Genomic DNA, 70326 nt, shown 5'->3' with positions numbered 1-70326 from the left:
TTGAAACACCCATCATTACTCTTTATATAAATTGCAGAACAACATTATGTGTGATTCAGGGCGTAAGGCAAAGCGGGTTAGAAAATAGCGTTTTTAGACCCGTTGACTTGCATTCATTTTTTTCGTTCTTCCGGGGACCGTGATGCGGAAGTGACTCATACGGCTCGGCCAAAACATATTGTATCTCTTTGTCAATTCTGTTCTTTCACATAGGATTTGGAAAGAATTTAGCAGTTTTATTATTAAATTTGTGTTTCTTACTGCCTAATTATTTTTGAACACGGTAACTTAACTTCTGTAAGTCGTGCATCCAGCCAGCCATCTAGTGTGAGATCATCAACAGACGCAGGACCCCTATCCAGCCGGATGGAAACATGGTGTCCAATATGGCATCCCCCACAGATACTAGACCCGCACCTTTTTAGACCCAACTTTTATGGTTGTATGGTACAAAGCTGTCAATATTTTTCAACAGCTGGACATCATTTTATTCATTTTTTAACAACATTTCAATGGATATTTCCAGAGATTGACAGTAAAAATACATGTTGTCTCTTTAAAGGTGCAAAGTATAACTAGAAAGCCATCTTATATAAAGAACAAGTTCACTTATTTTGTGGTCTCTAGGATAAACAAATGTGAGTCGATCTCTGTGAGAAAAAAGCTCTGGCGCTCCTGTTTCAGAAACTAGAAGTTAGCCAGAGGAGAGGTGAGCAGCAGACTGCAAGACTTGGAGTCTTATTTCATGATATTTGGACATCTCATCTCTGAGTTTTCTCCAGAGGGTGTCTGGGCTCTCCCTTAGATATAGGCTGCGAAGCTTGGTCATCCGGGAGGGGCTCGGAGTAGATCCGCTGCACCTCCAAATCAGGAGGAGCCAGTTGAGGTGGCTTGGGAATCTAGTTACGATGTCTCCTGGATGCCTCCCTGGTGAGGTTTTCCAGGTGCATCCAACCGGGAGAAAACCTAAAGGAAGACCCAGGACACGCTGGAGGGACTATGTTTCTCGGCCGGCCAGGGAACGCCTCAGTATTTCCCCGGAGGGTGTGGTCCAAGTGGCTGGGGAGAGGGAAGTCTGGGCTTCTCTCAGCTTAGGCTACTGCCCCTGTGACCTGACCCCAGATAAGCAGCTGAAAATGAATGGATGAATCTCTGATTGGCTAACAGCAATGCGACTCTATCCCTGACTGTTTGTTTTGCAACGCTGATGTTTTATCTCCACAAATAACACAAGCCTGAAGGAGTTCTGCCATGTTGTGGAGTTGCTAATGTTAACCGTTAGCTTCTACTAGCAAAGACGTTCTCTCCTCCATCCATCCATCCATTTCCAGCTGCTTATCCACTTATCTCTCCTCTACCTTGGACACTAAATCAACAACAGCCTTCCCCATCGTGAGCGAAGATGGATGAATCCGTGAATGCAAATGTTCAGTGTGACTTTCATCTGAGTGGTTTTTCTAATCTATTTTGTATCAGCGGCTAATGCAAGAAATACGGGTATAAGACTATTTTCACATTTAGCCTGCATGTGAAACTCTGATCGTATTAAAAATAAAAAAAAGTAAAAAAGTGTTCTCAGTGAACTTGCTTATAAGGAGAAACTTTCCAAACATAAGACTAAGCTTGATTTGGATTAGGATGGAAGCCAATTTCAGCCTGAGCGGGGCATAGATGGGAGTGACCAGCAAGGAGTGACTTGTTATCTTAAAGTGACAGAGCCCTGAAATGACTTATTCTGGAAGGTACTGAAATTGTCAAATTGCTCAAATCACTTCATATGAGAGGGATCTTGTACAAAGAACCTCATAAACATTTTTGATATCGACCATTAAGCTATTATAAGTCAGGAAAAAGGTCATAGCGTGTCTCCTTTAAATTACCAATTTTGTAACTCTGCTAAGTCCTGCATGAAGGAGCTCTATGGGATGTCCTGAGTCCAAGTTGATAGCTTACTCCAGGGCATGACTATCCAGACATCTGATCATTTAGACCAGACAGCAGCCGCTTCACTTGTTTGGTGAAATGTCCTCCTGATTGTCTCAAACCTGAACAGATTACTAAAAGTTAATTGGCTTCCACACCACAGGTCACTCATTTTCATCCTGTGGTGATGTGTACCATCTATGGCTGGCACGACTAGCTTCCAGCGGTAAGAAACAATTAACAAGTTTCCATTATGCTGCAAATTTATGCTATCTCCTCACTGAAGGCTTCCCTCGGTTACTGGTCTCCAGACAGCTAGGGTCGTATACCACCTCTGCTCGCTCATGGGCTTGGCTAAAGCCTCGCTGTCTGCTGAACATTTCTGAGCACTCAGCAGAATGATCGGACAGTGAGAAGTGGAAGGAAAGGAAATGAAGCACTCAGAAACCACTCAGTCAAGCCATATCCTGAGAGTCACTAGAAGTGGATGATGTGAGAGGAAAATTGTGTTTGACGAATGAAGCAAAAAGTAGCAGGAGAGGGCGTCTGTATGTGGTTGGAGCACAGTAATGCCACCTTGTGGAACAGAGCTGACAAGAGCAAATGGACTATTCTTAATTCGAGCAGAGGAAATAGTTATTTGATGGATTTTTTTCTGATCAGGTGTAAGAACAGTAATATACAGGAGGTTGGCTCATGCTGGTGGAATGAAAGTAACGTAAAACTGGTTTATGTCTTTTATAATTAACCTCTTTCAGCCACAGTATTAAACCCACTACCTTTTCTCTGAGGGAGCCCTATATTACTAACACAGAGGTTGAGTCAAGTGCATCTGCTCTGTAGGTAAATGTGACTTTCTGGCAAGTTATTACAGTGTTGAAGCAGGGGAAAAGAATTACCCTGGTGTCTTTATGCTACAAAAATTTACTGTAAATAAATGTGTTTTAAATAAACACATTTAAACTCCTGAACACCGTGTAAAAAGGATTAGGTTAATCCACTTCCTCCAGACTTCAAAAGGACACAAATTACTCTTAAACGTCAAGTCAGCACACACAGAGACGTCTGAGTTATTTCTTGAAGGATACTCCTGACCGTTTCAAGGATAACGTCCAGAAATCTATCAGATAAACTTCCTTTTAGGGCTTAATGAGATTCATGCAAAAAATAGAAGTAGACAGAAAAGGTGAATTTCCTTCAGCATTTTAATCATTCTGTATATGCCAGCGCTGGAGGATAATGAATTAAATTAACGTAGCATTTAATCTGTCTTATCTTAAACAGGAAAAAAGATAAGAGATTTAAACAGTCACTTTATGTTTCATATATTTATTTATTTGAGGAAGGCAAAAGTCCTGTTCATCAGTTTCCACATTAGACTATAAACTATTTAATTTGTCACAAAAAGCTAATGAATGTATTATATAATTTTAATGAACACGTTTCAACATTGAAAATTAAATTATAAGATTATTTTAGGTCTAAATTGTGAATTGATGCATCAAGTAAATCTTATAATAGCACATTTATTTTTCTCATTTATTTATTTATTTATCTAATTTTAAACATATTTTAATCATTTATTTATTTATCTAATTTTAAACATATTTTAGTCATTTATTTTAAATCTTTTTAGATTGTATTTTTTGTAAAGCGCTTCGTAATTTTTATCTTGAGAGGAATTATATAAAAGATAATATTATTTCTTTCACATTTATGCTAACGCTAATTAGCGTTAGCTTGAGCCAAAGGATGCTAACGGCGCTAGCATTATCGACACAATTTTATGTATATGCTCTTATAATATACGCCATTTAAAAGTAAAATACCTCAGTTTTACACTGGCTTAACAGTTTAAAAAGGTAAACATCAGAAAAAAGTTACAATTAGCTCACCTGTGGAGAGTCAGCACTACTGCACCTGTGGTGGCAGCTGTGCTGCTGCGTTCAGGTGCAGTTAGACAAACACAGAAACAAGCAAAAAACAAAAAAAAATCCGTAAATGGAACAAAGGTCTGATTATCAACAAACTCTAAACGCTTTAAAACTCATGCTTAATCTCAAACAGATTTGTTTAGTCTGTTCAATTTAGATATTTACCTTTAATAGTTTACGACTAGTCCTTGAACGCATCTCTCAATAACTTTTGACGTTAGTTTTTTTCCAAGTCCGTCAGACATCATGAGGAGGATGGCGGAGGAGGTTCAGCCTCGCAGTCAACAAAGGTTAGCCTTTTTTTATTTTACTTAAGATTAATGTCTTGTTTAGATTATAAGGTTTCAACATTTCGTTGGCCAAAAAAGTTGACTTTTATAGTTTTGAACTAGCGTCGCCTTAGGAGCACGAAAGTCTGTACAAAACTAGTTTAAAACTCTTACTATTCGCGTTTTTGATCATAAAAACGACTTCCAGCTTTCTTTAAACGCTTCTTTTTATCTATAATTGTCTCGTTTTTTAGTTCGGGATAGCATGTGTTCTGCTATGCTAAACTATATGTCTAATATAATACATTGTTCCGTTTTTAAAGTTAAGTCTGCTTGTTTTTATGCCTCAGACACTTCATTTATAAAGATATAGACTCTTCATAGCATTTAACTGTCTGCCGAATTGAGTAGTAGGGATTTCTGTAAACACCGAATAATTTTTACCACAAAATGTGTATTTTTTATAACAAATAATCAATATATTATGATATTTATGACGTTATTATATATGACTACATGATGGAAACAGTTTCTGGGCTTTTATTTGGTACAGATTGTTTGCATGATGTTGTCAAGTTTCTTTCTGAAGTAAAGATACCAGCGGAAGTGATAACACATGATCAAAGTTCAGTCTGCTGTTGTTTGTGCGTCCTGTCCTGTCTTAACTTCAGCTCCTGGATATCAAGCTGGCTTCCCTCCTGGTGCCCCACATCCCCTTCTCAGCTCAAAGATGCAGAAGAAAAAATGCTCAAAAGTGTGTGGTCTGTGGCAATCCATTATCAGTAATAACAATAATGAACTAGCCCATGATTGCAGCTGCTTTTCCTCCAATGCAGCAGTGAGGAGGCCCTACTCCAGGCAACACATCCGAATATCCAACAGCAACTACCTGTGGACCATAGCCTTTTCCACACCACTACAGGCATCGTCTCCATTTCTGCTGCAGCCATCTGGACAACCCAGGACTCCTCTTGTTCTGCTGCACGGCTTTGGTGGTGGCGTTGGCCTTTGGGCCCAGAATCTTGACGCCCTGTCCAGCTGCGGACCAGTTTACGCTCTAGACCTGCTGGGCTTTGGCAGGAGCAGCCGACCAGAGTTCAGTTCTGACCCAGAGGAGGCTGAGGAGCAGTTTGTTACGGCACTGGAGGAGTGGAGGGAGAAGGTGGGCCTGCAGGAGATGGTCCTGCTGGGACACAATCTTGGAGGGTACCTTTCTGCTGCCTATACACTCAAATACTCAAACAGGTGATTAGATCTGTGTGTGTGTGTGGGGGGGGGGGGGGGGGGGGGGGGTGAGTGAGTGAGAACATTGACTGTGTAACATACGTGTCTGCAGGGTGAAACGTCTTCTGCTGGTGGAGCCGTGGGGATTCCCAGCACGACCAGAGAACCCCAACCATCACTCCATCCCAGTGTGGATCCGAGCTATCGGAGCTGTCATGAGCCCTTTTAATCCTCTGGCTGGTCTCCGGCTGGCTGGGCCCTTGGGTCAGAACACACTGATTTATTAACTTCTGTTTCGTTTTATTGACTCCCTTCTAAAGTTTTGGTAGCTGAGGATGATTTTACCAACCTATAAAGAAGTCAAGAAAAAAGCATTTGTTGCATCCATAAATCTTTGGAGGGTTAAAGGTCATTTGCAAACTAAATTTAGATCGTCTCCATCTAACAGGAAATTACATAAATAGAACACCTCTGGGGGTGTTATCAGTCTTCTCAGAATCAGAGTTCAACCTGAGGCGGAAATTTTCAGAGAAAGTTTGTGAGCGGACACTTGGAGGCTAACCAGTTATGTTAGCGTGTTTGTTTGTGTAGTGGTGTGTGTGTGTGTGGGGGGGGGGGGGGGGGGGCAGATTTTTTATGTGTATAACTGTCAAAAAGGTATTAACAATTCATATTTTACATGTAGAGCAGGCATGTCAAAAGTGTGGCCCAGGGGAGGAATTTTGTCTTTCTAGCAGGTTGTTGATGTGGAGTGATGCTTTTGACAGTTTGTGTTCGTAGTTTTACTAATAAGCTTATTTTTGATATATTTTCAGGAATAAATATAAAAACAAAATTCACCCAAAATCATTTTAGCCAATTTCTTAAAAATCAATCACATTTTTGTGGCCTGAAAAACGTATGAAATGGACAATTTGGACCGTTTTCTTGAAACGTTTGGACGCCCCTGTTTCTGATGGTTGTCTGAACAACCTCAGTTTAGAGAAATGGGCCTCAGTTGTTGCTGGATGGCGGAGTTAACAGTAAGAGGGAGTTGGGACAGCTACTGCCATCTTAAAATGCCTCTAATCTCATCGGGTAATTATAATTCTGTGGTTATTTGATTTGAAAATAAGTGAAAAAGAGTTTGAGAAATTCCCGTTAGTTTCCTTCTGGCTGGAGTTTCATGAAATATGAAGTCCATGGGGCTGCGCAGTGGTGCAGTGGTTGGCTATGTTGCCTTGCAGCAACGAGGTCCTGGGTTCACATCTCTGCAAGGGGTTTGCATATTCTCTGTGCACGTGTGGGTTCTCTTTGGGTGCTCTGGCTTCCTCCCATGGTCCAAAAACATGGCCGTCAGGTTGATTGGTCATTTTTCTAAATATCTAAATTGTCTTTAGGTGTGAGTGTGTGTGCTTGATTGTTTGTCCTGCGGTGGACTGACAACCTGTCCAGGGTGTACTCTGCCTGCGTGCTCGGAGACAGCTGGAGATGGGCACCAGCGTCCCCGCGACCCTGCAAGGATAAGCGGGCGATGAAATCCACGAGTTTCAGCATTTCTGCAGCATCGTGCTTGTTGCGCACGGTGGTGGTGGCTGATGATTTGGACTTGGTTTGAAGTCCTCCTAGCACTTTGCAGTCACTGAGTCGTCATTAAAACTGCTTTATACAGCAGGACAATAATCCCAACTCAACTTCCTGTTTATAGCAGCAAACACTGAAGCAGATTTTCCTATCTCCTCCCGCTCCAGGTCCCATGCTGGTCCAGACCATCAGATCCGATTTCAAGCAGAAGTATTCCTCCGTGTTTGACGACAACACTGTGTCTGACTACATCTACCACCTGAACGCCCAGACTCCAAGGTGAGGAGGTGCTTTAGCGCTCACGTGCACGCGTTTGTTGAATCGAGATGCCACTCAAGCCTTCTTATGATACATTTTTGGATCAGCGGTGAGACGGCTTTCAAGAACATGACCGTTCCCTACGGCTGGGCTAAGAGGCCGATGCTAGAGCGGATCGACGGGGTCCGGGCCGACATCCCCATCACTTTCATTTATGGATCTCGATCCAGCATCGACAGCAACTCTGGCTATGCGGTCAGGAAGATCAGGCCGGATGTAGAAATCATCGTAAGTCTGCACCTTTAAAGTGTGTGGGATAGTAGCTCCACAACTCTGAAGAGGTTGTTCCTGGTGTCAAAAACCGATTCCTGCTAAGGTGTGTTTGGGCTCATCAGGTGATCAGAGGAGCGGGTCATTACGTGTTTGCAGACCAACCAGAGGACTTCAACCAGACAGTTCTTCGAGTCCTCAGCTCAACCGGAGGGACAAGTGAAGACGAGGGAGACCAAGACAACGCCATCGCACAACCACAGAAATAAGCACTTTACTTGTCTGAGACCCGTCAGAGACTAGGGGCACTTGACTCATCATTCCACACTCCCTAAGCGGCTTTGGGGGGATCAAACACCAGATTTTATCACAAGTTTTCTGGTTAAGAACATTTTGTAAATAAATGTGATGTTCCGTGTGTGTGTGTGTGTGTGTGTGTGTGTGTGTGTGTGTGTGTGTGTGTGTGTGTGTGTGTGTGTGTGTGTGTGTGTGTGTGTGTGTGTGTGTGTGTGTGTGTGTGTGTGTGTGTGTGTGTGTGTGTGTGTGTGTGTGTGTGTGTGTGTGTGTGCGCGCGCTAGATTTCTTTGCATTGGGACTTCCCTGAAACAGTTGGGTAAGCAAGCAGAATGTGAGAGATATGGGAGAGAAGTAAACAGGGCAAAGGGCTGCAGCAGCTCGGAGTCTAGCTGTGAGTGGCCAGCAGGTGGTGCTATGGTAACGGGATGCTCCGCAGCAGGATAGCAGCACGTTCCCATCTGAAGCCTCTCTCGTACACATACTGAGTTGCTGCTCCAGAGACCCGGACAGGGATGCTCTCGGAGCAGTTTTACCATTGAGTCACAGCTGTAGGGACAGAACTGGGTCAGAGGTGTGGGTTTAGGTCAAAGCAGGTGTGATTCACCGAATGGTCCCAAAATAAGTCATCCCACTAATCTTCCATGTAGCAATCGTTGATTCTGATGGACGCACCATCCTCCAGCCCTTTACTTCTGGCCATCGATGTCACTTCCGTAACACCAGCCCATCCCACCCCAGCTGTCTCCTGGCAACAGGGTAGCCATGGCGACCGAGGCTTTTGGAATGGCAACCTGTAGGAAGTGACTGCGTGTAAAGACGGTTATTACGGGCTGTGTTCTCTGAGACGCTGGCTGGGCAGCTCCACGTGCATGTCCTCTCAGCAATGTAAGCATGCACACGACGCAGATCCAGGCCTTGATGCTCGTTTAAAAATCAAAGCCTGCAGCTTCACTGTTTACATCTCTTCTCCCACCCAGTCACATGACCATCGAATCATGTTATGAAAATACCCAAGCAGCTGTTTGTGCACCTCTGGGTTAACTTTGGTGCTTCTGTTGAGTTATTTAAACTCACTGTGGAGTGGTGAGCTTCTTATGAATGAGTGAATGGGACGCCTCCTGGATGAGCTCCAGTCATTGTTCAAACATCCTCTAATATGCAGATATGCATCATCACCTCACAGCAGCCAATGAGGAGGGCTTGTGACAACCATCCGATTTAATGAGAATTATGCATCACGTGCATACAGCTGCGCCAGCATGATAGGAACAATTATAGTCTTTCAGGGACTGATATTTACAATTCAGGGGTTTATTTTTACCCACAAACATGGCTGACAGAGCGACGTGGACCATAAAACATCTGCAGGATCAGTGTTTAATGAAAGAAATGCCTTTAGATTTCATAAAAGTCAGTCATTTTCTATTAAATCCTCAAATCTTCTAAGATATTATGCAGCGACAGTGCTTCCTGCCACCTCACAGCTCTCTGATGACACCAAAAGCAACAGACTAATGAATTTGCTGCTAGCTGGGTCTAAAGACAGCAGCAAGCTCCTCATCCCACCGGAGGAGAGGAAAGGATCCAGAACATTAAGAAAGGAGGAGATTAAGTGTTCCTGACTAATAAAATCCTGTAGAGTTCGTCATTTCTCCCTCTTTACTGAAGCTAATGACCCTGCTGAGATAAATGGTCTCTGAGCCACTTCCTGTGACCATGCTCATGACTGATCAAAGGTCAGAGTTCATGAGGGTGAAGCTGTCGTGGCTACTCAACCTTCTGCCTGAAGGAAGGTGGGTAAATGGTTCCCTTTTCTTGTGTAAGAATGCTCTTTGAGATTTATTTTTGAGGAATGAACTAATTCTGTTAGAGAGAGAGGTCTAAGGAACGTTTGGCTTTGAAGGATTAAAAGCTGTTTACAACAGAATAGACTACTGATCCCACAGTGGGGAAATCCCCTTGCTACAGCAGCACAGACACTTAAAGAAAAGGAAGATGAAAAATAATAAGATTACAGGTAAACATACAAAGGCAATAAGCTATTTTTGTCACCTTCAACCACTAAAAATGAAGCCAGGGACACAGACATACCAATGTTCATCTGCTTTTGCACAAGTATTGAAAACATACGGAGTATTGCATTGATGTTATGGTGTACCAGGATAATGCCAGTACCAGTTCACCTGAGGAGTTATACACTCTTACTGCAGAGAGGATGAATGACCTACGGTAGTGTTCTGTTTTACATCCGGGATGTCTCGGTATGCCTCTGAAGGAGCTGTCCATGGTCTTCACAGTGGAATGCAGTGGGTGGGAGGTTTTTTTAAGATGGAGGTCATCTTCTCCAGCATTCTCCTTTTACACATCTCCTCAACGTGCTAGTTAGAGTGAATAACAAAGCCAACCAAAAGGATTTTAGCAGATGTGAATTATCTCCGAAGGACCTCAGCCTCCTCAGGAGGTGGAGGTGGCTTTGGCCCTTCTTAAACAGAGCATCTGTGGTGTTGGACCAGTTCAGTTGGCTGTTGAGGGGATCACACAGGTAAAGGTATCCACCACTTCAATATCTGCTCCCTGGATGTTTACTGGTGAGTGAGGGGGGTGTTTCCTTTGTCTTACTGGTGTTCAAGCAAAGGTGGTTATGCTCACACCAGCCCACAAAGTCCAGGATGACTGACCTGTACTCCAGGTCATTCCCCTCAGACACACAGCCGACAATGGCCGAGTCATCAGAGAACTTCTGGAGGTGACAGCTGCTGGTGTAGAAGGTGAATAGAAAGGGTGAGAGCACTGTCTGCTGTGGAGCTCCAGTACTGCACACAACCACCTCAGACTGTGGCCTGCTGGTGAGGTAGTTGATGGTCTATGCAGTCAGATGTTCATCCACTCCTGCATCTCTCATCTTCGGCTGCAGTAGACAAGGCTGGATGGTGTTGAAGGTGCTTGAGAAGTTAAAGAACGTGATTCTCACAAGGCTTTTTTGCATCTCAAGGTGAGTCAGAGCCCTGTGCTGCAGGTAGATGAGGGCTTCATCCACCCCCATTTAAAATCATGTCTGAGAAGCCAAACCTGATACTTTAATTTATTTTTTCCTGTTTTTAAATTCCTTGATGTTGTTTTAATTACGAGTAACAGCTGACACTACTTTTAATTTTCCAATTTTTTTCCCCATTTACGTGTTGTTTCCTTTAGGTCAGATGTAGGATTAAACCCATTCCAAATCTCACCTGTACATTTTTGTTTCCTTCTATCATTTTGATGTTTTATCGTACCAGTTTTAAATAAAGTAACTTTGCCTAATTTGTCAGTGGGTTTTGTGAGAGCACGCTTTTTGTCTGGTGTTTCTGTCCTGAAGCATTTCTTGTTCTGGTTGCACTTCATCCAAGGTGACTGGGAACAGGCAGCAGATTAAAATTACATCCTCTTTATTGTTCCAGCCGACAGCTCGAATGTTAAGCTCAGCAGATCTTAATGTCTGCAACAGCAGACTCATCTGCATACAGTGGTGTGAAAAACTATTTGTCCCCTTCCTGATTTCTTATTCTTTTACATGTTTGTCACACAAAATGTTTCTGATCATCAAACACGTTTAACCGTTAGTCAAAGATAACACAAGTAAACACAAAATGCAGTTTTGAAACGATGGTTTTTATTATTTAGGGAGAGAACAAAATCCAAACCTACATTGCCCTGTGTGAAAGAGTAATTGCCCCCTTGTTAAAAAATAACCCAACTGTGGTGTTTCACACCTGAGTTCAATTTCTGTAGCCACCCCAAGCCTGATTACTGCCACACCTGTTTCAATCAAGAAATCACTTAAATATGAGCTGCCTGACACAGAGAAGTAGACCAAAAGCACCTCAGACGCTAGACATCATGCCAAGATCCAAAGAAATTCAAGAACAAACGAGAACAAAAGTAACTGAGATCTATCAGTCTGGTAAAGGTTATAACGCCATTTTTAAAGCTTTGGGACTCCAGCGAACCACAGTGAGAGCCATTATCCACCAATGGCAACAACATGGAACAGTGGTGAACCTTCCCAGGAGTGGGCGGCCGACCAAAATTACCCCAAGAGCGCAGAGGCAACTCATCCGAGAGGTCACAAAAGACCCCAGGACAACTTCTAAAGAACTGCAGGCCTCACTTGCCTCAATTAAGGTCGGTGTTCACGACTCCACCATAAGAAAGACTCGCAGCAAGTGAGTCTTAGAAAAGACTCGTAGCAAGTTATCGCAAACGCTTGATTGCAGTTATTGCTGCTAAGAGAGGCCCAACCAGTCATTAGGTTCAGGGGACAATTACTTTTTCACACAGGGCAACGTAGGTTTGGATTTTGTTCTCTCCCTAAATAATAAAAACCATCATTTCAAAACTGCATTTTGTGTTTACTTGTGTTATCTGTGACTAACGGTTAAATGTGTTTGATCAGAAACATTTTGTGTGACAAACATGCAAAAGAATAAGAAATCAGGAAGGGGTCAAATAATTTTTCACACCACAGTATTTCGACTTGTACGAGCATGTATTTCAGGAATGTAAATTACAACGTGATCTTGTTTGGGTGCGGCATATCTACCTGCTGGAAGATTCATCTCCTGTTTAGGGAACATGCACGCTTGTCTGCCTGCAGTCCTGTTTCACCCAGTTAATTATGAAATTAATCTGTTAAATGCACCTGTAATTTCCTTCTCAGCCCAAAGAAACAGATGAGATGGTTTGGTTGTGGGTTTTATGGAAACATTATGAACAAGTTATATCAAATCTGGGGAGGAATTGTCTGATCTACTAGATCCTGTCTTGCTGCTGCTGCTACTTATGAATCAGTCAATTTATTGTGAATAACCATACAAAACAAAACAGTGATGTAAAGCTTTTTAAGACAGTGTTGACAAAAATCACAGTGAAATACTGAGACTGGGATTATTTAAAAAAAAAAGTTGCAATCCATGTTGGACTTAACTGTAGCTAGCAGTTAGCTTATTGATCAGGTCAGCACTGATCTCTATGAATTGTTTACAATCTTTCCTCAAAGCCCCACTTTAAAAGTTTTCTTTCAATTCAAGTTTATTTATAAAGCGCCAAATCACGACAAGAGTCGTCTCAAGACACTTCACATAATAAACATTCCAATTCAGGTCAGTTCATTAAGCCAATCATAAAAAATGTTTCCCATATAAGGAACCCAGCAGGTTGCATCAAGTCACTGACTAGTGTCAGTGACTTTACAGCAATCCTCATACTAAGCAAGCATGCAGCGACAGTGGAGAGGAAAACTCCCTTTTAACAGGAAGAAACCTCCAGAGAATCCTGGCTCAGTATAAGCAGCCATCCTCCACGACTCACTGGGGATCGAGAAGAACGCACGCACGCACGCACGCACACACACACACACACACACACAGAGGGAGCAATGTGTCTATGGTTACATTGTGATTTCTTAGTAAATATTCTATTTGGTGAAAGATAAACTTTATTGTATTTATCCTAGTGGATCTATAATTAAATGGATAAACTAGTAGTAGCACATCCAACGTCAAGGAAAGCAAAAAGTTATTATCAGGAGAGGGAGAATGTTTAAGTGGTTAGCAGCAGTGTGCTAGACGATGGCCCCCTCCATGAGGCCACCACAGCTCAGCAGAACATCGTTGTAGCTTCTTCTGGGGAGAAAAACACTTAGAGAGAAAATAAAGTTAACAGCTGAAATAGCAGGAAATAATACAGTTAAAGAGCAGATTGTAGAAGAAAGAAGTAGAGTGTGAAAAGTGGTCAGTGTGTCCTCCAGCAGTCTAAGCCTATATCAGCATAACTACAGAGATAACTCTGGATAACCTAGCCTTTTAGATGGAGGCATGTTGGAGTCAGGGCAAGGGAGAGCCGTCTTTACCGACTGTACACTCCACCTCCCTCTACTCCCCCACTTGTCCTGATCTAGGCTAACATCAGATTTTAACCATAGGCCCTATCAAATAAAAATGTTTTAAGCCTAGTCTTAAAAGTAGACAAAGTGTCTGCCTCACGGACTAAAGCTGGGAGCTGGTTCCACAGGAGAGGAGCCTGATAACTACAAGATCTGCCTCCCATCCTAATTTTAGATATTCTGGGAACCACCAGTAGACCTGCAGTCTGAGAGCGAAGTGCTCGGTTAGGAACTTATGGAACAATCAGATCACTGATGTATGATGGAGCTTGATTATTAGGAGCTTTATATGTGAGAAGAAGGATCTTAAAATCTATTCTGAATTTAACAGGTAGCCAATGTAGGGAAGCTAAGACAGGAGAGATATGATCTCTCTTTTTAATTCTCATCAGAACTCTAGCTGCAGCATTTTGGACAAGCTGAACACTTTTAACTACATTCTGTGGACTTCCTGAGAGTAATGAATTACAGTAATCCAGTCTTGATGTAATAAATGCATGAACTAGTTTTTCAGCATCACTCCTGGAAAGGATGCTTCTAATCTTAGCAATATTCCAAAGGTGGAAAAAGGAAATCCTACAAACCTGTTTAACCTGGGATTTGAAGTACATGTCCTGGTCAACTCGGAGACTAATTTAATGACATTCAGGTCAGGTGATTGACTAAGCAATTTCCTTTTCTGGATTTCTGGTCCAAAGATGAGAACTTCCGTCTTGTCTTGATTTAAAAGCAAAAAGTTTAGAGTCATCCATTTTTTTATGTCCTCAAGTCAAGCCTGTAATCTACCCAGCCGATTAGGTTCATCAGGGTTAATGGATAAATATAACTGAGTATCGTCAGCATAACAGTGGAAGTTTATCCCATGCTGTCTAATGATTTTACCAATTGGGAGCATATATATAGTAAAAAGAATTGGTCCAAGCACTGAACCCTGTGGTACTCCACAAGTAACCCTGGAGTATAAAGAAGATTTGTCATGTACATTTACAAAATGATATCTATCAGACAGGTAGGATTTAAACCAGCCTAACGCTGTTCCTTTGATTCCTACAACATGTTCAAGTCTTTCTAAAAGAACATTGTGATCAACTGTGTCAAAGGCAGCACTGAGATCTAACAAGACTAGAACAGACACAAGATTCTTATCTGAGGCCATGAGAATATCATTTGTAACTCTCACTAATGCAGTTTCAGTGCTGTGATACTCTCTAAAACCAGACTGAAATTCCTCAAACAGAGCAAATCCTGTGGTACATACCCATTTACTAAGGATAGATTGATTATATCTAGAATGGGTAGCCTGGCAAGCCAGACTAAATAAATGTATTATTTAGTCTGGCCATGCTCCATTGACGGCTCTCGGTTGTGGGGCGGGTTCTACCGTTGTCTTTCAAATGATCTCCGCATTCCACTGGACAATGAATGTAACATACTCTTGTTTCACTCTGTTGCATCATCCCACCCACCAGGCATATAGAGTGCCCTGATTGGCCCACAAAGCGGATAAAGCTCTGTGATTTGTTCACTAAGCAGATAGAGCACTATGATTGGCCCACCATTATGGACCAATCACAGCTCTTTATGTGTTTGAAACCGCTCTAGAGAGCTGTGATTGGCTAGCCAGAGTCCTGGTAGGAGCTGCTGAGGTTCCAATGGAGCATGCCTAGACCATTCTTTGCAAAGCAAGAATTTGGTCTAGTTCACTAGGCTATAGAATGGGGGCAGTAACCAAAGGAAATGCTTCCTTAAGTAATTTGGTTGGGATTGGATCCAAAATGTGAGTTGAAGGTTTAGATGAAGCTAATATTTTTGATAACTCTGAAAGCTCAACTGGATCAAAACGGTTCAAGCACAGATGAGGTTCTAGAGTCACCTCTGAAGCTGCCTCACTTACTGAGGAAGAAGAAATCGCATTAGGGAGGATGCTAAAGATTTTGTTTCTAATAGAACTAATTTTACTTGAGAAAAATCCCATAAAGTTGTTACTGCTGAGGGCTAAGGGAATAGATGGCTCAGAGCTATGAATCTGTGTAAGTTTGGCAACTGTACTGAAAAGAAATTGAGGATTATTCTTATTCTCCTCAATTAATGCTGAAAAATAAGCAGTTCTAGTTTGTCAAAGCTTATTTTTATAAAGCACAAGACTATTTTTCCAGGATAGGTAGGCCTCCTCATGGTATGTAGAGCACCATGTTCTCTCCAATTTCCTAGAGTTTTGTTTTAAGGCTCGTAAATGAGAATTAAACCAGGGAGCCAACTTCCTGTCCCTAATTACCTTCTTTTTTAAAGGGGCAACATAATCTAATGCCACACGTAAAGAGGAATTAACATTATGAACTAAGGCATCAATTTGTGAGGGGCTAGAACTGAAAATATTGCCCTCTGCTACGTTCCTCTGAGATGCTGAGGACAGTAAAGATGGAACAGTTGATTTAAAAGATGCAACTGCGTTGTCAGATAGAGACCGACTATAGTGAAATTTACTTTCATGTCTCGAGAACTCAGTTATAAAAAAACTCAAAGGTTATCAGAAAGTGGTCCGAGAGGACTGGATTATGTGGAAAGATTATTTCCTCACACTCAATGCCATAAGTCAGCACAAGGTCCAATGTATGATGGCATAGATCACCAGGTTCTGCACGAAGACATCGATATAAACAGATAATCGACAGAAAAATGATCGTTGTTGAAAAAAAGGTTAGTTTTCTGTTACTTTTAAAGTTAACTGAGTCAGCTGACTTCAAGGAGGAGGTAGGGGATTTCCAAAGAGCTGGGCCATTGCTGAGAAGGCTCTTTGACCTCTGGTCTTCCTTGTTCAGGAACAACTGACGATCTGTTGAAAACATAATGGTTCAGAAGCTCAGCAATATAATTTGGGTTTTGATTAAAGGGCCTAATAACTTATAGGCTAAGTTCACTCGTGTTTTGAACACAGCAGTGGTCTCTAGTATAAATTAATGCCTTGTGAGTCGATTTCTGTAGGGGAAAACGTTCTGATGCTCCTGCTTCAGGATCTAGAAGTGAGCCAGATGAGAGGGGGCAGAAGACGACAGGATTTGTACTCTTACTTTGATATTTGGACATTTGTCCTCTGATTGGCTGACAGTAGCATGCCTCTACCATGGACTCCATTTGCTTTAAAATGTTTATGTTTTACCTCCACAAATTACACAAGCATGAATGAGTTCTGCCATGTTGTGGAATTGCTAATACTAATGGTTAGCTTCTACGAGCCGTGATGCGCTTTGCTGTTTCCTGGACGCTAAAACCAACAACAGCCTTCTTCGTCGTGAGCCAGGGTGGGTGAGTCTATGACTGCTAAGTGTAACTTAGGTCTTACTGGTTTTTCCTAACCTAAGTATTTCACTATAGCTATTTTCTATCTGAAGCTAATGCAGGAAGTAGGGTTACAAGACTATTTTCACGTTAAGCCTGCATGTGAAACTCAGATTGACCCATCGTGTTTAAACAAACAAACAAACAAAAAAGTAATAAATGGTTCCTCAGTGAACTCTTTAAGAAAAACATTAAAAACAAAAGACTAAATTATTTGCCTCTCCCTGGGCTGCTACCTTACCATGGTGGAGGGGTTTGAGTGTCTCAATGATCCTGTCTGAGGCTTTCTGCCTCCAGTAGGGTCACCCATGGCACCATGAGAGATCAGACAAAGAGTGCCCGAAGACCTCTTATGATGAATAATATAAATGGAAACCGTGTTCCCTCGTCCGGACGTGGGTCACCGGGGACCCCCTCTGGAGCCAGACCTGGAGGTGGGGCACGCTGGCATGCGCTTGGTGGCTGGGCTTTCACCCATGGAGCCTGGCCGGGCACAGCCTGAAGAGGAAATGTGGATCCCCCTTCCCATGGGCTCACCACTCGTGGGAGGGGCCAAAGGGGTCAGGTGCAATGTGTGACGGGTGGTAGTCGAGGGCAGGGACCTTGGCGGTCTGATCCTCAGCTACAGAAGCTGGCTCTTGGCACATGGAATGTCACCTCTCTGGTGGGGAAGGAGCCTGAGTTGGTGTGAGAGGTTGAGAGGTTTCGACTAGATATAGTCGGACTCACCTCAACGCATGGCTCTGGCTCTGGAACTAGTTTCCTTGAGAGCGGTTGGACTTTCTACCACTCTGGAGTTAATCCCACTGAGAGGCACCGAGCAGGGGTGGGCATATTAGTTGCCCCCCATCTTGGTGCCTATACGTTGGGGTTTACCCCAGTGAATGAGAGGGTAGCCTCCCTCCGCCTACGTGTGGGGGGACGGGTTCTGACTGTGGTCTGTGCTTATGCACCAAACTACAGTTCAGACTACCCACCCTTTTTGGAGACCTTGGAGGGGGTGCTGGAAAGCGCTCCTTCCAGTGACTCCCTCGTTCTGCTGGGGGACTTTAACGCTCACGTGGTCAGTGACAGTGAGACCTGGAGAGGTGTGGTTGGGAGGAACGGCCCCCCTGATCTGAATTTGAGTGGTGTTTTGTTATTGGACTTCTGTGCCAGTCATGGATTGTCCATAATGAACACCATGTTCAGACATAAAGGTGTCCATATGTGCTCTTGGCACCAGGATTTCTTAGGCCGCAGCTCGATGATCGACTTTGTTGTTGTTTCATCTGACCTGCGGCCGCATGTCTTGGACACTCGGGTGAAGAGAGGGGCAGAGGTAAGTTGGCTCAGATGGTGGGGGAGGATGCCGGTCAGACCAGGCAGGCCCAAACGTATCGCGAGGGTCTGCTAGGAATGCCTGGCAGAGTCTCCTGTCAGAAGGAGCTTCAATTCCCACCTCCGACAGAACTTCCAAAATGTTCCAGGGGAGGCGGGGGACATTGAGTCTGAATGAACCATGTTCCACGCCTCCATTGTTGAGGTGGACGATGTCCCACTGGACTGGCAGACCGGGGTGGTGGTCCCCTTATTTAAAAAGGGGGACCGCAGGGTGTGTTCCAACTACAGGGGGATCACACTCCTGAGCCTTCCTGGTAAGGTCTATTCAGGGGTTCTGGAGAGGAGGGTCCATCGGATTGTTGAACCACAGATTCAGGAGGAGCAATGTGGGTTTCGTCCTAGCCGTGGAACACTGGGCCAGCTCTATACCCTTAGGGGGATCCTGGAGGGTGTGTGGGAATTTGCCCAACCAGTCTACATGTGTTTTGGGGATTTGGAGAAGGAGTTTGACCGCATCCCTCGGGGGACCCTGTGGGGGGTACTCCGGGAGTATGGGGTACCAGGCCCTCTGATACAGGCTGTTAGATCCCTGTATGACCGGTGTCAGAGTTTGGTCCACATTGCCGGCAGTAAGTCGGGCTCGTTCCCAGTGAGAGTTGGACTCCACCAAGGCTGCCCTTTGTCACCGATGCTGTTCATGGACAGGATTTCTAGGCACATCCAAGGTGTGGAGGGCATCCGTTTTGGTGGCCTGAGGATCAGGCCTCTGCTTTTTGCAGATGATGTGGTCCTGTTGGCTTCATCAGAACGTGATCTTCAGCTTTCGCTGGAGCGGTTCGCAGCCGAGTGTGAAGCAGCTGGGATGAGAATCAGCTCCTCTAAATATGAGACCATGCTCTTGATTCGGTAAAGGGTAGAATGCCTTCTCCGGGCCAGGGATGAGGTCCTGCCCCAAGTGGAGGCATTTAAGCATCTCGGGGTTTTGTTCACGAGTGAGGGAAAACTGGAGTGTGAGATTGATAGGCGGATTGGTGCTGCATCTGCAGTGATGCGGGCGTTGTACCGGTTTGTTGTGGTGAAGAGAGAGCTGAGTCAGAAGGCGAGGCTTTCGATTTACCGGTCGATCTACGTTCCTACCCTCACCTATGGTCATGAGCTTTGGGTAGCGACCGAAAGAACGAGATCACGGATACAAGCGGCCAAAATGAGTTTTTTCCGAAGAGATAGGGTAAGAAGCTCGGCCATTCGGGAGGGGCTCAGAGTAGACCTGCTGCTCCTCCACATCAAGAGGAGCCAGTTGAGGTGGCTCGGGCATCTGGTCAGGATGCCTTCTGGACGCCTCCCTGGTGAGGTTTTCCAGGCATGTCAAACCGTGAGGAGACCTAAAGGTAGAGCCAGGGCACGGTGGAGGGACTACGTCTAGATATTGAAGCTTCTCAGCCCGAGTCTGGGATGGGTGGGTGTGGCCAGCAGCCATTATTTTCATGTTCAGCCTGCATGTGAAACACATGCTTAATGGGCGGTGATTAACTAAGGAGCAGTGGGCATCCCACTGCCACCAGGACACCCCTGAAACAGTGCACACACGTGGAGGACAAAAAACAAAATCCCACCACCAACAGCACACCACACAAGGGGGAACAGTATGCCACACCAGGGGGGAAGAACCACACCCGTCGGAAGTCTCCAACTGAAAATAAAAAGAATAAAACACAATTAAAAATAAACTATAAATTAAAAGAGGTCAAATTCAGGCAATGGCTCCATCCAATCATAGACCTTGCTGCAATGATGGCAGTCATTTGGGTGGGAAGGCTTTGTCCATCCATCTCAACATGATCTACGGAGGACCCACTCAGACATCTGCCAAGCTGCTCCTAAGTACTCCGGCACACTGGATCCTGCTGCCCCTGTGGCTCTGTCTGCCCTCTGCTGATGGCTTCATGAACCTGGTCTCATGCCAGCTACTCCTTAGTCATGCCTTTTCCTTTACACGCTCCTCTGTGCGCTATTTGGGAGAGGACAAAGAAGGCCCAAACTCCTCCACCCCCTTTAATTGGTGTCAGGGAGGGAAGAGACACTCCATGCCTGACGTGGAGTGACAGCAATCAGCCAGCATATTTAACTGCCCTGGTGAGCCATCAGGGCTCTGATTGGCTGACTCTCTAATCCAGCGAAAGCGGCAGTAGCTGGAGCAGTGAGTGCACTCCACTCTGTCACATTTACCAGAAGCACAAACGAGGATTTCTGTTGTATCTTTGTTGAGTTGAATGAGGTTTACAGGCTCCCAACTTTCCACAGTGGCAAATCAGTTTAATAAGACATTGAAGAAGACATTTCTGAAATTAAAAATATAACTGAATGTCATCTGCATAGCCTCGCCTCTGTCAGTGTGCCCCAGGGCAGCTGTGGCTACATCGTAGCTCATTCCCTCCAGTGTGTGAATGTGTGTGTGAATGGATGAATGATACACTGTAGTGTAAAGCGCTTTGGAGTCCTTACTCTGAAGGGCGCTATACAAGTGCGGGCCATTTTTCATTTATCATTTATAGGAGACATCAGCGAATGTGCTCAAAGTGTACTGGAGAGGGATCATGTAAATCAGAAATAGCAACGGCCCCGGAACAAACTGAGGTACACCATAGATGACATACAAAGTGATGCAGCCACATAAACTAAGCGGTCCCTAAGATACGATGCAAACCACTGTGAGGCAGATTCTTATACACCTGCCCAATACTAGTCATGTTTTGTCACACTTAACTATTCAGGTTAATTTACATAGTCAGCCATGTTTTGGCAGTTGTTTAATTTAGTTTTAACAATAATAAAACTACTAAATAAGGTAACAATGGCTTTTGGGCGCATTTGTACTTATTTACTGATCAGATCATTGCTCCTTTTAACATAAAAACCAGCTTTACCAGTGTAAAAGGTCAGCTGAAACTCAAACGTGTCGTTTGGGCATGACTGTTAAAACAAAGTAATGAAGGTTACAATGGTTCTCATGCAGAGTTTTACGCTGGTGACTTTGAAAACCGTTCTTGCCCTGCAGTCTTCTATCCCCAGGGCGAAACTGTTTTTACAGGAGAGAATTTAGCGTAACGGCAGGATATCTTCAGATGAAAGGAATTAAAATCAGCCTGTTGAGCTAATGCTAGAGCAGAAGTCTGCAAACTCATGTTCGGTTTATCAGGCTGCAATAAAAGAAAATTTCCTGGATATTTTTATTATATTCATGCATGAGGGATTTTATAACTGAGACATTTAGTTCTGTTTCTTTTCTCCTTGGTTATTTATTGTACTTATTGTATGCCCCCCTCTGGTTGTCCCAGCTCAAGAAATTAGCTTTTAATTGAATTGTCGTCCCTCCCTGTGAGTCTCGCTGTCTCCTGCTCTCCTGCAGACCTTCAATTCTCATTGTGACATGAGCAAACACAACATTTCTGAATAAACCCACAGTGTAAGCGCGCGCACACACACACACACACACACACACACACACACACACACACACAGAGAGAGAGAGTCAGTATCACCCAGATGGCCTGTGCAGCCAGAGATCAGCTGTTTGTTTACATGTGTTTGTGTGTTTTCAGCTGCCAGGGGAGCTCAGCAACAAAGAGATAAAATTATAGAATACCAGTGGATTGCTCTGTCCCTGCAGGGTGCAGAGGGCTGAGTATGTGTTGGATCTCTTCTTTTTGTGATTTAAATTTGATTTGAAGATGATGTTCCCACACCAACCAGCCACCTGTCTGACACCGAGACACTACACTGATGCAGCAGCATCACAGTGTTTCTGCACTGACTGAAAGGTTAAAGGATTCTCATGTAGTGCAAAATTTAATAGATGAGCTTTACAAAATGTAAAATGTCCAAAACATATTCATGCAATCGAACACTTCCATCTGTTCTTTGCTTTAATGTTAACTTCACGATAAATAAAACCATGATCTTTTGCTGACTTTCACTGAAAAGTTGACTTTTTGATACAAGAGACTTCTTTTATTCCTCTTATCAAAGATTTTGTGAAAAAGTTTGTAGAAAATAAAAAAAATCCCACTAGAATTAATCTCTTAATGTAGTTAGTGCTGCTGGGTTCCCGCATCGGTTTAGTTTTAATGCAACTTCTTGCTGCAGCCTGAGACCCAGTGCATTGAGACAAAAATCAAACTCAAACGATCTGCTTTTTCTACCTCTGTTCTCTCTATTTCTGCTGTCTTTGCTGAATAAAAACCAGAGAACTCAAGTGTCGTTCCATGTTTCTGTGCAAATAAAACCAGATGTTTGGATTAATGTCATTAAACAGAGAATGAATCTAAGACACTAAAACTCTGAGGGCTGCTAATCAGGTAGTTTTAATCTCTCTTTGCTGCTGCGGGATCATATAAAGTGGACATTAGGATCTCAGCCCAGCACAAGCCTCGGTGCAGTCAGAGATCCAAATAATAAATTTATCACCTGCACATTTCTGAGTCTGTTATCCCACCTGGTTGATGTGCTTCTGAGGGCAGTGATAGCACTTTGCATTATGCATGTGTGTGTGTGTGTGTGTGTGTGTGTGTGTGTGTGTGTGTGTGTGTGTGTGTGTGTGTTCAGGGACAACAAACATGCAAAGGGACCCATTTTTTCCCTGCTTTTCACAAGACAGACCAAACAAGAACCAACATTAAAGAGATGCTTGGCAGTTTTGCTTGCTTTTAGCACCCCCTAGTGTCCGTTAATAATTACCTGTGGTTAAACCGAAAGTGAAATTTATCTCCTCGCTCTGCATTCATCATTGTAACACCTTAACACCTTAATTTAACTGTTGAAATGTCTCCTCAGCCTTCATTAGTTTCTAGAGGAGCGATTCATCACTGAAACAAATCAGCTGTGTTCTTGATCTAAAACATGCAGAACACATACTGGTGCTGGTGGTCCGGGGACCACAAAGAGACGGCTTGCAGGCCACCTATTGAGTACCACTGCTGTACTACATTCATAAGACCGTGTCATTTTATTTTGCTGACACCTTTTGTTGAACATTTCTTGTAAAAATGCTTCTTGTTGAAAAACTTGATTATTTTGGAACGCCTGATCAGTCCTGCTTACGAGGTAGAGAGATCTTACATCTGTGGAAAGACAATCACTGTTCAATGTGTACCCGAACGCCCTGCAACATTCCCAGCCAGAGGGGGAGGAGCTTAGCTGTCACAGCTGCGTATGGATCTTCTCCATGCCACTGAGGTCTGTGGCACGGGAACATGAATAAAATGACAATAATTTCCTTTCCAATCTAGTTCGGTTGTTGGGCGAAATCTACGATTGTCTTTCAAACCGTCTCCACACCCAATGGGATGTTTCTCTACGGGGCAGTCCACCATACTCCATCTAAAAATAAGCAAATACATCCTTTTTCGAGATCAAGAACTCAAGTACCTCATCTGCTCATGTCTAAAAAAAATCTAAATTATCCAAAGTTGATGCAGTCGTTTGAAACGAGCATCATTTCTTTGTAGTTTCTCTGTTGCAGCTCTGGTGCCAAGCCCGCCCAGCGTCTCTACAAACACAGAATGCTGTGATTGGCCCAAGCTAACACTGTTCAGGCCAATGGCAAACCTGCTGAAGCTACAATGGAGTGGCCAGACAGACCTGCAGCACAAAATCTTGTTCTACTGCTACAGTTTGTCTATATTTCTGTGCTACCAAATAACTAAAACAATAATAAGATTGTAGAAGATTTGTTGTCCAAACAAATTAACACATTTCCTCACTTCTTTGCTAACTTTGCTTTAATCGGCTGTTGGTTTGAGGTCATGGTCGTGTCTAAATGCACCAAGAGACAACACCAGCAGAGGTCATTCCCATCGTTTTAATGTAATAGATCTCTATCATATACATACAGTACAATATATCAAGACAGATTTATGGCACATCCATTGTTGTACATTTTGCAGTCGCTGGTATTGCTGTGAGGTTACAGTAAAGTGACCGTTTGAGTCCGCGGGGCTGACCTGGTGAGTTAGGGCTGCTACAGCTAAACACATGCACGCTCGTGTTAGAGATTACACTAGAGTGGTGGGCCACAAAGGGAGGAGGTGTTCTCTTCTGCTCAATCCAGGATGTTACCTGGGATTAAGCTACAGCCGTAGCTACAGTCACCCTGGGACCTTCCATCCCCACATGAACAGGAGCTGCCAGTGGTGACTGCTACCCGTCCGACCAAGATCCCGACTACGCAGTGGGAACGGCGACTAACGGTGTGTACGGCTCTAGCATTCAGGTCTCTACTGCATTATAACTACCAATAAGACTACAGTTACGGCGCACTGTTGGGATATTCACATATGTACAAACTCTGCCGCATGCCCACGTCTCTCCTCAGAGCCTGTTCTGGATGAGGAAAACATCAATGACCGTCGTGCATCGCTGCATCTGTCTGAACATGTTCTCATTTGAATAAAAACAGCTATTAAATTAAATATTTTAATTAGAATAAAAAATAAGAATAAAAAAGATTGTCTCAAAAATAATTTACAAACAAGAGTAAATACAGATGTGTAACAGGAGGCAACAACTCGCTGGCTTTCAGCTTATTTGTGTGGCATGAGGTTTGAACGCTGCAGATTCTTTTAGTCTGGATTCAAACACGCCTGAAACGTCCCTTTATTGTTCCGCTGGCTGAAAGTGCTTCACGTGTCTCTAAATGTGCAACATCTGGACTCCCTCCCACTTTTGAGTGTTAAAACAAAAATAAACAACAAAAAAGTGTAATTTAAGACAACTCCTGGCTAAAATAAAGCAGGTGTGGACCACGTTGTGTGGGTCTATATGACCTGGCAGCAGCTGTGTGGGGTGGGGGTGCAGAGCAGCCCCTCCTTGGGGCTTCTGTGGATGTTCACGGACAGAGTCTTCTCCTTCAGAGGCATCTGCAGCACACGGTTCTTCATGTTCCTGTGGTTCTCCCGGGCCAGGTCCAGCTCCCCCAACCTCAGTGTTCCCGAGCAGGGGCCGTCCAGCAGCGGGTCGGCCAACACGTCTCCCAGGTGGGGCTGCTGGTGAAGGTGACCCCTCGGTGAGGGGCAGCCGAGGAGAGACACTTTGTCCAAGCTGCCGGTGGAGCCGCCCATGCACATTCTCCACATGGGAAGGTCTTGGGGGTCTACGCCAAGGCTGCCACCACCACCTGCACCACCTCCTCCTCCTCCTCCCCCACCTCCTCCTACTCCTCCTCCACCTGTCAGGTTGTGGAACTGAGAGCTCAGGCACAGACTCATGAGCTTGAGGCTCTCTACCAGCCCACTGGCTGCTTTGGCAGTACTCTTACCCTGTCCTGACCCTGACCCTGACCCTGGGCTGGCACAGTTACCCGGACTGTCCTGCTCTGACTTGCGTATCTCCCCCTCCTCCTTCACCTCCTCTCTCTCATCCTCTTGTCTCAGTGTCTCTGCTTTAAAGTGGTGTTCTGTCTCATCGTCGCTGGGACTAGAGGTGGCGTCCAGCGCTGCTGCGGGAGAGAACATCAGTGCTGAAGGTGACGGTACTCTGGAGTTCAAATTAAGACTAAGGCTGGGTTTGGGTGGACCGAGTTCATGTAAGTCTCTCCTCTCATCATCTTCCTCCTCCTCCTTGTCTTCCTCATGGATCTGGTTAAGAACTGGGGCGCTCATACGAGACGTCATGCGGTTGCTGGAGGACGTGGTTGAAGAGCAGGAGGCTTTGCAACGAAGCACCACATGAGACGGAAGCGTTGACGGGGGCAAACATTTACCCTTTGCGCCTTCTTCTTCCTCCTCATCCTCTTCCACACTGAAAAGACTGGGACTGCGTGGTTTGCAAGGTCCCACTGATGTTAAAGAGGAAAGTCTGAGGGGGTTGGTGTGGAGCTTAGCCAGAGGCCTCAGACTCCTCTCCTGGTCTGGTCGTAGAGGCTGCTGCTGGCTGGGAGCTGAAGTGATGCTCCCCGGGCGCAGGCTGAGATCCAGCAGAGCTGTTTTGGGTCTGGGGCCTTTGTGGAGGCTCTCAGCACTACGGGCAGGAGACTGGGGGCCCCCGGGGTGAGACATAGCAGGACCCCCTAGCCCGTCACTGACATCCTGGTGAACATCTACCCTGGTGGGCCAGGACTGCCTGTGGGGTTACACAGTTTTAATAGTTAACAGTACTGTGTGTAATAAGTGTCCTGATAAAGATGTTTATGCAGAAATTTTAGATTTTGTTGTTTTAGTTCATTCAAAAATATCAATTAGATTCTAGTCAGCTAAGCATAAAACCTTTGGCCATTTCTCAATACCCAAGTACACGAGTTCACAAGAACACAATGCATTATGGGAAACTTTGCTGGCCCAAGTCCCCATATGCGTTGATGCATCCTCGATACAAGGCCGAGCAAGAACACATCCAGGAACTTTGAGCGTTCTTAGGACTGGGGCAGTACTTGGGCCAACGTCACGTTTCACAAGTATGCGAGTACACGAGTTCAGACAAGTGCACATGAGAAACGGCCACACACATGTTGTAAAAACAAAATTAATATAACGTTAGTAACAGGAATATGGAGGAGGTGGGTATAGCAGGTCATCTAGTGATTGGAGGGTTGCAGGTTCAAGCTCAGCTTCCTAGTTATTCTGCCGTTGTGTCCTTGGGCAAGACACGTCACCATCCTGCTGCCTCTCCACAGTGAAAGTCGCCTTGGGTAATAATGTCTGCCAAGTGCATAAACTACAACTGCCATTGAAACAATAAAGCTGATGCTGGGTTTGTGTTTAGCAGTATTTTGCTAAGCTAAGCTAACGGTTTTCTAATAGCCAAGCTAACATTCTCCTTATAGCTAATCAAAGCTAAGGTTCCCTTTAGCTTACAAAACTAGCAAAACAACCATTTCTAATAGCCAAGCTAACATTCTCCTAATAGCTAATCAAAGCTAAGGTTCCCTTTAGCTTACAAAACTAGCAAAACAACCATTTCTAATGGCTAAGCTAGCTTTTTGGCTCATGTTTGAATTAGCTTCAGACTAAACTGAGCAGTTTTCCACACTTTCTGGAAATATCCTAAAAAAACTTGACCTGCTTAGCTTTAATTAACTTAACTGTCATTTTTAAGTATCATTTGTTTCAAAACTCCTGATGCTTTTGTTAGTGAGTGAATTAACATTTCCATTATGCATTGCTTGTACAGTTTTGAGCCTTACAGTTACAGATGAGAATAGGTAGTGTGTAATTAAAACTGTAACGGCTGAAGCTTATTGTTGTCCATCTCAAGTTGCTACATATCAGCTGGAAATATAGAGTTGGTGGCAAAAGAGAACTTTTGTTTTAGTAAATATTCAATCCCAGTGTTTTTTGAGTCCACGCTGAACAAAAGGCTCATGTCTCCCCATCGCCTGTCTGAGATAATTGTGACGAGTCGGGTACCTGAACTGGGCTTTGCTGGGACTGGGCGATCGTGTCTGGTTGTGCTGCTCCTTCTCTTGTCTCTCTCTCAGCATCCTCTCTGCCAGCAGGAAGTAGGTAGCAGTGATGTGGTTATACTGGTTTGACTCCAGAGCCCTGGGACAAAGGTCATGGAAATCCCACTCACTCATAACACAATTCCAAGAGATTACAACAGGGAATAACAACTTCTTCATGGAAACAGATCAGGGCAAACTACTGTTAAACCATCGATGTGGTGTGTGTTTATGAGTCTGATGGGAGGCAGACACCTACTCAGTTATGGCGTCTCTGTCCGCAATGCCCCCCAGCACCATGCGTTGGATGATGGAGCCGTGCTCCTCCTCGGATAAGCTGCGATGGGACACTAGAGGTGTGGACAGCTTGGTGGCTGGGGAGGGGTCGACCCCCTGAAGCCACTGGTGGCTCTGGATATGCTCCAGGGTTGCTCGTCTCTTGGGGTCTCTCTGCAGCATCTGGCCTATCAGGCTGGAGAGAGTCACAGATTAGCATCAAACTCAAGAAAACTCATTTGTTTCTGTTTGATTAATGAACTCAGGACTGTTTGCAGGTGTTTTGACTAAATAGTTCACATAAGTTGGGAAACTAAAACAGCAAGCAGGTATGTGCAAAGACTGTGTCCTCAGAGCTTGAGCCACTGAAAATATATTTGGCCTATCTTTGTCCCTGATCTGCTGTGACGCATCGCTAAACCTTCACCATGTTAGGAACAGAGAGCCGATTTTAGAGGGTGCACTTAACGCTGCACCGCATCTCTGCTGGAGCAGCTGACTGCAGAGAACAGGACGACAGAGAGCAGCAGAAGAGAGGCCGCACCCTCACTCTGCTCTTGTTTCCTCACACATCCACAGACATGAAATATGCAGCACCTGCAGAGTCCATCTGTGTGGGTTTGTGTGTGTTACTCACGCTCTGCATGCATGGGAGACATGCGGAGGCACTGTGTATCTACAGTCCATGATCATAGTCAGCGTCTCGCTGTCGTTAGCCTCCTGAAACGGTGGCTGGCCGCAGACCAGCATGAACAGGATCACCCCCAGACTCCAGATATCTGCGCACGCACGCACGCATCCACACACACACACACAAACACACACACACACACACACACACACACACACACACACACACACACACACAGGGGAGAAAACTCACATCAAACACAAAAAGGGAAGCAAAATAATTTCTAAGAGTGTTCAGCAGAGTGAACCACGTATGTCCCCATTGCTTAGTGACCTAGATTACAGAGATACGTAAATATGAACCGTCTCCATGAATCACACACCATCATTTCCATGAATATGTGCAAGCTTAGGACTCGTCTGTAAGCAGAGCTGAAGCTGTGCATGGCTGCCTGCAGCTAGCTAACTGCATCCTCACACACACACACACACACACACACACACACACACACACACACACACACACACACACACACACACACACACACACACACACACACACACACACACACACACACACACACACACAAGGTAGCAGGAAAGTGGGTTAACATGTTCATCCCTCACAGCTCCACACAAATGTTAATTTCATGGAACATTTCCTTTGGTCTGATTATTTTAAAAGGATAGTTTTTTGCTGAGGGCGTTCGCTGCTGCTGCTGACACACATTCAGCTCTCTGACACACAGTCAGGGTCATTAGTCAGCATCTGATGCTGCGTTAATAAAGTTGCTGGTTTTTAACACATTATTGTTTCTGGCTCTTCCATGACCAGAAACGAGTTCATCCAACTCTTCATGTGGGTGAAAAAGCTTTATTTGATTGACATGCACACACACTTTCCCTTTTAATCAGACGTGAGTCACACTGTGAAGGTAAAGGCTGCATTTATTACCAGCTAATTGTGTGTTTTTAGGAAGCTGTAAGTGATTTTAAATGGCCTGTATTTGTATAGCGACTTCTTAGAGCAGGAGTGGGGAACCCTGGTCCTCGAGGGCCGGCATTCTGCACGTCTTTGCTCCAACACTTCTGATTCAGTGGTTGGTTCACCTGTTCTGCAGCTCATCAAGCTCTGCAGAAGCTTGTTAAGCACCTGCTGATTGAAATCAGGTGAGATGATGCAGGGTTGAAACTAAAACATGCTGGATAGCGGCCCTTGATGGACCAAGGTTCCCCACCCCAGTCTTAGAGTAATACGCCCCTCCAAGTCCCTTCACAACACAATCAGTCATTCACCCATTCACACGCTGGTGGGGAGGCCACTGGTGACAGTAAAATAAGCAAAAAACTGACTGGAAAAACTACATGAAAAGTGGTTAAAGGTTCAATTGTTGTCAACAGTTAACGGAGTAAAAGTTAAACGGATTTTCAAAATATAAAGTGAAACCACATCGAGTGGAAGGAAGCTCCATGTTTGTGTTTTTCTGTCTTCTCAGACCCATCAGAGACAATCAGCTCAACTAAATGTATTTAACTTCCCATACAATAAATAATCAATGCTTTTAAATTAGAAGAAAGCTTCAGGAAGATGGTATGTTACAGGCTAAAAGAACAAAATACAAGAAAAGTCCTACGTCTCTCTCTCTCTCTCTCTCTCACACACACACACACACACACACACACACACACACACACACACACACACACACACACACAAAATGTGACAATTTGACCAAAATAATTGAGTTAAAATGTAATTTGGTGGAAGCTAAAAAGGAGACAATAATTTGCACTGAAGACGCTAGTCACTAGCATGGCTAAGAGAAGAGAAACGGCCTAAACTAGCTGCTAATTGAGCTAGCTTTGAAAGGCCAATACTGTAATCATAGATCGTCAGCTTTACAATGATAATATGGAGTATATTTGTTTTCAGTTTAATATTAATATTTGATTTCATGTTGGATTAAAGTAGGCTAGATTATGTCAAGTAGGCTAGATTAAGTCAGTCTAGTGCAGTGAACCTCATCTGGTGGCCAGCGGGCCACATCGGGCCCACCAGACCTTTCAACCCCGCCCCACAACCCTTTGGTCCCCAATGCCCCCCAAACTTTAAAGTTTAGCAGCAACCTTCATGTCCCTAATATCAATAATTGTTTATGTTAACTAAAACTACAATCGAACAGTTTAGATGGAAAACAAAGCCATTTAGAATATTAATAAATTAAGATGCAATAATACTTGATCTTTATTTTAGAAGAGCATCTGGCCCTCACGTGTCTGCTGGGAAAAACTTCAGCCCTCAAACAAATTTAGTTGAGGACCTCTGGTCTAGTGCAATTTCAAAGATCTTATATGTCAACCATTGTTCTCGATTGAATTTGTCTTTAACATAAAAAAGTGTGTTTAATCCAGCAAGTGAGCAGCCCGGGCATGCTAATTGTTAGCCTCTACAATGCTAACACCAGTCTATCGGTGCTAATGAACATGCAGGGGATTTTCCTTAAGATAATTTTACAAAGATTTGACCCAAACACCTATAACCGGTGGGGTCATCTTCACTGCTGCTGCTTGTGTAAAGTTGCTGTTAAGTTGCATTTTTCCTTCATCCACCACTAGGGATGTTAAAGCGTCAACAGCAACGCCCACTTCTTGCAACAATGAAGAAAAAGTCAATACTGTATACTGGTTGGGACCCTTAGTGGGAATTCTCTGTGGATTTCCATCTGTTTGAGCTCCGTGTGTTGGTTTTCCTGCGAGGATTTGTTGCTCAGAGGCTGTGAGGCGCTGCTGATGAAGGAAGCGAAACGCTGCTGCAGTCCCCGCCACCACTTTACCCCCTCACCAGCGTATCATAGCAACCACGACCCTACTGCCTCATTACTTGCATCAGCTTTTCCTCCAAACTTCCTTCCTCTGTAACTTTGATTCTAAACCATGTGGTTGGCACATCTCTGGATAACGAAGTGTCATCACTTTGTGTTGACAATTTATAAAGTAAACATCTTTTTTAAAACATATCTGCAGGATTCATTTTCCACAAAAACTGTCTTACGCTCAGCATCCTGTCCATCCCACCACACTGGGAATGGATGCACCCTAAATTATGCACGCACCTCAGATTTGTTCTTTGTAGATGCTATTAGGTACGTTATTATTTTAAGTGCAGCTTCTTGGGGAGGAGGCGAAAGAGGAGGTGGAGGAAATCTATATTTAGCTTTCCATTTATTGAAGACAAAACGGAAGGAGCCCACACAGAAAGGAACATCCATGTGACAAGAAAGCCTTCTTTATGGTTTGCTGTTGACGACCAGAGCTGCACATACTTTAGTTCATCGTCAATATCGCTTTAATCTGACGATGGTGGACACAGACAAAACCTAATGGGCAATTATAAAAACATCTGTGTGAAGACGCACACCAGCTCTGATCGCTATGCAGTTTCTTCTGCTAAAAGATTCCTGTGCTCTCACTTTATCTCTTCCTTCCGAGACAACGAGTCTCCCAACAGGTCAGACTGGATAAGAGTGCTGACAGCCTCTTTATCTCTACTGCAAACTGGGCAGGCTGCCACCAGGCACGCCATCAAAAAACCTCTGAACTCTGCAAACTGTCAAGAGTGTAGGCTGTAACACCCCCTCCCCCCAACGAGGTAACCTCAGGCTTCCCGAGCACCAGGACCGCCGCTCCGCTTCAGGCCGTGCCACCGATGCAACCCGGCTGGGCGGATAATCCCAGCAATCAAAACATCATCATTTCAGCCGAATGAACAATAACACAGTCGCACAAAAACACACGTTCAGCCAGGCAGGATGGTGATTACTCCACTTTCAGGATATAGAAGCAGCCTGGCACAAAGGAGGGAGAGAGAGGAGGACAGATGGAAATAGCCAGTGCAAATCGCTTCTCTCTCCTGTTCCACTCTGACGAAGTGGCCTGTGGCTAGGCAGAGAGACTGCTGATGCCTTTTCTCGCTTCGTCTGCTTTCCTCTTGCTCCTCTGCAGCCCCCACCCCCCTTCACCAAACAGCTCTAGCTGATGAAGCTTCCAGCGTGCTAAAGCTGCCTGCAGAATCCATAAGTCGAGCACACCACCATGTGTGCTGGAATCAAACAAGACCGACTGCTACACCGACCACAGATGAATCCGACATCATTCCCAAAGCTTACCGACGGCGGGAGCATCGTACTCATCTCCCAGAAGGATCTCAGGAGCCGAGTAAGCCAGTGAGCCGCAGGAGGTGTTCAGCGTCGTCCCGGGCTGAAAGCGGTTGCTGAAACCAAAGTCAGTCAGCTTGACGATGCCCTGCTTCTCGAAGAAGACCACGTTTTCAGGCTTCAGGTCACGGTGCACCACATGAAGCCGGTGGCAGTAGGAGATAGCATGGACAATCTGGGCAAAGTAACACTTGGCCACCTTGCAGAGAGGGAAGATATAAAAAAACAGGAAATTTATCCTACAATGTCCTCGTGGCCAATCCAGTCTTTTTATTTCATACAACAGAGCTGTAGCCATTAAGCATAACTAGCAAACAAGAGATGAGTTATCTAGTTAACTTGAGATTAGAGATGTCCAGAGGATAAGTAGCCAACTCTCGCAAGGTAATGTTCATCAAAGCAGAAGAGAAAGTGTTGTGTTCTCGTTTTACAGACTATCTGTGGCCCGAAATCATACTGTGAGCGGTGGGAATTTGGTAACTTGGTAAAAGTGTGTAGTCTGGCAAACCATCCTATAAATGTAAATCTATCGTCTGGGCACGACCCGTAGACAGACCCCAGTCATGACTCTACGGTGGTCTTTCACACTGCCACTTGAACAGCGACAGGAGGACCAATCAGAGCAACGAACAACGTGACCAATGAAAGGGTCTAGTGCACCATACATCGTCAAAGGAGAAGAATACATCCTTTTTCTAAATGAATGACCTAAGCGCTCATGTCTCAAAGAAAAGCCCAAGTCTAATGTTTATGCTAAAGCCCTTCCAACAAGTGTCTTCTCTCTGTTGCAGCTCTGGTGCTACGCCCGCCCAGCGTCTCTCAACAAACACAGAGCACTGTGATTGGCTCGGCCAAAAACTGTTCGGGCCAACTAGCCTGCTGAGGCTACAAGTCGGTCTAACGCGGCTAAGGCAAAAAATGTTTTGCTCCTGCTACAGTTTTACAAGATGTCTAGACTAAAAAGTTTGGCCTCGGCGTGTAAAATAATGAAGTATGTGCGTGTTGCATGTGCATGAGTCCTGGGTTTGTCCTCATTCAGGGTCAGCCTGTTTTAATATCACACTTTTACTGATCTCCTTTTATTGCCCGATCCTGAGTCAGGTCCAAGGTCAGGCGGTGTAATAAAAGAGCAACTCGACAGGTCCTTGGAAATCAAACGTCCACCACACACCCTCACCTCTTCACTGAGGCCTCCATCATGCTTCATGATGCAGTCATACATGTCTCCTCCATCACCCAGCTCCAGAATGAGGTAGAGCTTGGTGGCTGTGTCGATGACCTCGTAAAGGCGCACCACGTTGGGGTGCTGCACCATCTTCATGCATCGGACCTCTTGGAAGAGGTGACCCCGCGCCACCGGGTCCAGCTTGGTCTTATCGATCACCTTCACTGCAACCTGCAGGAGGAGGAGCGGGCGCACCGGTGAAGCTGCCGGCACGTAGTGGAGATAAAACAACTTTTTTTGGAGACAACTTTACCTTTTCACCAGTGAACACGTGGCGGGCCAGTTTGACTACAGCGAAGTGACCTCGACCCAGGGTCTTGTCGAGGTCGTAGAGCCCAGCGATCTTCCCATCGTGGTGACATTTGAGCCCCGACATGTCTCCTGGAGACGGGTTGGAGAAGTGGGCCTCCTGTGTCCTGCCGGTCTTCAGCTGTCAGACCAGCATGTCCCCCCTCAGCAGGCTGGAGCGAGGTAGGGTTTGTGGCAGGGTCTCAGATAGCCACAGGGACGTGAAGGCCTCAGTTTAGTTCCAGCTACTCACGACCTGACGGAGAAAACAAGAAGAAAAGACTTTAATTGAATTTGATGCTTTTGATCATCATTTCTGTTCCACCGTGCTGCTGTGATGCGTTTTCCCTCTCAGAGACGCCTCACCTCCGTGACTCTAATTCATGTGAAATGCGGCCTCGCTCACGGGTCCGACTCTTTAACATTCATTCATCTGCACTCGTCACACGCCGAGTTGCTTCAGATTGTGAAACAACGCCCGCAGGGGAGGAATGCCATTACCCCGCTTCCAAGAAACTACCTTAGAGCTAACAGTGCAGTCCTGACGCAGAACGTTCCTACTCAGAACATTCCTGGGAGGTGATCCGGGGCCGTGGGCGTGTCTCTCTCAGCTCATTTTACAAAGACAACACACAACTAAATATTGGTTGCCAGGGTTCACACCTTCATGAGCATCACTGGACACGATAAGGTGAAAAGATAATGCTTGTGGACGACACACTCCCGTCATCGATCCTTCTCACACACGTCTGATGACAGGTCAGGAAGGGTCAATGCTGCAGAGCTGATGGTCTAAATCCAGACTCCTCATTTACCCAACCAAGAAGTTTAAACACTTAAGTGGTTTAAGTGGAAAATTGTGACACCTCCCTAACAAGCTCCTGCCTGTGCTGATGCTGGTTGCCTAACCAGTCCAGGTAACTGCTAAGGGACTGACGTACAAAGATAACGTGTGTGCGTGTACTGGTAGAGAGAAGTCCACCTGAGGTCGACGACCTGATGTGATAGCTGCTCCACTCTTATAGCCGGTGACGACTTCAGGATCAGAAAACTCACCCAGCACAGCCGCCCCAAGATAATAAAAAAAAAGCAGCTTAACATTTAGACAGTTCCCGTCTATAGTAAAAGTTTCTATTTGGGAGAAAGCTGCAGCAGCATTGTCAGCTACTTGTCAAGGAAAAGCCTGATCTTTGTTGACTTTATAAGTTTAAGAATATGATTTAATTCATCAAGACAGGCTTTTCTGGCTCCAAGAATAAAGAATAACTGTTAAAATTTAATAATAAAGACATTTTACTTCAAACCAACATTTGTCAAACTGAATTTAATGAATGTTTCATGGATTTTTTTTTTTTTGCTTCTTCGAGTTTTCCTTGTATATTAGACGATAGTAGACAGTAAAATGCTGTAAAATTCCTAGATATTGCACAAATATTGTTTTAAGCCCTGTAATGATGTCCCTAATAATAATAATGTTTAGCCGAGTAACGCAGAGGGGTGTCAGCTGGAGCAAAAATGATGAATAAATAACTAAAACATCAGATCCGTGTCAGACCGGGGGCATCTGCCCGCCACTCCAAAAGCCCCTCCGCTGCTGCTGCATCCACCGCCACCTGACGGAGCAGGCTGCGCCATCCGCGTGGTGCGTTACATAAACATGTCCAGTTCAACCAGAACCTGGCCAGTTCCGCTCTAAACCATCCTAACACCAGTCCGCCTGACTCACTCACCTTGGAGGGGGATGCGAGGTAGCGCCAGGCGTTCTGATGGATCCATGTCGGTCTGCTGGAGCGCGCGGCTCCGGACGGCGTCACCGAGACTGATGATCGCCGCCGTTCGGTTCAGCGGGGTCGGTCAACCGACTCCAGATCAGTCCAAAGATCCCTGGGTTAATGTGTCACGCTGTCAACACCAGCACCTCTTTTCCTTTCGCTCTGGCGCTATCAGCTGCGCCAAGTAAACACGGTGCGCTGCATGATGCGGCTCTCTGGGGTTTCAAAATAAAAGCTCCAATAATAAAAAGGGGCTGTTGTTTGTTAATGTTATTAATTAATTATTTTCTAGTTTGGTAGGATGGGGTCACAAAGCACCACATTTCGGGCATTTGAAATACTCATCAGAGATGTAATTTCTAATGGACAGATAGGCTTTTTACAAGTTGAAGTGTTTTTTTTAACCATTTGTTTGATTAGTTTGCTTTTAGACTATATTTGTGTAATCCAGGTGTCATCAGCTTTTTCCTTAAGGGAAATCATCCCTCAGATCATATAACTGTCTCCTAGCGCCAACACATCTGATTCAAACTAAAGAGAATGCTATGAAACATGTTTGATTCAGCATGGTAAGGAGGTGATTAAATAATTAAATTCAGGTGAGTTGGAGCAGGAAAAGTAAAACTTGCAAATTGAGACTGAAGTGGATGGCCTCTTTGGAAGAATAGCAATATTTTAGGGTGTGAGCCCAAGAGCTTTTACATTACTGCTGCACAATGTTTTAAATTTTTGATGAAGTTGGTTTAAATAACAATTATGAGGTAACCAAATATCTTTTAGCATTAGCTTACAGTAGCCCTTTCATTTCCTTAAACACATTTAATTTGGTTGGTAACCAACAGCAACTTCGACTTTCACGCAGCTTCAAAAAGGAAAATTCTATCATTTGCTATTTCCTTTTCAAACATTCTAAACCAAATGTAAGAAAAACAATATACGAGTAAGATTATTTTACATTTATATACAGTAAAATAAAAGTTGCCCTTTAAATCTACATCAAAACAAGTGTACCAGCGTTCTTACCTGTGCTTTTACTTTGAAGTGTCTTTTTGTTAGTTTCCGGTGTGGGCTCAATAATGAATAGCTCCCTGATCTCTGACGTCAGAGCTACGCTCGGAGAACAGCGCCTCTATCAGGCCCCGGATAACAAAACAGATAATCCCGTTTATCTATAACTGACCTGGGGTCAGATGTAGCCAACAAGCTAGGAGGCTTGGCTAGTGTTACGTAGCCGCCATGGTTCCTTCCTTTCTCCGTGAATACTCGCCCATCATTATGCGTGTTTTCTTGGGCTGCCGTGGAGGAGCTGGTGACAGAAGCCGCGTGCTGGCACGGCTCCGTTCCCTACACGGAACCAGCTGGGCCATGTAGTGTTCAGTTATGCAACGTTTCCCAGCTCCGCTCTGAGATCAGCCCGTTTCTCTCAGCATGCAGGCAGGCCTATGTCAGCCAGAACTGGGCCGGAGGCTTGGAAATAGCTTAGCTGTGTTCGATCAGCACACAGAATATTTTCTTTTTGTAGACAATTAACAGTCTGAGCGCTCGATCGAATTAAAGCGTCTTTAGACCAACCATCCTTTGTTTTTAAATGCTTGTAAGGTGAGGGTACTATTGACAGAGACCGCCCTCTAGTGGACGTTTGGTAAAATTAGATTTTCTTAGAGGAAGCATAGTTGAACTCAGTAATGTTTCACGTTAATTATTCAGTTAATATCACCTTAAATCGTATTTAATCTACAGGCCTTCGGGATCATGCACTTTTTCCCTAGAAAACTTCACCGAGCTTCTTTCTACGACGACGCTGGAGCCATGGTAGCAGCACAGACTGGTTTGCTGCAGGAGGTTGATGTGCCTGACAGCCAAGGGACAAGGTGGAGCAGACTGGGACCCAGCTGCGTGGGTCAGCTGGAGCCAAGAGGTGGCTCCTTGTGCTGGACACCGTCCCGCCCCTGGTGACGCACAGGATGTTTTAGACCCTTTTTAGGACTGCTTTTATGTTTTCACTCCTTCAGCCTTTGAAGACTGAAACTTTTAGCGTTGTCCTTGCTCTTCCCACAAAAAGCATCTGTTTTAGTCTAAAGTGGTTCCCCTGGCTGTTCTTTGGACCACTTGTTTCTCCCTTGTATCCAGAACCTGCAGCCGTGGTCGGGCTGCTGCGGGGTGAAAAACATAGTTAAGGCCTTAACAACACATTTGCTGTCTGGACACCCAGCCAACTTCTTTAAAAATGTCTTGAGCTGCTTAAGAGCTGATATACTGAAAATTGTTAACTGTCCCTTAATGTCAGCTATTTTTCCTAAATCACTGAAAACTGCTGCTGTTGAACCTCTGCTAAAGAAAAGGAATTTGGATCCCTTAGTGTTGAATAACTACAGACCAATCTCTAACATCCCTTGCATTGGCACATCTATTGAAAAAGCTGTAATGATCCAGCTGAACAACGTTTTAGAGAAAACCTGCTGGATGGTTTCGTCAGGCTTTAGACAACACCAGAGCACTGAGACGGCACGTATTAAAGTATCAATTGATATTAGTCTAAATAGAGATTCAAGCAAAGCAAAACATCTGTCCTGATGATGCTCGATCTCAGTGCAGCGTTTGATACTGTGGACTACAACATCCTTATTGACAGGCTCGTAACCTGGGTGAGACTTTGAGGCACAGTCCATAGTTGGTTCCAATCTCATCTTGAAGACAGGGGTTATGTTGTTGCTATTGGTGATAACAAATCAAAGCTGAACATCATGACATGTGAGGTCCCCCAAGGCCCAATTCTTGTACCGCTGCTCTTTGATCTCTACATGCTCCCACTGGGTCAGGTCATAACAGTGCTGCCCATCATAGTGATGCAGATGACACCCAGACCTACCTAGCTCTATCACCTAGTGACTGTGGTCCCAGACTCACTCAGTGTTTGCAGCAAATTAAGGATTGGATGCAATCAAACTTCCTCCAGTTAAAGGCTGAAGTTATTGTCTTTGGAAATAAGGACAGGATGGAGGTTATTGCTCAGCTTGGCTCCAGAGGAATAAAGACAAAGTCTCAGGTTATAAATCTTGGTGTTGGAATTTATTCAGACCTGAGCTACACTGGTCACATTACGGCTATAACCAGCGTTATCTGCATCAGACAGTAAGTCTCATGGTTCAGACCAGACCTAGAGAAACACTTCATACGTTCATCTCCAGCAGGCTGGACTACTGCAAGGGTCTTTTGGCTGATCTTCCCAAAAAGCTGTGAAGCAACTGCGGCTTATTCAGAACGCTGCTGCTACTCTTAACAAGAACCGAACACATCACTCCTGTTCTTAAATCTCTACACTGGTTACCAGTAAACTACACAATCAATTTCAAAGTACTTGTAGTATATAAATAACTCAATGGCATGGGGCCAGAATACGCCAGATCTCCTTCAGGTGTTTACACCCAGCAGGGCGCCGAGATCCTCAAGCAGCAGTTTACACCAGCCTTTGAATACATTTCTAATGCTGCACCTTCTGCACTGTAGTTGCTCACCCGTCAACGGGTTCTTTTGAAATTGCATTTTCTGTCACGTTTATTTCAACGTTCTTGCTGATTAAAAGCACATTGAATTTCCTCTGTGAATGAAATATAAAGCTGCCTTGCCTTATTTGTGATCAAACTCAATATCTATACATTTACTAACAATTCAGCAGCATCCCAAATAAATACGTTTAGTGAACGCACTTTAGAGGCATGAGATTTTAAATCAGTAATTGAAATGGCACTCCCATTTTTTCTCATTCATCACATTCAGTGATTTTCAGCAACTTACAAGGTGAGAAATTCTGCCGAATGCTGAAAAAAGACACAGCAGAACAATTCAACAGGACATTTATTTTGTGAAAACTTTTCACTTCTTTGCAGCTTCCTTCTGGAGCTTCTTCACCTCGTGCTTGATGATCTTGTTCCTCTGCAGACAGAAAGGTGCACTGATTAGAACAGGGTTAAATGATATTTAATTTAATTATCTCACCCGCTGAGCTCCACATTGGTCCCAAGACTACTTTTAACACTTTACTGATCTGTTTTGCATAGAAAAAAAGCTTCTAATTAAAAGCCTCTGCTATACTCACCATCCTCTTGGCCTTCATCACCTTGTAGCGGTCAAAGTCAGACATCTTAGCCCTCTGGAGACGAGCCAAACAAAAACAGGTCAGCGACATAACGTGTGGTTTGCTTTTAACTTGGTTTGTGTTAAAATTATGAACTAATCTGATTTTAAAAGGTTCAGCTGTAATCCCTCTGATGGGACAGGTCACACCAGCCAGTATGTAAACCGATTACACAGCAGTGGGCAACAACATCCTGATATAACGCTTTGGTCACACTGTAGGGTTATTTTATCCATTTTGTTAGCTGCACAAACAAGTGTGGATATAAAACCATTGTGCACTTGATGGTAGGAAACAACGTCTAATTAATGCTAATATTTAGAAAACTGGTGCAAAACGGTTAAGACGTTGAAAGTACAATGATTGTTACAGTACAGATGATCAAACACGGAGATGAACTAACAGCAAAACAAAACTCTGACAGCATTTTACCTTCTGCCTAGCCTCGATCTTCTTGGCCCAGCTGCTCTCTGACCACTTCTCGTTGACCTGGGCCTTCTCCCAGGCTCGCTTCACAAACTTCTGACGAGCACTGTGAACCAAAACAAACAGCGTACAGATCTAAGAGCTTTCTTGTGTTATTCAGAAAAGTGTGAAGTTAGAAATGCTCGACACATTTTACAACCATGACTGAGAAGCCAGGCTGCTGCAGGAAAACTGTAAACCCCATTCACCCCAAATCACCAAAAACGTGGGATGACTCGAAAAATCAGGTCTGATTAACACAAGGGCGCTGAGCCGACATCTACATGAAAACCGCACCAGCTGTTGAAGCAAATGAAATCCATCCAGTTGAATTTGCAAAATAAACTAACAGTTATTAACTAAAGGACAGAGGTTTCAGCATCCGGAACATCATTATTCAAATAGGGAGCAATAATAAACGGCAGCTCAAAATCATATTTAATTTAACATAGTGTGAATTTAAACTCAAAAACAGGTAAAGACCAGCAGTAACAGAAGCAAGCAGAAAGAACATTGCTGGCTGTTCTCTTGTGTGATTTTAAAATGCGAGGCTTGGATCAGCGGAAGGATGAAAGTGGAGGCAAGTAAAAAAAAAAGACAGGATAGAGAAGATGCTCCGAACCCTGAACCTGCAACCCAACATTAAGTCTAACGTGTCCTAGTGAGAGAAAAACAACAAACCACTCAATCTTAGACTGCTCGCTTGCTTATCCCAATTAAGTGGCTGTGGCTTCTAGTTTACATAAATGAGTTTCTATGTTAAAATGCTTCAGGGCTCCTGTTTCAAGAGACAACAGTTAGTGTGAGAAGTGGTAGATGGAAAACAACAGGATTGTGAGTGGAAAGTATTGCAGTTCAGTCACCGGTTAAATTAAAAATCAAGTATTAGTCTCTCAGCAAACCTTTAAGCACCAGAATCAAAATTAGCTTTATGTCAAATTTACACAAACAAGTTCACTAACATACTTCATGTTTGCCGCCTTTCTACCAGATAAAACATAATATCTGAACATAAACAAATCCTGTGAACTAGTAACATTTAACATGTGCAACACCGTGTGACAGCTATTGGTTGTGTAAACATGTGGATTATCTTTAATACACTATATAACTTCATAAACCCCTTCAGTGTAAACACGCACCTGTGAGGTACTTTGATGACGTAGTCAGTAAGCTGCATGCACTTGAATGGCATGGCTTGCCTCTTTACTCCAGTGCAGGGACCATCAACAAGTGCCTGCGAAGCAAAATAAAATAAAAATCCTTATATCAACGTAAACACACTAACTTACAGTTAATTCCCCAATCCACTCACCCTGTTCTGGTCAATGACGTCTACTATGGCCACCAGCTTGCCAGCATTGGGTCCAAAGGAGATGTAGGCAACACGGCCGATCTCAACAAAGCGGTTGAACACCTGACGGAGACGAGAGGCTGGTTAGGATCTACGTTGACTTTAAACATATATCACACATTGGGCTCTATCGCGCGAATACACTGAGAAATGTGACATACACCGATTTAAAATACGGAACTGGACCGCTAGAGCGAGCTAACAGCATGTGTTTCTGCGTTAACATCAAGGATTAGCGGACGCACAGAGTAGAAACGTGTATGTGACACCCAGAGCGGACAACAGGCAGCTTCATCATAACCTAAAAGTTGCGTTTGATCTGGTTAATGAGCAAGCGCTCGGGCTCTGCGGCCTGATAGACCACGTTGCCGATAACTTCAGTCAGCGTTGAAATCTAGAAATACACCTACGTAAACATTTTAAACTTAGCAAATGTGTGCGTGAGTGTTTTATAAATGCACACTGATGTTATTTTTTACACTAACTGAACAAATAACTACTCCTTTTGAATAAGTTTTCTCCTCGTCTCATGGCGAACTCACCATGATGGCAGTCGGGGAGCAAAAAGGACGTTACAGCTTCCGGCTGCTGCACATGACGACTTCCGTTTTGGGTTTGCACGTGCGCAGTGAGTTCTACTTAAAAAAAATCAAAAGAAATGTTATTAAATGTGTGTAATGTAATAGTTTAACCAAAAAAAGGACGCTGCTCACAATGTATCATGCAGAGACGCGCAAAATGAAAACGTGTGTGCCACACCCAGTTCAGAAATAAGTTTATCGAGTGAAAGCCAACGCCAAAACAAAACCTGTAAGCTATTGACTGAGGTGAATCAAACTGAATGGTAATTATTTTAAAACAAGAACTTGATAATATCAGTAGTTTCAGGTGACACGTTGAAATGGTATAATTAATGTCTTTGAATGCACCATCAGGGAGGTTTTTTTTAGGACGAATGTGCAATAATAAACTAAAACAGGGCTGAAGAATCTTACTAAGATTATAAAGTCACATTTCCTGTTACTTACTAGTGAATTGTCTTTAGGACTAAAGATAGAGATACCCGAAGCAGTAATTATTATTTAATTAATCCCAGAAAAATCTGAACCATTGGATGTAATGAGACTTGTCATTATGAGGCAGTTTTACTAACCAAAGCTGCAAGACTGTCCTGTCTCATGCTATTCCTCATATTATGGAAGCCCATTACTGCCACTCAGATAAAAAAAAATCTCATAATTATGACTTAGCTATCTCATAATTATGACTTAGCTATCTCATAATTATGACTTAGCTATCTCATAATAATGAGATACTATCTCATTATTGAGATAGTATCTCATAATAATGAGATACTATCTCATTATTATGACTTAGCTATCTCATAATTATGAGATACTATCTCATTATTATGAGATAGTATCTCATTACTATCTCATAATTATGAGATACTGTCTCATAATTATGAGGTACTATCCCACAATAATGAGATACTATCTCATAATTATGAGATAGCTAAGTCATAATAATAATGAGATAATATCTCATAATAATGAGATAGTATCTCACAATTATGAGATTGTAATGAGATACTATCTCATTATTCTGATATGATATAATTATGAGATATGAATTTTTTTATCTGAGTGGCGGGAATGGGCTTCCATAACTTCCTTCTACTTTGTAATATTGAAAAAATATTCCTGAAAACTATTTCATAACAAATGTTTCTTTTATGGTCACTGATTTACAAGCATATTTCCCTCCATGAAGATACATGTGAAACAAGACTTTTAAAAACAAATCTTTGTTTTTTTCCTTTAGTTTAATAACAACTTTCACTATATTTCATATCAAGATTTTACAAGGCTACCAACTCTACTTGTGTAGTGCATAGACATGAATACATAGATGCTCCATTGGGCACAGGATAGCGTAACAGTGTCGCTGCCATATTGGATGGGTCTCCTCACTCTCCAAAGTCAATGCAGAATGAGTAACTATGCCCGTTTTGTGCAGCCTACAGTTGCAACAACTGGCACACTAATGAAAAAGATTGATAAAATGTGTTTTTTAGTTGGGTAACCACCTTCCTCAGTAATAAATGCAGTGAAGATGAATGGAGGCCAATCCAAGATGGAGCTACGGCAGCGCCAGTCCACGGGTCATCTACGTACATATGTCTGTGGTGCCGCGCACCAGGCTAAAGACCAAAGGTGACAGATCATTTGCTGCTGTGGCCCCCAGACTCTGGAACACTTTCCCCCTGAGCCTGAGATCAGTGGACTCAGTGGTCTCCTTCAAAAAGAAGCTGAAAGCTCATCTGTTCAAGCTGGCTTCCGTGTGACCTCCTGTTCATCCTCGTCTTCCTGACTGGCTTCTATTCATGCTTAGATTCTGTCCGTTATGTCTTTTTTCAGGATACTGTGATTACCTTTGTTCTTTTTCTTTTTTTTCATCATATTTTCAATCAAAAAATGTTTCCCTTTATCCATCCATCCATTCATCCATCCATTTTCATCCACTTATCTGGAGTAGGGTTGTGGGGGCAGTAGCCAAAGGCGAGAGGCCCAGACTTCCCTCTCCTCAGCCACTTGGGCCAGCTCTTCCGGGGGAATCCCAAAGCATTCCCTGGTCAGATGAGAGACACAGTCCCTCCAACGTGTCCTGGGTCTATACCTTTAGGCCTCCTCCTGGTTGGACGTGCCCAGAAAACCTCACCAGAGAGGCGTCCAGGAGGCATCCTGACCAGATGCCCTAGCCATCTCAACCGGCATTTATACATTTTTTATTACAATATATTTTTAAAAATATTTTTAAAAATGTCTTCTTGTGAAGTGCCTCATGAATTTTTATTAAATTTGTTTAAGAATAGTTTTTTATTTTTCTTCTATCAGAAAATGTATTATTGTTACAAATGCAATCCCTGATGGGGGAATCTGTGGTAATTATAAGTACAGCTGGACAAAATCTGACGTTATTACTTATTGATCCAACCAAACTTCAAATTTGTTAAATTAGTTTCTGGTAGAAGCATGGTGTTGCTTCAATATCATATCTAGTAGCTTACTGGAACACAAACCTTAATTGGAAAATTATTTGGACCTTGTCAGCCATATATTTAATAAAAGATTATGTGAAAGATGAATCTTTTAATTGCTTTTTATGCTGAGAACTTTCTATTCCAAACTATAGGAAAACTTGCAACCTGATTTCCACCTTTCTTAAGCCTCATTTTAATTTTTATTTTAGAACGTATCGTTTGGCTTCATTTTCATAAATGTTGATATGCTACACAAAAGTGTTGTTCTCTATATCTGAAAATGAAGTCAAACAATAAGTAAAATAGATCAAAAGCATTCCACTATTGTCAACGCCCTGAAGACCTTTCGTTTATGTGCTCTCTAAATGTCTTCTTTCAGCGTTTGTCGCCCCCTTGCGGTTGTTGTCTTTTGTTCGTTTAACAATTTTTTCATGTAATTAAAAAATGTACTACTTAAACACAGTTTTACTTTTTTTAGGAGTAAAACGAATGTTATAATGTCTTTTTGAAAAGGAGGTAGACGATGATGAAAATTTACTGTCCAACCATAACTTACAGAATTCCTATAAAGTAATAGGTGATAAGTTGTTTCAGAATTTCTCGCAAACAGCAAAATTATTAAAAATGTCTTTTGAGTAAAGAGGTGGATAGTCATTTTTTATTTTGAAATTGTTTTTCTTTTGATTTAGGAGCAACGGGGAAAGACAAATACACGTTTTTAATTGAACTTTTATCAAGTTTATTCGTTATGTCGTTTTTGTAAACAGGAAATAGCTGCGTGCTGGGCGCATGATTTAGAATCGTAGGATTTCCAAGGAAGGTCCCGCCTTTCTCGCCTCTGATTGGTAAGAAGGGCTCTCCTACGATTGGCTATTTTATGAAACAACAATCCGATTTCACTCGCTAAGTGTAGGGCTTTTTTATGTCTGCAGCCAGATCTTCCGGATTTCTAAAGAAAATGTAAATTTAGCAATATAATAACCATTCTGTCCGTCATTTGATCTTGTCCTTTTATTTTTATTTATTTATTTATTTATTTATTTATTTATTGTCATATAGACGTAAGTGTGCTCTTTATCCTCATGTTTAATTATTCCATTCATTGTAGACAGAAATTTATTGTAAAAAAGTATGTAACATTTGTAAAAATACAAATAAAATAAAATAAATAAAAAGAAAAGCTTTCGGAGTAAAAAAAAAAGATGGTTTGTTTTTCCTGGTAAATGAAATAGCCAATCGTGGGGAGAGCTCTTCTAGCCAATCAGAGGCGAGAAAGGCGGGATCTTCCTTGACCATCCTACGATTCCAAATCAGGTATTTCTTGACTGGGAGTGCCAGCCAGGCAGAAGTCAGCGCCATCTTTGCTTCTCGTGAAAAGACTGAAGGGCAACTCTAAAGGCAGGAGTCGTCTTTCGCTTGAACCCTCTCTTCTTCTTCGGAGTGAGTTAAGGTACTGTGTTCATTTTTTGTTTTTAATTATTAATGTTTACTCACATAATATATCAAGTTAATATATATATATATATATTTTAAACTTACATATTTTATTTTCCAAGTCCTCGTGCTGGTTTTGAAAATGCGTCATCCTACAAACTCGCGACAGAGAAAAATATGAAGTTATTTCAAGGTGAAAGTTAAAAGTGTTAGTTTATAAAGTTTCTGGACATATTTTTGTTGATTTCTTGATGGAACAAAATCTCAGTGACTGGTTTTACTTCGTTACTTCGTGCGTTTCTAGTTTCGTTTCATACGTAAGTGCGCTCATTTTATTTTCGCTGTTTTTAAAAAAATATGTACTACATTTTATAATTATCAGAGTAGCGACTTCGTTTTATTTGGAAAAAGCACATTGAGGTAATATTCTGTATGCCATATGGTTTTTATATAAACGTCGTTTTAGAAGCAAAAATGTATTTTTTACAGAAACTCCAAATTCTAATAGATAATTTAAATGGAGGAATTTAAAGCAAATTGTGATAATCTAGAAAGTTTAAACCTTGTTTCGTGAGGGTGTGGTAATCAACACGTATTTGTCAAAATAATAGTCTTTAAATATAGTTTTAAATGCCACCATTACATTTGATTTTTATAAATTATATTTTGATACACAATGTACTTTTTGGTTGTAGAAAAAACATTTTCTAAAGTCCTTTTTCAAACTTCCTCTTCCCCTTTGAAGGGAACCTAACAGCGATACAAAAAAGGAAGATTAGAAACAAATTTCACTATATTTTCAGCTTAGTGAATATTTGTAATATTTGTTTTACTCCATAAAGATGAGGTTTAATCTTATCTTAGTATATTTTTGGTTTTTATGTTGAATGCATTTTCTTTTTTGTTGATGAAAAAGGACAAAGTAAACAAAGCTGAAACAATGAATGTGTTTTTATTATCACATTTAATTCGGCGTGTTATTATAAAGTCAGTGGTCTTTTCTTAGTTGTTGGTTTATTATTGAGAACTTGTATCTTTCATTAGCTTTAGTGGCCCTTTTTGTGTGTTTCTTTTAGGTTTAAGAGAACGCCAGAATGGAGAGCTGCCGTCTGTAAGTAAACGTTTTCTGTTCTACTTTGACACGTTCAGATTAGGAGTGAGGTGTTACAAGTAACATAAAAGTCCCCTGAGGTTTTTTGGGGTTACATTTTCCAGAGTAAAAAGTTAGTTTCCCATTTGTGGTGAGTCAGATTCAGTCTGAATCATGTGGCTCCAGCGCCAGTTGTCAGACGTTACCAGTAGTTTTTTGTGCTGATGAAACTTGAGGTTTGGGAGCGAGGACACGTAGCTCTCCAGATCGTTGAAGCTGCCAGGATGGCAAAACAAGCAGGTTGACTTTAGGGCGAGGTAATGTCTCTAGTGTACTCAATGTATCAAGAATGTTCTCACGTATGATGGTTAAAGGTGTGGAATACGGAAAAAAACATTTATAATTCATGCAGGCTGAACATGAAAATTGTCTACTACATTAGCTTCTGATAGAAAATGGACTCTAGGATTTGAAAACCCTGATAGATCTATGACTACATTTACATGCAGCCAATATCCGGGTTGTGATCAGTATTCGGGTTTCTGAGTTTATCATAATAACCCGTTTACAAGCATAAATAGAGTTACCACTAACTTGCATAACCCGATTTAAATGCGGACGTTGGGGTAGCGTCAGGATGTATGGACTACGTCATTTCCGGTTCTTCTTGTTCCGGTATCCGTGAAAACAACAACACGTTTCCCAGTTCGGAAGAGATAGCGACCTCGTTTGTTTGCGCTTTAGTTTCCTCGTCACTCCAAAAGTGTGGTGCTGTGCCGTGACTCGCCATGTTGCTCCCAACTTGTTGTTTACTTCCGGTGTTCTGGCGCGTACAAGACGTCTCGCTACTCAAAAGACCAAGATTCCTTGCGAACAGAGCATGCATAGAACACACGCTTTGATGGGGATATCCCGATATGCGTTTACACGACCAAACATTCAGGTTAGAAAAGGGTTACCCCAGGTTTAGTAACCGGGTTATTAAAAACCCGGTTATGAGCATATCCGGGTTTTTGGCGGTGTTTACATGGACCTGCGGAACCGGGTTATTGTGAATATTTGGGTTTTAAAAGGGTTACTGGCTGCATGTAAACGCACTCTGTCACACTTTCACTTAACATTTATGGACTCGCCCATCTTGACTCACAACGGTGAAAGCTGTTGTTGGTTTAGCATCCAGGAAACAGCAGAGAATGTCTCTGATAGTATAAACTAACCGTTAGCTTTAGCAACTCCACCACACAGCAGAAGCTCCTCCAGGCTTGTGTTTATTTGCGAAGATATGACATCAGCCTTGCAAGTCAGTGGTAAGAGTTGCATAGCTGTTAACCCGCCAGAGGCGAGATATCCAAATATCAGGAAATGAAGCTCAGCTCTGATGTTGCGCACTTCTAGTTCCTGAAACAAGCACACCAAGACTTTTTGTCCCAGAGTACAACTTTTACAAGGCATTCATTCCTACTACAGACTACGACAAATGTATTGTTTAAACGCGTGTTCCACACCTTTAAAATGGCTCTATCGTAAGCATAGAGTATAATTTGTGATTGCAATATTAAGCCGAGCTTGTTTCACACACACACTGAGCTCAACGCTAAGCATTCCTCTTTTTGACGAGATATTTTTCTGCCCGCCCGGCACACTGCGCTGAGCATTCCTGCTTATATCCTACGAGATAAGGAGATGGCAGAAGCAGGAGTTTCAGAGGATCGAGGAAAGGACTCTTAAACACAAAGGAATCAAAGGAGCTAGTTCAAAAGAGAAACTAAATGATCACTAATCTGACGATGGTATGGCTTTCACATGGAGGATGTTGAACAAAATGTGGCAATTTGCAAAACTCATCGTAAAGCCATTGCTGCAAAAGGTAGCTGTAACCTCCACCAGAAGACATCCACAGCCAAGTGAAAAGTGTTGCAAACTCTGCATACACACCAGGGAAAACATGAAATAAACCAACTGTGGAGCACAGTGATGTCTTTGTTTGCCAGTCTTCCTGGGTGAGCCAGAGGCAAATAAGGGAGTGGACAAGAGCAGTTACAGACTATAAAGGCAGCATCATCATCTCCTGCCAATCATGGTGCCTTCTTTTACCAGTGAAACAAACATCTTCTGTACTTGGTTCCTCAACACAGCCTGGAATATCATTGCATCTTAAGGGGGCATATTATGCAAATCTCAGCTTTTGCTTCTCTCTGTGGATCTATGTGGCTCTCCACTGCTCCTCTAAATGCTCCAAACGTGAAAAAGGACCCATCCATCCATTTTCTGTCGGATTTTGGTTTCAGGAATTATGTGCCTAAAATGAATCGTTTGATAATGGAATAGAAAAAACCTTTATTATCTACGAATGAGAGGTACTCGTTTGTGACATCACAGGAGAATAAGCATCCAACCCTCCTCACCCGTTCATCCTGGAGGAACAGCGGCTTTACTCAGTGCACCTCCTGGATATCTGACCACCTCTCTTCATGGCAGCCAATCGGAGGTGGGTGTTACCAGCTACAGCCCTGAAACGGCTCATCCTTGAAGGTATTGAAACGCAAGAATTTGGCTGCTACGTTTGCTTTATGCGAGAGCGATTTGTGCCAAGAACTTAAACAGGTTTTGTATAGATCATAGAACTATTATTACTTGTTATGGTATATCCACCCTTTAACATCAGTTCAACCATTAATGTGATTGTAGAGTTTGTACTTTAGGGATGCTTTTCCATTGCTGTTGAAGCAACAATAAAGACTTTGAATCTTGAATCAGAATATTTTATTTCTTGGATTGTTGTGTTAGTGATCTTTGTTCTGCCAAACATTCAACAGTTCAGTGTTGTCAGGACACGTTGAGCTGAACACAGCCCTTAACTGATGACACACCCTAATATGCAGTTCATTTCAAAATGATACGCAATAATTAATCTGGTATAGTTGATTATGTGCAACACAAACACACCTGAGCTCACCCCAGTGAAACTCATCCCAGGTGAACCGGTTAGCTCAAGTTTCTTTTATAATCTGTGGTACACACCCAAAGTGCCAGTGAAATTTGCTCACACCAACAACACAAAATAGAGAAGAAAACCTACTTCTGTGGCTTCTACAGTATAACTTTATGTCGTGTCTGAATGTATCTAGTAAAACTTCAGGTTTATCTTTAGACGTGTAGAAGTCACAAGTTGTTTTACATTTGTAACCATTAGCCAGACTATTCAGTCCTTCCTCAATGGTGATTTTCCAGGATGTGCTTCATAGCAGTCTGCATAGCGAAACTGCTAAATTCTTTCCAACAGTATAGATGTGTAGTGTATTTTGTCCAAGTGGGTTTGCCGTACTTTGACGTCATTGGCAGTCGAAGGACCCCGAGCCGATCTTGCACCCGAGCCGATCTTGCACCCGAGCAGATCTTGTACCGACACCGGCTCGGCAGAGGGTAAACGAGCCGAGGCGACGTCGTGCTCTGCTTAAGAAGAGGTGTTATTTTCCCGCTTCAGAAGAAGCGTCCAACGTGTTTTCACGCTTTCTCAGAGACATGTCACGTCGCTAAGTTGTTAGCGCCGCGCGCTAACACGTCTATAGTGCAGCGTAGCGTGTTGGAGGTTTTAAGGGTTCAGATGAAAACACCCGACCTCTCAGGCTGCTCACACGTCGATCTTAAGTTGTCGCTGTTGTGTTCACATCGTAATACAGTATTAGATGCGGTTAAAGTCAGACATGAAAAAATAAATAAATTTTCCATGAATAAGTGATGATTAGCCTGGTGGGGGGAGGAAAACCTGGCCTAATAAGCACTGGAGGAAACCCTGTCAAGATCGTCAACACTCGTTTATCTTAATGCTATTGAAACATGTAAACCAAAAAGCATTATATCCACTGCTACCTTTCTAATTTTAAACTCAGTAACTTATGCTGTAACTTCACCTTGCCCTGCCTGCTCCTCCTTGCTGCCCGCCGGCTGTGATCACAAGCGACAACATAGTAGTTCCCGCTGCTTCTTCGGGAAACTGTGCCAACAAAAACAAAAAAATTTGGGATCTTGTAGGCGTGGCGGTGGGATTTCAGCCGTGGCGGGTCGCCACGGCTACGCCTATGTAAGGGAAACCCTGGCGTGACCATCACCCACAACTCTACAGTCAACGCAAGGCAAGCTAACGTTAGCGTTTTAGCTAAAATGCGTGATCCGAGGATTTGGGTTGAGGGAGAATGCAACGAGTCGCTATATAAAGCAGCCGCAGCGCCGCTACCTGCATATAAACCGTGTCGCGGACACCGCCATGGTGAAATGACGCTATGCATTACGGGGCTCCCAGGGGCAGATAAGAGTTGGTCTCTCTCCGAGAATAATTATGAATTTAACAATGATTACTGCCTGATGACATTTTCCCACATCTGCAAAGCTCACTGGAAGGACACAAACCGAGGACAATATTTTCCTGATATGCAGGGTTTATTTAATTGTCTGAAAATGTAGCACGTTTAAAAAAATACCGCGATAATACTGAAAACCGTGGTAATTTTGGTCACAATAACTGTGAGGTTACATTTTCACTCCGTGACGACCCTAGTTCAGATACCGCACTGGAATACTCTGGAGCTTGTACTGGTTCTGATATCACACTGGACAGCTCTTGCAGTATGTACTGGTTCTGATACCGCACTGGACAGCTGTTTTTTTTATTAACCATTAATGTGATTTTTTTCTGTTTGTCAGATTCAAAAGTTTAACAGACTTCCCACGATGCAATGGATTAAGAGGTAAGTTTACACCATTTTTAAATACAATATGAATATTTTTCTTCAACTTCACATGTGTGGTATGTTTTATAGGTACAAAATACCTGGATCAGGTGTCAAGGTTTGTGTCTGAACGAAGGAGCACGACACTCAGTCTAACTAACCCAGCTGGTGCCACACTGACGATCGGACCCATGAAGGACACAGAATACAAAGACAAGCCAGAGGAAGTGAATGGGTGCAGCAAGTTTTACCTTCCCACCAAATTACAGTTTCAGGTCATCGGTTATGTGGAAGGAGTCTCGTTTACCTGTGAGCAGCTGATTCTGATGATAAACGAGAACGGGGAGTTTTATGGTTATGATGGAGATCAGATGCATCTGGTGGCTTCCAGCATAGAGGAACTAATTCAAAATGGATTGGACTATCCTTCATCCAAGAGCTATTACTACGGAGAAGCCTTCAAAGATATGGTAAGTCACTGGGAACCTGCAAGATTTTATGACTGATGGCTTTAATGAGGGGGGAACCAGGGACCACTGACACTTTAGTTTGTTTTGTTTAGACACAAGAGGACTGGGAAAAGGTGAGAAGCAGTCCTTTGGGCCAGAGGTTGGATAAAGAGCATCGTGAACTGGTGGCTTCACAAAAATCTCGAGTCTCAGAGATCATGAGAATCAAAAGACAGAGGTTGGTCTCCTTGTCTGAATAGTTTTGTATGTTTAAATATAGCGATACTCTTTTAGCCTATGGAATGTTCTAAATGGTGTATTTCCTAATTAAGACTGATAATGTACGTTCTTTTTCTAACTTTGTTCGGTGTTTCACTATGGGAATCGCCCTGGCATGACCAACTACGGAAGCTCCAATGACATTACGTCTGTCCCTGACAGGCCGGTTGTGCCGTGCCCAGGCTCCGCCCACCCAGTATATCCACGGCCAACCAACCCCTCCTACTCATTCTTGCTTTCTCCCCATGAGAAACTACACTATGCTCCCTCAGCGATCTTCAGGCTATCTTGGCTAGCTGCTTAACTGTTCCCAGGTGTACCGTGAGGATATTTTGCCAAAAGCAGTCCCAGCGCTGTCTGGATTTGCGCGTAGTATTACGCGAGTAAGTGCTTCTACGTCACTTGGTACACTACACTAGCAACAGTCACCGCGTCACGGCTAACTGCTCCCACGGCTACTCTGTTGTCATTGACGGAGTAGTATTAGCGACTGTAGCTCAAGCTAACACGTTGAGGCGAACTTGTCCTTTGCTCGTTAAGCATTGGCTTGCTAATGAGTTACTTTGGTGCAGCTAACGTGTCACGACGACTGTAGGGTTGGGCATCGTTTGATTTGGAATGATTCCGATTCCAATTCCTCGTTTCGATTCCGGTTCCTATTGATTCCCGATTCCGATTCTTTGAAGACATGACATGCTTTACATGAGCCAGCTAACCACAGGTCCTACTTGATGAAATAATCTTAACTTCAACATGAATTTTAATTCTATGAACAACAACATCACCTTCATTTAGACAAAAACATGTTTTGGAGAAAAAAAAGACTTGCAGCACAACCAGTGTGTTTGTTTCTGACCACAACCAAAGTGTGGAAGAAGCCTCTGGGATGAGAGGCTAAATGTCTCCAACATATCCAGAAACGTCCAGCTGTTTTCAGCTAAAACTCTCAGGATGATCATGTCCAGGATGACTGAGAACTACACCTCCATGCTGCAGCAGCATTCAGTCACAACAGGAACTTAAACGTAGCTGCTGTCAGTAACAATCTAACAGATTTAAACATTAAAACTCAACAGAAATAGTTCAGAAAGGAAATTTAAATGTTCACAGCTTTGTGTGTGATTTATTATCATTATTATTATTTTTTTATTGTGGCAGAAGCTGGTGTGGTCCACCACAGAGAAGCTGCTCTAGCATGATTATTCTACAGGTTATTGTTCAGCCTTCTGACGCTCACATGTCTGACTGCTGATGCTCTGTGTGTGTGTGTGTGTGTGTGTGTTGTTATTTCTGTAGTAAGACAAACTCGCCTCACCATCTCCAGAGTTTGTTCTTTAAAGTTTCTATTAAATCCACCGTGTTGACGTATTTAACACGTTTCCTCTACGCTGCAGGAGTTAAAGTTTACATCACGGAGTAAAAGTTCGGCAGACGCGTTTGTTTATATTTGGCTGCTGCGCGCCGGTTGGGGGAGGGGGGACTCGTGCTGCACACAGACAGCTGGTGTGGTCAGCTCTGAAAAGCCTTGATCACAATTTGCAGATCACGTAGATTTTTCATGGAGATGGGCCACGGATTCCTCTTCCGTCGGCATTCTAGGAATCGAAATAAAAAACTTTGAGAGATTCCAGGAAAAATGAACAGTTGGAACCGGTTCCAATCGATGCTCGATGCCCAACCCTAAGTCGACGAGTTGCCCTACGTATAGAAATGAGCTTTGGTTGCAGACTTGCTTCTGCATACTAGCTTGCTAACGCTCTTTCAGGCGATTGTGTCACAGCGAGTCGGATTTTCAGCTATGGCTTCCACACCTACCCCCACCGAAGTGTCGGAACCGAAGGCTAAAGAATGAAGAAGAAAATATCAGTTCTATAGCGCCTATCAAGATAAAAATCACGAGGCGCTTCACAAAAAAAAGTAAAAAATTAAAAATTATTTATAAAATGGTTAAAAATATATTTAAATTGAGCAAAAAAATAGACAATTGTGTTTAAAAAAATGTAAAGAAAGAAAGAGAGTGAATAGGTGGACGGTAGACCACAGCACAGTAGAACGGGTCCTTACGCCCGACTTTAATCAGCTGCAGTTCAAAGGAAGCAAAGTGACCAGAGGTTGTAGAGCTACATGGAAGATGGTCTCTGAAAACAACAGCTAGGCCTCCACCACGACCAGAACCCCGGGGCTGGCTAAGAAAAGAATAACCACTCGAGCAGAGTTCAATCAGACCAGAATAATCAGATGTTTGCTGCCAAACCATCCAGAAACGTCGACTATTGGATCTGACATAGGTGAATTTTTAGAATCGAGCCGTCGTCATCGACGCTTTGCTACAGCTCTACATTGGAGCTTCTGCAGTTGGTCACGCCAGGGCGATTCCCATAGTGAAACACCTCATTCTGTAGTAGAAGCTGCTTTATAATCCTCCTGTCTCCTGTCCTTCAGGTTAGCCCAGCAGCGTGGCAGTGGCCTTCCTTCTCGCATAAACCAGCTGCAAACAGCAACGTGATAAAATAAAAGGCTCCTTCAAAGAGACTCTCAGGTTTGCAGGACCTTGAACAGGTGCTGCCTATGCAGGAAGGAGGATACTTCCACTTTTGAAAGGGAAACCAGGTTTTTCATTTTTTAAATTATTTCCTTGAGCCACTAGGTGCTGAAATGATCCTTTACAGGGTTAATGTAAAGTCACTCCGCCCCCTGTGGTCAGAATACCACACCAGACCACTCCCCTGAAGTCCTACAAAGTCTCTACAGCAGTCCATGCTTACACCTCAGAACAGATGAGCTATACCTGGTCAGCGTTTATTGTAATGTTTATCATGGTGCAGCATCAGAAGAAAACGATTTATCTCCACAAAAGGAGTCAAACAACACTAGCACATACTGGCTCAAGAAAATTGTTAAAAAATATAAAAAAGGTTCCTTAGTTTGCCTTTAAATAAAATATTTCTTGTACTTGGAGAAATAAGTCACCAAAGTCCTCAAATCGTGAAAGGGGGCAGTGTCGGAAGCAGAAAGAGAAGAGGGTGGAGCACGTAATATTAATCATGCTTGCATGTAAATAAGCTAATGAGTGCCTTTATTTCTCTCTGGGCAGCAAGCTGAGTACATTTAAATGACGTCCTAATTTCTGTCATCTATAAAGCAGAAGTTTTAGGAGTTTGACTTGACGCGATGGTCTGTTGCAGTTGTGGCGTGTTTTTAAGAGACAAGATGAATATGACCTCAGGTTTGAGGTAACAGGTGTAACTTCCTCTTACCTCATGTTATGTGGCACTTTCAGTATTACATGCATTTGTCAACAAGACCTCTGAGCTTGACAACTGCGAGATGATAAAGGGTTGGAGCACTCAGGTCAGAGGAGTTATTTTACGCTGAGCAGATAAAAACCAACACTTCGACAGCCCTTTTCGGTCTTCTCAGATTTTTTTTTCATGTGAACATTAAAATACTCAGACCTCTTTTTCTGTGTCATTTTATTTATAAAGCACTTTAAAAAATACAACTAAGCTGCACCAAAGTGCTGTACAGCAAAAATGAAACCAATGCTAACAGAACTATAAAACCACAATACATGATCATAAAAGCAAGGATAAAAAGTAGAGGTAATAAAAAGCCCAAGATTAAAAGGAAAAAAGCAATGTCAATACTAGGAGCAAACAGGCCCTACTTGCTAAAAACCACGAAGAAAGTCCCAAACTTTGAGCTGATCCAATATTAAAATGGAGCTTGTTCCACAAACCTGGAGCTGATTGTTTAAGCTAAGTGTTCTAGAGTTAGAGCGCAGTTCTAAGAGATCTGATTAATAAGGGGCCAATCCATTGAGTGTCTTAAAAAACTAGCATTAACATTTTAAATCAATCCTATAGCAAACGGCCAGTGAAGGGAAACTAAAACCAGGGTTATATTCTCAATTCAAGTTTATTTATATAGCGCCAAATCACGAGTCGTCTCAAGGCACTTCACATAGTAAACGTTCCAGTACAGGTCAGTTCATTAAGCCAATCAGAAAAAAGTTTCCTATATAAGTAACCCATTGCATCAAGTCACTGACTAGTGTCAGTGACTTTACAGCAATCCTCATACTGCGCACACATTTAGCGACAGTGGAGAGGAAAACTCCCTTTTAACAGGAAGAAACCTCCAGAGGATCCTGGCTCAGTATAAGCAGCCATCCTCCACGACTCACTGGGGATCGAGAAGACAGAAAAGACACACACACTTCCATGTACCTTTTAAAAGCTGAGCCGCAGTATTCTGAACCAATTGGAGGCGGTGCATGGAAGACTGATAGATGCCTTTGTATAGTGAGTTGCAGTGATCGATACGTGTAGTGATAAAAGCACGAACTACCTTCTCAGAATCTTTAAAACTGAAGCAGAGCTTAACTAGCTAAAAGGCGAAGATGACAAAAACTAGATTTAACTACTGAGCTGACCTGCTTATCTAATTTAAAATGGTCAAAAATCACCCCCAGCTTTAATTTCAGCAAGACAATCCACAAGAGGAGTCCTAGAGTCACTGCCTGTCAGCTTCAAAGACATATAAATCTGAATGTCATCTGCAAAAATGTGAAATGGAATGTTATAACTTTAGAAAATATTCCCCAGGGGCAGAACATATAAAGAAAACAGTGCTGGGCCAAGAATAGATCCCTGAGGAAAGCCACATGTCAGCTGGGCTGCAGCTGAGGAACAGTGATCTGAATGAACTGAACATCCTGTTTGATAAATGTGAACTGAACCATTTAAGAGCACTAGCTGATCAAGCTGAGACAGAAGGGTACAATGGTCCACGATATCAAATGCAGCACTCAGGACCAGCAGCACAAGAACTGCAGCATCCCCAGAATCAACAGTTAAAAGGTCATTAAAAACCCAACAAGGCCGTCTCAGTACTATGATGTTGCTTAAAACCAGATTCAAACTTATCAGTTCTCATTTAACAAATCCTGTAACTGAATAAAAATTTCCTCAAGCACCTTTGACTACCAATATTAACCACTCTATAACCACCATTATAAACTTTCTTTAGAAAGGTTATCCTGCTTTTACTTTGAAACAACTTTAAACTTAAAGAAAAGAGACTTTTCACGTTTGGCACCCGCTCCAGTCAGGTTTGACGTGCTAACAGGAGCAGGTAATGCGATTATGTCAGGTTCTATTTTCAATCAGGACTTTATTCACTATGAAAGTTGTACAACAGTTCAGATACACTATTAAAATTATGACTTACAATATTGTCAACATTGATGTTCATTTTTGTCCTTTTTCATTATTTTACATTGAATTTAAAAATAACCCAGCACATGACATTATGGTTTTGTTTGAAAATACACATTTAAGGTATTAAAATACACTCTGACCATGAAAATGAACTCGTGTCACACATCAAGAGGACGGTAGTAACTGTTGTCCCATGTGAAGCCGCTGTAGGGTTTCAGAATCTGCTTGAGCTGCTTTAAGACGTCACGCTCAGCCCTCTCCCGGTCGTTCACTCTCTCACTTACACATCGTTGAACTTGCTGTTTAACTCTTTCTTCCTTCTTTAATAAGTTGCTCAAACTTTCAGTTTCAGCACAGTTTCCATAAGGATTTGTTTTTGTTTCTGTTGTCTCCAAGTTAAACAAATTGTTACACGAGCGGCAGGGAACCATCATTCGCTGACCCTCGATGCTGAAGGCCTCACACCTGACGTCTGCAGGAAGCTGGAAGGTTCCGTCAAAGTAACTCTTCCTCCTTTTCTGAGGACAGTAGCTCATCACTGCCGCAGCTACACAGTCGTCCCAGTAGCTCAGACACCCTGCAGCCACCATGATTTGCCTGGCAGGCTTGCGATGAGTGGACATGGAGACTCCGTAATACTTACTTGAACCCGAGACACTGGAAACGCACAGGGTGGTGGAGAACAACATCTTTGAATTATCACGTTGTTTTAACTTACTGATGAGCTCCCGCAATTTGTTTTGTATCTCCTGCAAGTTGTTTTGTGAGCTCGCTTTTTCCTGTGGTCCAGACAGGCGTACAACCTGCAAGCAAAGAATAGTCTCACATGTAAAATAGCAAACAAGGTAGAGCTTTCTTGCTTTTGTACATTTAACTTGAGCAGTGAGAAGAACCACCACCACATGAGATGAAACAAGTCCCGCCCACGGCAGACATTAGAGAGAACACACCTATGGGCTCCATTTTGAATCTGTCTAAACTTGACTTTTGTCACTTCTTCTGTCCATCTATGAGACACGGCAGTCCCTCCATACCCTACTGTTTGTGACTCATTTCACAAGAATTTGCCTTTTATTATGAATCGTAGTTAAAACACGTTACTTGATTTGAATAAGTTATAAATGATGTGTTTGCTGTTTAGAACAGGATTTAGCCTAAACCTGTGGCTGTCTGTCAGAATAAATATTAATGATGGGTCAGGTTGCTGTATTCCTTACTTACTTGTTTTCAAACTTGGGAAAAACAAATAAATCAGGGCAGACATCTTACCATGTCCAGCACACATGAGAACGGACTCCGATTGGGTATCTGGGATGAGTAGAGGTCAAAGGGCCGGGGGTACATCTCCCTCATGTAATCCAAAAACTTCTCATCACCATGAAAGATGTCTTCAGGTGAAAATGATAGATATGTGATCTTTCCCATAAAGAAGATGCTATGAAGGATCTGAAATGCAAACAAAGACACAAAACAATGACTTTTGTCTTCTTACAATAAATATCATGATTTCAAACACGAAAAGAAATGTCCACCTTTAAAAACGTACCTCATCCACCAAGAAGGAGGTGTCTCCGTCTGTTAGGTTACTCATGTCCTCCATTTCCACAATCAGTTGATAAGCGTTTGCTCTGAAAAGGTTTTGCTCTTTGAAAAAATCCCCCCTATAGCAAAGCACATAAACATCAGTTCAGGCAAACACCCACAGTTCAGCATCGTGTGTTCCTGAGGGGTCAACTTACTCAGCACTTCCTTCAAAATCCTGAAATTGAAATTCACATCATTAGTAATCAGAATAGCACTTAGAAATGTGAAAGAGATTATACTAAAACCAGGAAAGAAGCTGCTGCTGCTCACCATTGTTGCTTCTAAGAAAATGAAACTAACAGATCTAGGCCCTCCCCGTGACTCAGATTACTTACCCATTTCTGTGATGTGACTGTAACCCATATTTATACAAGGAGCAGCAGCCAGATTAGAAAATCCACTCCCTAGAAGAGAAACGCACTTGGATTAAAAGCTGTTTAACTAAACTGAAAACTAGAACTAATATTTACATTAAAACTAATTAAAAATTATTATTATGCCTACAAACACACGATCAGTTTTCCTTTCTCCTGTTCATGCCCCTTATCAGTCTTGGGTTAAAAATAATCCACAATCTATAGATTACTGACCCTACTTCAAACAACAAGCTTCTGACACGACGATCAGGAACTTGGGAACTTCTAGACATTAAAGTGACTTTTTGGGCTAAAGCTGGTCTTGTTCTGTGGAGCTATACCGCCCCCTTGTGCACAAACCTCCCAATGACTGGTGCGGCATCAGTCCAGACTCCTGCATGTACTAAAATCCCAGCATGGAGACTGGTCAGCTGTTTGTTGCACACGTCCTGGATAGAGGGGTCAGCGTGCTGTAGCATGGGTTTATGGAGGACGTAGAGGCCCTGTTGTGCTTTTCTGGCCAGGGATGTGTCACTGGGCAGCGGGTGGAGGTCTTCTGTGATGATGTGTACACCCAGGATCCTGGTACTGCTCACTATCTCCACACTGATAGCAGAGGATGCTTCCACTTAGCAGAACTTGGAGAAATGTAAGATGTGCAATAGTGATTTTGAGTGTTTGGGAGGACAAATCCAACAGTCACTGATTATTTTTGTTGTTTAGATATGGTTCTTAACCTTTGGATGTCCATACCAAGCAAAAACACTGTTCTCTATTCATTTAGGGTGACGGGGGTTCTAATATAAGAAAACAGTCATTTATTAATGACAGTATTAATATCAGGGGCAATGTTATTTCTCATTCCTTGATTCAGGAGACTCCAGAACAGGAGACAACTTCAAGCATAGCAGGATTAAATAGAAGAGGGGTGGGAAACTGGCAAAAGTTGTGTTTATCGCCTTCCAGAGTCCTAAGACCCCCCAAGATGCTTTACAACACATCAGTCATTCACCTATTCACACACGCCCTCACACGCTTCTAGAGATAAGCTACATCGTAGCCACAGCTGCCTTGGAGCGCTCTGACTGAAGGTTTTATCTCCTTCTGTGAGAACAGAAGATGACTTCTATTCATCCCAACAATAAACTTTGGGTTAGGAAATCATTTAAAACCACCGTGTTTCATAAAAAGGTGGTGTATCAGCAGTAGGACATGTATAAGAGAAGCAAGTGAGAAAGGAAATAAAAACTGCAAACATTTGGTTTAAAGACAAGGTCCAGGAAGAGTCTGGAAGGGTATTAAACCTCAGGGCAGAAGTGTCTGATCCTGGTGAGTCTGAGCAGGTTCTGGCTGATGAGCTGAATTACTTCTTCACAAGGTTGGATGCAGGTCCAGCAGTATGGAACGACTCTTCTGTCGTACCTTTGGCCAAGGTGAAATCCGCCTCAAGCCCTGAATGATTTTTGCCCCAAAGCATCAACATCTCGAGTCATCAAATCATTCGAGCAAATAGTGGAAAAGGAAATGCAGCAGAACATTCTTCAGCTTTCAGTTGTGTTCAGATTCCTGTTTTGGCTTTTAGACCTTGCAGCCTTGGATTTTGGCACCATCTGCTGGTTGGAGGAAACTCTGAAAACTCTGTGAACCTCTGCTGGATGAGGAGAGAGGTACTGGACCAGTTCAACCAGCACTGCAGTGATTCTAATTTACAATGAAATCTTTTGAAAATGAAAGTGATTGTTCTTGATTTGAAGATAAATCAGATTTCTCCTGAACTAACATACACCGATAGCACAGCAGTGGAGATCGTCATCCTGCACAAACACCAGGTCACCATCCCGGCAGGGGTGGACTGGGACCAAAATTCGGCGCTGGCATTTTTACGAATCGTCGACCCTCCCCATTGGGGGAGCAGTGGGGGTGGGGGGTGTTGCTGCCCGCGGAGTCGTCTCTAGGCCGAATGTGAGATCTAATATGGACTGGGACTGATAAATTACAAGCAGGGTCAGACCGCTGCGACTGGGAGCCCTGGCCGTCCAGATCAGCTCATTCTCCACGGGAGGAGATTAGCAGGACATTAGCTACGTGCTAACGTGGTAAAACAACTCCTAAGTCATCGCTCTACCGCATTTTTCTTGATAAAAACGCCTGGAAAAACTCTTAGCTTTGGGTTACCATGTAGCTAATGTTCTGCAGATCACCAACTGTGGAGTAATGTCGGCCTAAGCTGGGCAAGCAGCCCAGTTGGCTAAGCGGCCCACCGGGTGACAGTGCCAGAGTGCCAGATAACCCAGGGTGATCCTGGGTTATAGGCTGGGGTTAGATGCAAATGAGGTCAGCCAGAGGCTGTTCAGTAATCTGCAAGTTTTGAATGTTGACCAAATCCTTTGACGAATGTTTTATTTTTATTTTATTGAAAAGTTCTTGTTTTGAATTGCTGTTGCTTTTATTAATTGTTTTATCCCTTTGCCTTATGCTCTACGTTTTAGGTTCTATGTTTTAACTTATCTTTTTATGACTTTGTCTTTTTACAATGTGTTCTAGTGCCTTGGGTGCCCCAAAAGGGTTGTGGAAGGCGCAATATATAAATAAAGCTTTGATTGATTGAATTAATCTTTTATCATTTGGCATGGTTGGTTGGTATGGGAAAGTCAGTACAGCAAACAGAACAAGGTTGCTGGGCTTAATCCAGATGTTTACCGTGACCTCTGGGGTCGATTTGAGGGACCTGGACCAGGGCTTCAGACTGAGAGGCAGATGGAAGCCTTAACTACCTCAAAGGACTCCTGGAAATCAGGAAGAGATGTTCACGTACGTTCAGAAAGCAAGATCAAATAGGTATCTGAGGTTCTTTATTCTCTTGGCTGTTGGGATTCAAAACGGTTATTGATGAGAAGTGTTGAGGGAATCCAGATTAAAATTGTAATTTCAGTATCAAACGAGCTGGTCGTGTTAGTACATCTTTTTTTTTACTAACATTTACTATATATGCAGTATGATGTGTATGGCTGTACCGATTGCTCCTTGGGGTCGGGTGACAGAGCGTTTTGCAAGTATCAAGTCGGATTATGGAAGTCTGCGCAAATCAGGCAAAAAAAGCTAACCTTTCCGGTGCTCATGGTTTATATAGATTGTTTTATTTTGTGTAAAAACCAACCAAAGAGATGATTATGTGCATTGCCTGGTCACCGATGGACTTTTAAGTCCTGAGAACCGAATAAGTTGCTGCTTTTGAGGAAAGCATTGAGGCCCATTGAGTGATGAGAAATGTATTTTATTTTCAACTGTTACGTCACAGGTGCTTTGTTTGGCTTTTCCTGTGGCCTTCACCCCAATGACACGTTTGTTTTCAGGTCTGTATTTGTGTAGCCAACTGTTGTCGGTGAGGGAAATCCTGTCTGACCTCTCAGCCTGTTTTGATGAAAACACTGGCACTCTGTGACGTCAAAGGGAGGAATGTTAATTTTCCTTTAAACCTCATTAATGTGTGCACCTCTAATCATTGTGAGAACAGACCATGCTCTGTGCTCTGCAGAGATATGGGGACTTGGAAGAGGATGCCCTGGCATCACACCCAGAAACAGCGATAATCGTGTTTGCATTCGAAGAAATACACAGATGGTTACAGTTATCCTGAGACGGTTTCACTGTAATAGCTCACGGTGGTGCATTTTTGTAAAATCTGAGCAATGTGCGAAGCTGAGGGGTCAAGAGGGTCCACATAAATGTTAAGAACGTTACAAACCTGCTGACTTCTGTCCTTGGAAGTTTTGAAAGCCCTTTACTTTGGAAGCCCAAAACGGCAAGGTGAAAAAATGACAATTAATATATTTAAAAAATACCTTTTTTTACTTGCCCTTCAGGACCTAAGCACAAAAAGTACACTTTTTTTAAATTTTGCTTTGTTTTGGATGAGAACGGAAAAAAAATACTTAGAAAAAATGAGATAAGAGATTTTTTCTCTAGATTTTCAGAGCCAAAGCAAAAAAAAAAAAAACCCGTAAAATTTTTTAAATGAAAAACAATTTTTTACTTGCACCTGACCTTTAAAACCAAGAGAAAATAATATTGGATGTCGAAAAATGCTTTGTTTCATTGCCTTTCAGGGCTTCCATACATTCAATAAAGGTTGAAGACTTAACCCAGTATTTGAAAATCATCAAGGAAACTGTGAAAAGGGACAGTATCTAAAAAAATGACCCTGATAGCCACATATACTAACTGAAGAGCTCAATTGACCCCTGAGGGACCCAGTACAGATTTACACTCAGAAATAATAAAACATATGGAAGCATATAGCTGTCAGAGCTAGGGATGGGTACCGAATTCGGTACTTTTTAAGGTACCGACCGAATTCCATAGTACCGACCGAGCACCGATTCACATCATTTGAAACGGTGCCTCGTTTCGGTACCCGTCCATCATAACGAGAACTTGCCAAGACAGCTGCGCATGCGCAAGAGCGTTATGTCGTCGGTCGCTGCGAGCGAGTTGTAAACAGCAGCATGGTAGAAAGAACGCACGCTAACGCTTGGGTCCACTTCACTAAATGTGATGGGTAACTGGGTGATAATGAAACCAGCGACAACGATCTAAGTGAGACATCCTCATCTTAATCTGTTCCGGTAGGTAAATATAATTAGCTTGATATGGTGCGTTCGCTTTCTCCTCGGAACTCCGAATTCCCAACTAGAAGAACATGTACGCGCTCTAAAGTTTGGCTTCACTTTACTAAATGTGACGGGTGAAGACGAAACCAGTGACAATGATCTAAGTGTGAGGCATCATCGTTTTAATCTGCTCCAGCAGCTAAATAAACTGTTTAAGATAAAGTTAGCTTGATATGTTAGCTTCCATTGCCACCGTTGTTATCAGCTAATGGTGCGCTCGCTTTCTCCTCGGAAATTCTAACTTCCCAGTAGGAAAAATCAAATGAAAAAAGATGGCAAAAGCAATGAAGATACACAGTGAATTTAGTTCACAGTAAAGATGTTTGCTTCAGTTTAATTATCAGCTTATAAAACTACAAGGACGATGTTAAAATACAATCAGTTGTATGTTACTTTTTGTGATATTTATCAAATAAGGTTATATATTGAGAAAAATATATATATTTAATTATAAAAGAGAATTAAAATAATAAACACTCAAAAGTATCGAAAATTGGTACCGTTAAGTACCCGTACCGATTCGTAGGTACCGGGAATTAGTACCGGATCGATTCAAATGTCATACCGGATCGATTCAAATGTCAAAGGTACCCATCCCTAGTCAGAGCAAGGACATAAATAAAGGAGAAGTAACTTATTGAAATGATATGTCAAAGTCATTATAATTAGATATTGCTACTTTCCTTGCGCTGACACAGTGACGTGCCATGAGGTTCATGACTGGGGAGGCACGGAGTCTCGAGTCAGACTTACAAAATGTATAATCCCGAAATAGAAGTTTGTATTTTATGTTTGACCTTGAATTAAACATTTTGTTGTTTTAAAGCGTCTTAGTTATGATTTGATCAATCTCATGCTATTCAACAACACACAAGCAAGAAAATTAAAATAATATTTAATATTTCTGCAAATTTGACCCCAAAATGTATTCATTAATCTAGACATAGCTCTTTTAATACAGCTGAAAATCATGCATGGCAGGGGTGTCCAAAGTGCGGCCCGGGGGCCATTTGCGGCCCTCGGAGTGGTTTAGTGTGGCCCTCACTAGCATTTTTAGAATTGTGGTGTTAAGTCTCTCTGGGAGACTGTTGATATAAATTCATATATATTATATTTTATGTTCTAATTTTTACTAATATCTATTTTAGGCCTTTTTGTACAGAAGAGGGCCATTAAAAAGAAAAAGAGAACTCTGACTTTTTTTTTCTCAGCATTATTAAAGTTAGAGAATTCTGACTTTAATCTCAGAATTATTTTTTTTTTCAGTGGCCTTAAAAAATGTAATTTTTGTGGCCCGTGAGGAGTTTTAACTTCATGATTTTGGCCCTCGTCTTGAAAAGTTTGGACATCCCTGATGTATGGTCTTACCTTTATGTGTTTTTAAAGTCCATGAACCTGACATCTCCATGATAACGCTGCTGTAAAAACCATCCTCTCCATTTCTGACTGAAAATCCAGTTTAAATACATTTTTCAGTTTTGAGCCATACATTTTTCATTTAGTCAGAGAAAATTTAAGCTAGTTCACCTCCACACCTTTGCCCTGTGTAGGAGCAGCCTGGTTGCACCGGTGTCTATGGGGCTCAGCACTGCCCCTATCAGTGAGGCAGGGTATTGCCTGCCTCCCCTCGTGCATTTTCTCTGCGTGTTTATGGCCACTCAGAAAGACTAAATTTGTCACACACAGTCATTAAATATATCAGACAGACTGTAGAACGTATTTATGTGCAGCACGTATGAAATAAAACATGTATGTTGGCGATATAAAACAGAGAGCATGCACCAACTTCTTGTTGTCTTGTGTGCGGAACAAACCCAACTGCCAAAACACGAACGAGGAGCATATAAATGCTACTTGATTACAGTATTGATAACATTAAAGTACTATTGATCATAAAATATTCTAATAAATAGCGTACTTAGCAAGTTTGATCACGTATAAACAATAGTCCCTTTCCACTTCCTGTTCTCAAGTCTCAAGTGATGTTATGACTATCGTGCGATTTTCCAAAAAGTGTTAAGTGGTGTAGCGGGTCCTGTGTGACCACTTGACTTTCCAAAACCGCAGCGCTTCTGTCTTCTGTGTGCCCCAGGCTTTAGTGTGTGCTGGGGCGCAGATAGGAATTTCAAACTGGGGGTACAAAGTTCCAATGTACCCTCCCTCAAACACACACACACACACACACACACACACACACACGCACGTACACATACACAAACTATTGCAAGAGCCTTAACTAGAGCTCAGTCAGTTTGTGTAATTTCATCCAATGGTTTACGAAAACACTAACACTTTTATATACGTGTTTGAAGTCATTATGCAATGGAACGCTGGCAACAAAGCTCTGCCTGATCAACACAGTCCAAGTCAGTCATTTGTTATTCTCCCAATCAATTACTAACCAAAACCTTCACATGAAAGGAAAGGTAAATTGGTTGCATGAAACCAAAAACTTCATGCAAAACATGAAATGATTTTCAGCAAACCGATCTTTACAGAAAACATAAAAGCTCTAAAAAATTGCACATAAAATATATTTAAAAAACAACATTCACTTATAGGGTTGGGCATCGTTTGATTTTGAACGATTCTGATTCCAATTCCTCGTTTCGATTCCGGTTCCTATCGATTCCCGATTCCGATTCTTTCAAGACATGACATGCTTTACATGAGCCAGCTAGCCACAGGTCCTACTTGATGAAATAATCTTAACTTCAACATGAATTGTAACTCTATGAACAACAACATCACCTTCATTTAAACAAAAACATGTTTTGGAGAACAAAAGAAAAAGACTTGCAGCACAACCAGTGTGTTTGTTTCTGACCACAACCAAAGTCTGGAAGAAGCCTCTGGGATGAGAGGCTAAATGTCTCCAACATAAAGGAAATTAAAATGTTCACAACTTAGTGTGTGATATATTATTATTGTTATAATTTTTTATTGGGGGGGACTCGGTGCTGCACACACACAGCTGTTGTGATCAGCTCTGAAAAGCGTTGATCACAATTTGCAGATCATATTTATTTTTCATGGAAATCGCCCACGGATTCGTCTTCCGGGCGGCATTCTAGGAATCAAAACTAGGAATCGAAATAAAAAACTTTGAACGATTCTGGGAAAAACTAACAGTTGGAACCTGTTCCAATCGATGCTCGATGCCCAACACTAAAAGCAGTAGTTCCCAAACTTTTCAGCCTGACCAACAGATGTTCCTTTGTATTGTTACGTTATTTAGAAATTTTCATTATATTTGGAAAGTTTTAATTCATATATAAATATATAAAGCTCCTTTTAAATTGTATATTTGACTTTTTTTATGATTATGTGGTATACTTTGACATCCATATGTAACGCATCGGCATCTACCTCTTTTTTACGGCTTTTTTTCCCATCACGTCCCAGAGAAGGTTAAACCAACATCAAACCCAACGTTTGGAGCTTGTGAACTCCACACACCTCTCGTGCAGCACCAGCTGTCTGATGCTGCAGCAGCGTCCATCTTCCCGGCTGGATGAGTGAATTTCTTCATCAGAGTCAATATTCTGCTTCATAATCAGAGTCAGTCATGACCAGACAAAGTGATCAGTCAACAAAGACCAGACCTGCCGGCAATTATATGTTTTATCTAAGATTTACTTTCTTCATGCTGCACGCATCTCCTCCTCTCCCCGGCTGGGAGCCTCTCAGCGGGAGGCGATTTTCAAACTCTAAAAACTCCCAAACTTTGCTCAGCCTGAAGGTTCCACATCTCCACTATCTTCAGGTGTAAAGTAGTAACTTCATGAGGGATCATGTTTGTAGAGGAGATTTGTTAAAGTCAGCAATGACGCTTTGGCGCTTAGATCGGTCCCGCCTACTTACACTGTTGGTCTTTTTTAAATACGCAGTAATCGTTGCTTGCCTTTTTCACTTCATCCTGCATCCTAGCAGCAACCACGTGGAGTCGTGTTTGTTTACATCATGCTCCATTCAAAGTAATTGGAAAAAGGAGCTTAAAGCGCTTAACCTCCGATTTTGTTTTCTTTCTGGCCTTAGTGCGGGGGACGGATTGGGTCGATCTGAATCTGGGGGGGGACAGATCCCCCCGTCCCCCACCCTGACTGCGCGCCTGAGTGTGTGCGGGGCAGCTCAGAGAGAGCAGAGGCAGGCTCGTCTCTGCTCACACTTCTGCATGCATATTGCCACGTTGAGGAGGAGGAGGACTGACCCAAAATGCAGAACACCAGAATCACTCAATGCAGGCGCAGTCGCATAAATGAAAATTCCTTTATTTTGGATGATGAGTGAATTCCAAACGGGCAGGAAGCCAAGCCTACAATCGGAAACCCGACTGACAAAAACAAAAAAAAAGGCCATTTGATGAGCAAAACCTAGAGTGTTCTGGGGCGACGGCGGCACAGGAGTTAAGTGCTCGCCCCGTAATCGGAAGGTTGCAGGTTCGAGCCCCGCTCAGTCTGTCACTGTCGTTGTGTCCTTGGGCAAGACACTTAACCCACGTTGCCTGCTGGTGGTGGTCATAGGGACTGGTGGCACCAGTGCTCGGCAGCCTCGCCTCCGTCAGTGCGCCCCAGTTCAGCTGTGGCTACATCGTAGCTCATCACCACCAGTGTGTGAATGTGTGTGTGAATGGATGAATGACTGGTTGTGTTGTAAAGTGCCTTGGGGGGTTCCAGGACTCTAGAAGGCGCTATATCAAAAACAGGCCATTTACCATTTATAGAGTTTCACGAGGGGGAACAGAACAACACTGACAACGACAATGGACCAACAGGGTTTTATACACAGGGACTGAGTGATTAAGGGAATTGGGCACAGGTGAGATTGATAACTGAGAGGAGGGCAGGTGAGGAAAACAGACCTAAAATCTGTAAGACAAAGCTACTGAACGTAAATAAACCTGAACACTGTAGAAATAAGACTAAAGATGAATAAACTAATGACCTAAGAGTGACAGAACTAATTACACTGGAAGGCAGGAGAGGATCGTACTTAAATGGGGAAGGAACACAATACACTAAAGGGAGATATGAACTACATCATCTAAAATAACAGAAAACTAATGATTAGTGAAGTGACCAGAGGGAAACCTGGAGAAGCTGGGGACCAAAAGGGGGCACATGAGGAGAACCAGGAGGGGGCTGGGGACCACAGGGACACAGAACATGACACATATTTGTAAATTCAGCAATTTTTACCATAAACATGATTAAATCATTCAGAAAACAAATGTATGGATCAGTCAGTGGACACACTGACTTTACATTAAATCATTATTAGTAAGGGAGGCAGTGCCTCCCCTGCCTCCTCTGAACGCACTGACAGCAATATGCTTCCATATATAGAACCTGTGATTTTTCTTT

General features: G+C 42.9%; 5 protein-coding genes across 9 annotated transcripts; 2 read left to right on the top strand and 3 right to left on the bottom strand.

The window, feature by feature from the left end:
• Positions 1 to 4034: 4034 nt before the first annotated feature.
• LOC107383196 (1-acylglycerol-3-phosphate O-acyltransferase ABHD5) lies at positions 4035 to 7859 on the top strand. The gene is made up of 7 exons (XM_015955679.3): positions 4035 to 4147; positions 4798 to 4880; positions 4963 to 5371; positions 5463 to 5614; positions 7081 to 7192; positions 7279 to 7459; positions 7567 to 7859. The coding sequence occupies exons 1-7, from the start codon at positions 4104 to 4106 to the stop codon at positions 7708 to 7710; spliced, it is 1125 nt and encodes a 374-aa protein (XP_015811165.1). The 5' UTR covers positions 4035 to 4103; the 3' UTR covers positions 7711 to 7859.
• A 16915-nt stretch (positions 7860 to 24774) lies between these two features.
• On the bottom strand, positions 24775 to 36302 carry LOC107383193 (SNF-related serine/threonine-protein kinase). The gene is made up of 8 exons (XM_015955676.3): positions 36114 to 36302; positions 34349 to 34639; positions 34048 to 34266; positions 32823 to 33069; positions 28664 to 28805; positions 28010 to 28222; positions 27716 to 27850; positions 24775 to 26432 (listed from the first exon to the last, which is right to left on the bottom strand). The coding sequence occupies exons 2-8, from the start codon at positions 34469 to 34471 to the stop codon at positions 25130 to 25132; spliced, it is 2382 nt and encodes a 793-aa protein (XP_015811162.3). The 5' UTR covers positions 34472 to 34639; positions 36114 to 36302; the 3' UTR covers positions 24775 to 25129.
• Positions 36303 to 39992: 3690 nt separating this feature from the next.
• On the bottom strand, positions 39993 to 42739 carry rpl14 (ribosomal protein L14). Its single transcript, XM_015955678.2, has 6 exons — positions 42652 to 42739; positions 42071 to 42172; positions 41898 to 41992; positions 40723 to 40822; positions 40252 to 40305; positions 39993 to 40088 (listed from the first exon to the last, which is right to left on the bottom strand). The coding sequence occupies exons 1-6, from the start codon at positions 42652 to 42654 to the stop codon at positions 40029 to 40031; spliced, it is 414 nt and encodes a 137-aa protein (XP_015811164.1). The 5' UTR covers positions 42655 to 42739; the 3' UTR covers positions 39993 to 40028.
• A 3711-nt stretch (positions 42740 to 46450) lies between these two features.
• Positions 46451 to 56591, top strand: LOC107383192 (uncharacterized). 2 transcript variants are annotated; one of them, XM_015955674.3, is made up of 6 exons: positions 46451 to 46602; positions 47663 to 47697; positions 52378 to 52421; positions 52494 to 52873; positions 52966 to 53090; positions 55574 to 56591. In XM_015955674.3, exons 2-6 carry the CDS (start codon positions 47681 to 47683, stop codon positions 55635 to 55637), a joined length of 630 nt encoding a protein of 209 aa, XP_015811160.1. In that variant the 5' UTR covers positions 46451 to 46602; positions 47663 to 47680; the 3' UTR covers positions 55638 to 56591. The 2 variants fall into 2 exon arrangements, with proteins under 2 accessions (XP_015811160.1, XP_070412139.1); XM_070556038.1 differs by lacking the exons at positions 46451 to 46602; positions 47663 to 47697 and adding an exon at positions 47716 to 50164.
• Positions 56592 to 58283: 1692 nt separating this feature from the next.
• On the bottom strand, positions 58284 to 60701 carry LOC107383191 (uncharacterized). 4 transcript variants are annotated; one of them, XM_070556036.1, is made up of 6 exons: positions 60442 to 60701; positions 60273 to 60341; positions 60093 to 60112; positions 59900 to 60014; positions 59623 to 59799; positions 58284 to 59156 (listed from the first exon to the last, which is right to left on the bottom strand). In XM_070556036.1, the coding sequence occupies exons 4-6, from the start codon at positions 59951 to 59953 to the stop codon at positions 58512 to 58514; spliced, it is 876 nt and encodes a 291-aa protein (XP_070412137.1). In that variant the 5' UTR covers positions 59954 to 60014; positions 60093 to 60112; positions 60273 to 60341; positions 60442 to 60701; the 3' UTR covers positions 58284 to 58511. The 4 variants fall into 4 exon arrangements, with proteins under 4 accessions (XP_070412137.1, XP_070412138.1, XP_070412136.1 ...); XM_070556037.1 differs by having other exon boundaries at positions 60528 to 60548; XM_070556035.1 differs by having other exon boundaries at positions 60273 to 60701.
• Between the last annotated feature and the right edge of the window lie 9625 nt (positions 60702 to 70326).

The sequence above is a fragment of the Nothobranchius furzeri genome, chromosome 11, assembly GCF_043380555.1.
Source record: "Nothobranchius furzeri strain GRZ-AD chromosome 11, NfurGRZ-RIMD1, whole genome shotgun sequence".
Taxonomy (NCBI): domain Eukaryota; kingdom Metazoa; phylum Chordata; class Actinopteri; order Cyprinodontiformes; family Nothobranchiidae; genus Nothobranchius; species Nothobranchius furzeri.
The sequence above is the reverse complement of the archived record's forward strand: the minus strand, read 5'-3'. Positions and strand labels throughout refer to the sequence as shown.

Excerpts from the sequence above, each read along its gene's own strand:
- rpl14 (XM_015955678.2), bottom strand. Across the intron at positions 40,823-41,897 it reads GTCATCAAAGTACCTCACAG|TGCTCGTCAGAAGTTTGTGA; the intron begins GTGCGTGTTTAC and ends TTTGGTTCACAG. Across the intron at positions 40,089-40,251 it reads TGATGAAGGCCAAGAGGATG|AGGAACAAGATCATCAAGCA; the intron begins GTGAGTATAGCA and ends TTCTGTCTGCAG.
- LOC107383191 (XM_015955670.3), bottom strand. Across the intron at positions 59,800-59,899 it reads CCTCCTTCTTGGTGGATGAG|ATCCTTCATAGCATCTTCTT; the intron begins GTACGTTTTTAA and ends TTTGCATTTCAG. Across the intron at positions 59,157-59,622 it reads TCTCATGTGTGCTGGACATG|GTTGTACGCCTGTCTGGACC; the intron begins GTAAGATGTCTG and ends CTTTGCTTGCAG.
- LOC107383193 (XM_015955676.3), bottom strand. The coding sequence starts at position 34,471 with ATGTCGGGGCTCAAATGTCACCACGATGGGAAGATCGCTGGGCTCTAC. Across the intron at positions 33,070-34,047 it reads ATGGAGGCCTCAGTGAAGAG|GTGGCCAAGTGTTACTTTGC; the intron begins GTGAGGGTGTGT and ends CCTCTCTGCAAG. Across the intron at positions 27,851-28,009 it reads GACAGAGACGCCATAACTGA|GGCTCTGGAGTCAAACCAGT; the intron begins GTAGGTGTCTGC and ends CCTTTGTCCCAG.
- LOC107383196 (XM_015955679.3), top strand. The coding sequence starts at position 4,104 with ATGAGGAGGATGGCGGAGGAGGTTCAGCCTCGCAGTCAACAAAG. Across the intron at positions 5,372-5,462 it reads ACACTCAAATACTCAAACAG|GGTGAAACGTCTTCTGCTGG; the intron begins GTGATTAGATCT and ends ACGTGTCTGCAG. Across the intron at positions 7,193-7,278 it reads CTGAACGCCCAGACTCCAAG|CGGTGAGACGGCTTTCAAGA; the intron begins GTGAGGAGGTGC and ends TTTTTGGATCAG.
- LOC107383192 (XM_015955674.3), top strand. Across the intron at positions 52,874-52,965 it reads GAGAAGCCTTCAAAGATATG|ACACAAGAGGACTGGGAAAA; the intron begins GTAAGTCACTGG and ends TGTTTTGTTTAG. Across the intron at positions 53,091-55,573 it reads ATGAGAATCAAAAGACAGAG|GTTAGCCCAGCAGCGTGGCA; the intron begins GTTGGTCTCCTT and ends CCTGTCCTTCAG.